Source organism: Pagrus pagrus (assembly GCF_965226575.1).
Source record: "Pagrus pagrus genome assembly, chromosome: 23".
Classification (NCBI taxonomy): domain Eukaryota; kingdom Metazoa; phylum Chordata; class Actinopteri; order Spariformes; family Sparidae; genus Pagrus; species Pagrus pagrus.
This window is the reverse complement of record NC_140205.1, coordinates 11,102,305-11,173,881: the sequence shown is the minus strand read 5'-3', so window position 1 is coordinate 11,173,881 and position 71,577 is coordinate 11,102,305. Positions and strand designations below refer to the sequence as shown.

Sequence of the window (71,577 nt, the reverse complement as noted above, 5' to 3'; positions counted from 1 at the left end):
ACAATTTTCGGCTCAATAGAGAAAATGCACGGTTGATTTCTCTGTGGTGTCTCGGCCGCTTTATTAGCACAGAACTGAAGGGGCATTTCTTTCCCTTCTGTTTATTGTAGCTCTGTTGGCGAAAAATAAAGCAACAGTCTCCAGAGCTCCACGAGGACTATGGATGTCTGGAGGTTACAAAAGTAATCAACATTCAGTCTAGAAGGGAGAAGAATGAGAAAACTTAAAGGTGATGCAGAGGACATCTTTCTGTTTTCAGTTAACAATACTGCTCTTTTCTCTGACGTCATTGCTAATCTCAACATGTACATTTCTTCAAGGCTTATTCTTTTGTAAATGTGACACTGTTTTTCCTCTATTAGATGCCAGAACTCCAGCCTTGACACACAAAAACAACCAGATTCATAGACAGTCGCTAGAAAATCACTGCGAACCGCTTTCAGCAACATGCGTTCGAACAAGTACAGTAGCAGCACTTCAATGCTAAAACATTACAGCTTTGTTTCAACACAGAGGAGGGCGAGTGTTGCCAGAGAGAGCTTAAAATGGCTGCTGAAAGTCAGAATACTGGAGCTGAACCAAGCTCAGCAGACGGTGGACAGGCTTGCGGTTGGATGGCTGGGTTCGAAGGCAGCAGCTTGTTAGGGTGGAAATGGATTAGCGAGAGGCACAATGGGAGTCTTAGGCGTGTCTGCGGTGTTGTGTTAAAGCCCTGCCTACGTTGCCCGGGCTGCTAGACTCATTTATGCCCAGCGGTGCATGCAGCGGCCAACGCTCACACACAGGGCTTTTTCTAATTGCCATGGTTCCTTCTGTGCTCGCAGCGACAGCCTCGATTCGGCATCCATCAAATAATATGAATTAACCTGCAGCACCGCACAATTGTTCTGTTTGTCACATGCAGCTGGTAGAGGAATTATTTCTCTAACGCGCTGTTGTTTTACATTCAGGGAGAGACTGTAGAGAGGAAGAGTTCCTGAACAATGTGCACATTCCCCTCACCTGCTGATAGAAACACAACATCAGTTTATTTTTTACTGCCTTCAAAATGCTTATAACCACATTTTAAAGATGCTTACTATGTTTTTAGCCATGCTATGGCGACATAGCTAAAGTGCTGTGTTGGTATGTCCACCCCCATGTTCAATTTTACTTTATTGTTTTCATTTAACCTTCATTTAACCAAGAAGTCCCTTGAGATTAAAATCTCTTTTTCAAGGGAGACCCAGCCAAAATATTAGCATGCTGACGCTAAACCAGACTAAGATATGTTAGCATTTAGGTCACAGCACTACTATAGTGCATTGAGCTAGTGGTAATTAGCAAATGTTAACATGCTAACATGCCAAACTAAAAGAACATCAACATGGCAACTCTGTTATTGTGAGAATGTTAGCATGCTAGTGGTAGCATGTTAGGTGTGCCCCAGGTGGTACCTCTGCAGTTGTTTGGTGGAACATTGGTGGGCAAAGAAAGTTCTTTGAGTAGCAAGGGATCATGGGAGTTGTTGTCATTAAACAACCACCAGTGCAGATGAAAATCCACCTTACATGACTCAGGTGGCATAGTTTGGTTTTTTTCACATTACATTAAGTCACGTTTGTCGACTACACAAGTAGCACACAACTTAACCAAATGTATAACAAAGATCAAAGAAATGTTACATTTTATATCTTTAAAGCACCTGTGGGTGGAATTTGAAATTAGTCTTTGGCGCCCCCAGTGGTAGGTTTTGAAAAGACAGTGTGGTCGGCAATGGTGTTCCTTCTGAACCCAAACCAATTTTTAGAGAGTCTTGTCTCTCTAAAAACAAAATGTTACCCCATCAAGGTTTTTTGGAAAATGCAACAATTACATAAAAATATCCCACACATTGTCTTTGCAGCTCAATGTGACTACTTGTAGAAGCGCGCCACCCTGGATGGCTTAAATAAAAGACAGCATCCTGCGTTGGGAACTACATCCCTACAAGTTTACACAGTGGAAAAAAAGATGTAGCACCGTCTACCTTTTGCTAGAAATTCTCTGATGCAACACTTCACCTTTGATAGATGTATAAATATAATTATGTGACACTGTGGCTGTCACTGTTGACACTAGGACAGCGATTTGTGTTTGAAATCTGACTTTATTGCTACGCAGCGTAGGGAATAGTGAATGAGTGAGCGGGGTGGTGATTTAGATAGAGGTATTTTATGCCTTTATTAAACAGCAGTCAGTGGAGAGATGGCAGGAAACGAGGGGAGCGAGGGAAGGGAAATAAACAACATAGCCCTTGAAAAAAAGTGCCACCCACACAAACTCATCAAAGTTAGTTCTCTTTCATTATTTATACCTTATACTGCTCGTCAGGCAAAACCTTGGACAAGTCTTGGAAAAGCAACCATAGTCCTTTTTCACAGAGGACACTTGGACATATCACAAAACCATTAGTGTAAATAGAGCTAATGCTGACAGGGATCAGTTCAGCTGCTTCAGTTTCAGGGTACTGGTGTGCATTTTGGCATCATAAATCTTACTGGTAACACTTTGCTTTTATCACCCAAGCTTTTTCTACTATGAAGGTCAGAATGTCTTCTGTGAAAAAGGCCTTTTTACACTCACTTTCACACCTACAGGCCATTTAGAGTCTCCAGTTAACCTGCATGCCTTTGGACTGTGGGAGGAAACCAGGGGAAGCAAAAAAAAAAACCTAGCAGGCAAAACTCCACACAGAAAGTTCATCAAAGGAAGGAAGCAACAGTCCCGGAGGCGCACTCTGACTGACAGGTGCTCTCTGGGAAGTGCAGTGAAAAGACAACACAACAAAGATATTGCAACAAAGAAAAAACGCTGGATGTTGCTTAGCTAATGGTCACAAAAATACAACCCAGTGATATTTTCTAATGACAGAACATTTATTCAAAACTTGCGTTATGAAGGATACATCAAAAACATTAATAAGTCCAGTGTTGCACTGGGTAACCTGAGTCAATCTTGTATACACTGTTCAGATTCTGTAAATACTGCACTGGATGTGTGTTCATCCGCAGCTGAAAATAGTCCCACATTAGACTTTTTTAAAGATAAAATTATACATGTTTATTCCATTTTAAAGATTTTTTCGTCTCCAATAGGAATTAATATGCCCGGGGCCTGAGCCTGAAGTCCTGTGAATCAGACTTACTGTACATGTTGTTGGTTTTGGTGTTTTCATGGACTTACTTCTTTTTTTTAAAACAAAACTGTAGTTTTAATCAACAATCAGACAATAGAAGTTGGATGGATGCATTTTTGGTTGCTTTTTTTAAGCGTCAAGAAAAATAAAATGTCAGGAAAAGTCTAAATAGTTTCAGTTGAAGAAATCTCAAACTGACACATTTACAAATGTGTTTCTCGTGTGTTATTTTTGTACTAAAAGCAGCCAAATGCCAAATGTGTGTGTGGTCATGGCTCTAGTTTTGTGCAAGTGCAGCCTGGGTAAATGAGGATTGACAGGCCCCTAATGCCCTCTGCAGCGAATAAATGGATAATCGAGAATCCTGTTGTGACGCCCCCCGTCCTGTGTCTGAGATGAGACACATAGCCATCTGAGCACTCCAGTGACACAGCCAGAGATTGATTTCTTGTGTGTGTTTGCGTGTGTCTGTGTGTGAGAGGGAGAATGACAGAAAGATGAATTTATTCTCTGACTTTCATAGTATCAGTCACACTATTTACATATTCATTTCTCATATTATAATGCAGTGACAGTGATGTTATTCCGCTGCTGCCACCGCGGTGTCAGTTTTGCATTCGCGCTTTTTGCATTTACTGCGGACCTCTGAAGAGCAGGCGGGGACGCACGTCATCAATCTAACTTGAAAACCCTTCACAGTTTGTCATCTCTGCTCTCTTTGCGCACTCAGAAATAAACTGATATGTTGAGAGGGATGAACTTGAATAGAGCGGCAACTAATGCTCGTTTTCTTAACTTATTAATCTGTCGTTTATTTGTCCTTTGAGAAATAGTCATTTCAACTGACCATCTGGGGAGGAAGATATGATACGAATGAAGGCACCAGAACAGCTACTGAATATTATATTTATAATACTGTGGTGCAATTGTTTGGTATAAAAAGTCAAAACATTTTGAAAAATTGAGTTTCCAGGTTTCCAGAGCCTGAGTTGATTATCTTAAAGGTGCACTATGCACATTTAAATTAGAAGAGAACAATCTTTATTTATTGATTTTCATCGTCAAAGGACGACACAGTTTCATTTATTTCGCTTTCATTGATTACTGGTTTGGATTCAGGGGGAACACTGTTGTCATCCCAGGATCCACCTTTACAGCTTCACACAGCGTTCTGGGGACCTAATTACCATCTTTGGACATCTTGTTTATTAAGTTATGGAAATAAGTCAAATAAATATTTAAAAATGTATATATTTCTGAGTTCTTATTATTACCATATTGATCTTGTAAATGTTAAATGTTTTCCCCAAACTACATCTGCACCTTTGCTATTGTTGTTTTGTTGTTTTGTCCAAAACCCTGAAATTCAATTTCTAATTATGAAATACAGAAACATTGTAAAGAAGTGACTATGTTTCTGTTAACTGATCAATAGATCCAGTCCTAAACTTGAGAATACAAAGCAGACAGTTGCGCTAAATCACAATTATTTGATCCTTGTATGAGCATCTGTAAATATTTCCAATTTTATTAGTTCATATTTTTGGGCAACAGAGGCAGGGAATACGAAAATTAATTAATAAGTGGATAAAAAAGAATAATAAAACACCTACACCAATAGAAATACAATATATAGAAGTATAATTAATTAAAGGAGTGGAAGGAGCAGCTTGTAATCCATACATTCAGAAACAGTCAAAATTAATAATGATCAAATGATCTCTTAACTTATGAACAATATATACGTACAGCAGGCCTCACAGTCGTGTCAATAACCAGATATGGTGGTTTCCTCAGTCTTTAGGCCTCTTAGTCCCCACGTTGACCTGCAAACTTTATAAAATAAGAACGATTTCAGAGCTGAGCCTCCGAATGAATAACAGTTGCAGCTATTGATTCAAAAAAGCTTCTGTATCCATATTCCAGAGACTAAACATAGATTTTTTGGGTTTGAAGCGATAGAATATGTTTTGAATTCAAACATCTAAACGCAAAAGTGACTCACCTTCCTCAGTTTCACACATCTGTCTGGCTATAAACTGCAGAAAATGGTCGGATCGAACAGAATTCTTCCACGGCACCGATGAGGGTCAAAGCAACAGCACTGATACGACAGATTGAGCAATTTGCGATTAAAAAAATCAAGAAAAGGATGTTTACTTTCACCGGCCCGTGATGGAGAACGATGGAGAAGTGTAATGAAATAAAAGCCAGGCGGAGGAGATAGACTAGTGGGCGAGTCACGTCCGTCTGCAATGCACTTATCAGGTGGGGATTTTCTGGAAGTGTCAGTCGGTATAGGAAGCCTTCAAGGCTCTCGCAGAAACGGGGATGCTGCGGTAGTGACAGGGCTATCTGCCTCTGACAGCCCAAAGACCTAAAACCGGATGGCTGGGAGAGATAAGGCTCTGTCGGCACTGGACGCACACAAACACACAGGACACACACACACACACACACACAAGCTCTGGATGCTGGTGTACTTGCCCACACACACACACACAAACACACAGCCAAACACTGGCATTCACTCTGCATTTACAAATTCCCTATTGCCTGACCACTCGCTCATTCATTCACTCATGTGCACTGACACACACACACAAACACACACACACGCACATGCAAGGCTCCCTGTCTGCCAGCCAGCGAGGCTTCCCATTAGCTGTGGTGCAGTGTGCTGGGTGAGGAGCGCTGGGGCGAGAGACATCAATTTGCTTCCTCTAATGCGCTCGCTGCCCCCACAAGACATATTGATTATTTCTTCCCCGCAAAGCGACAAATAGCAATTTCGGGGGCATAATGGAGATAGATGGTTGGTTTATAAGAAGCCCCCAAAGAAAAGTTGTAAGGGGGTGGAGGGCTGAGGCTGGAGGGGGGGATGGGGATGCTCTTCTTCCTCCTCCTCTCACAATCCCCCTTCTCTGTCTCTATCTCTTTTAGATTTAGCTTCCTACCAGCTCCACCTCTTCTGTGCCACCCCTGAAAATGCAGAACAAGAATAGAAATGAACACATGAAGAAGACGCAGGGTGTGGTTTAAAAAAGAAAAATGGACTGTAGTGAGGAAAGGTGAAGGTATGGCGAGGCTTTGGGGTGCACAGATGTTGAGGCGCGCCACCAATCCACATTCATTACGCGCCTCCTCCTAGGAGCGTCGCCTCCTCCCGTCTTAATGGTTGTACTGCGGAGAGCAGCTGCTGCCGCAGTGTTTGCTCTGCCTCAGCCTCCGTCTGTTACATCCACTTCATATCCCCCTTGTTAGCATCAGTGCGACTGATCCAGAGGTTGCTCTTATGGTGGGATTATGAATATTTGATTCCCAGTACGCTGCAGGTCGACTCCTCATAAAGTTTATTATTAAGTTTTGGGAAAAGTTTGACAGCTGAGGTTGCATTTGTCCTGTAATCAATAACACTATAAGGCATTTGTCAGTATGTCATTGGTCAGATAAATTCGTACTTAAATACGCTCTGACAGCTGCTTATAATTCCTGAGAAACACATTCTGAAAAAGTGGACATCAGTGTCATCATGTAGTGTGTTTGCTTTGAAAAATGGGCTTCTGAGCTGACAAGAGACTGCAAATAAATGATGAAATATACATTGTGTAGCGCTGAGTTTGTGCATTTAATCCAGATTTGATTTGTGCATCCATATCCGCCCGCTATTCTTTACAGACTTCCACTGTGAACTCCAGCGCTTCCTCTCCTCCAGACAGCCCTGGTATTCACATTGTTATATAACGTTCTGGCTGATTGGAGGTAGCTGATAGCTGGCGGCTGCAGAAGTCAGAGCTGCTGCAGACTCCAGGTGGTAAATGAGGTAATGCATGTGTGCGGCTCATCACATGATGGACTGATGGGAAATGTTGCTCAAGAAGTTCAGCTGCAGACAACTTTTTCTTTCCAAAGATGATTTCTACCCGTGATTGCAGAATCCATGAGCCAGCCCTGCTTGTAGGAAATTAATGGACTTTTCAGATCAGTAGAAACTGTTGCAGATGTTACCTGGTACAGAAACCCTCGTGCACAGCTTGGTTTCTGATTGTGTCACCGAGAATTGGCCGCAGCACATAGAGACCCAGTGTGCGCTAGCATGAGCTGCGTGCTATGTGTGAACAGATGGTTTAAGTTCAGGCGTACAGCCCCTGAGGGAGTAAGTAAGTAAATATTTGACTGTTGGTACTTAAGATGGAAATCTCATTTCATTTCGACTCAGTCTTGGCAAATCTATAAGTGGGTGTAATATAACCTTAATCAGCCAATCAATCATTACCATATGCTTCACAGGGAGCTCCATCCGCCTTTACTTAGCTTTCTTTTAGCTGCTGTTTAGCCACAATTTGTCTATTTTCATGCCCCCATATCGCTCTAATCGTATCGGTTTTGCTCTATAAAGCTTTTGTACGCATCCTGCTCAACATTAAATAGCAGACAGACACAGTTAGCAACTAGTTGGTGAACATACTGGAGCATTTAGCAGCTAAACAGCCAGACATTTCTCTCAGGAGGTGGTGGAGACCAACACTAGAGCTAAAAGAGATTAAATATTGGACATTTAGTTAGCCTTCTGTCACACTCTTATCATCAACTGGGACACCTGAACAGAACAGATCCATCTTTAATTTTTCTAATAACACCTGTGCTAGTATTTTAGCTTCTGAGCACTTTTTGCACTGTATAGCAGTGTGTTTGCAGATTGCAACCAACTAAACACCCCTCATCTCACACCCACTTTGGTGGCAGCTAAAAAAAGCGAATAAAAGTGGAAAAAAGCAAAAGGCAATTTCTAGAAGCGGTGTTTGGTTTGTCCATTCTGGGCTACTGTAAGAAATATGGTGGTGCAACATTGTAGATTCGGTGGAAGACGACCGACTCCCTCCGTAGATAAAAAAAGCTCGTTCTAAGGTGACAAAACATAAATAAATAAATAAAAACATAAAAAACATATAAAAACATAATTATGAATATTGTATTCCATTACTGCTGATTGATCCTCCTAAATCCCCCAAAATCCTACACACTGGACCTTTTAATGTTTGGTACGTGAATAAACATTTCTTTGTGCATCATGCTGTTTTAAACATCGAGTGGAAAAAGCTACAAGTATCTTCTCTCATTAGTTCATAATCTCGTATCCAAGCACATAATTATCACCCAGTAAATGTCATTAATAACTCAAGACACTGACATTTACTTTCAGGTTTACAGATATTTGCTAACATTTCAGTTTTTTCAATTAGAGGATCTATCTATTCTCCCTTGTGTGCATCTTGAATGTGGGAAATACTGCAGCGGAGGTCTTTGATCTCAGATTTTTCTCAGCGCGCTGTCTTCCACCTATTGCTCGAGCTTCACTTTATCACAGCCTCCCTTGAATATTTCATGCATCATTTTCTATCCCACTTTCAAACTATTTCAAACCACTGTCATTGTTTAGGCACCGGAAAATCTCGCAAATCACAAATCAAGTCCTTGTTTAAAGCTTAATTATCAATTATTCAGTATTTTTGAGTGCTCGGGTTTGACTGGCAGAGAAAAGCGAAGTTGCTTGCCTGCTGTAAATGATGTCGACATGAAGTGTGCACTTTCATATTTTGTAATAGTTGATGGTGAATATATAATACTGCTGTCACATTAAAAAGAGACTTTTGTGGTTTTGAAGCCTCAAATTTGAGTTTTCGTGGCTGTTTCAGGTAACAGAATGTCACAAAGTTGCTAAATATGCAACAAAAAACAAGTTTGAATAAAAGAGGCAGTCATTTTGTTGCAGTTTGCAGATGATCCCTAGATCCTGAGTTCAAAGTTTTCTCTCCACCTCATGAATGTGAGTAAAGCAAGCATGACAGGCCATTTTGTTGTTTCTTAGCCATAATGGATTACAGCTTTAATTGTATGCAACAAGCCGGCAGTGGGCCATTAACCACAATAAATTATTTCCAAAGCTAGTTGGAAGAATTGGGAAAACTTTGACCGTTCCGGCGGCTTTTATACCCCTCCGCTGGCAGCCATTATCAATTTAGTTTGGTAAATGAAAGTAATGCGGCCATTACAAAGTGTAACAGCGGCACGTTCTCCGCTCGCATGTACACTGACACCTTTAACGAAATGGAATTTTTAAACACCTCGGCCAATCCTCAGCAGACTAATAACGCCTCCTTCCCCGGAGACGCGGCGGACCTAAATTATAGGAAGCAGCCCAGACGGACAGAAGTGACGCAGAACGGCATGCAAAATGAGCTTATTATCCCTGTTGCTGTCAATGCAGCACGGCCAAGCTGTCAGTGATCACAACAGACATGTTATATGCGACAGCGGTATTACAGGCGCCGCGCCTGATAAGAGGAATGATCCACAGCAGTGATGAAAGCAGACAGGTGAGATGGAGAGAGGAGAGGGGGGTGGGTGGATGGATGGAGGGGTTGGAGGACAGTGGGGTGAAGTGAGGATGTGAGAATGGACAAACAAAAGGGAAAGCTGTGAGAAAAAGAGGACAATGAGTGGATGTAAAAACAGCAAGACGATGGGAGGGGAAGGGGTGGATGGATGGAGGGATAGTGGGATGGAGGAGGGAGAGATGGAGTGATGGAGGGGTTGAGGGCGCTGGCTATTATCCTGCATCGATTTACTCCAGTCAGGGATGGCTGGACGCGTAATGAAGTGTGGGATCTAGGGGTGTCCGTGTGCGCTTGTCTGCGCCTTATAGCTTTTTGGATGTATTATGGGATGACGTGTCACCTGTGTGTGTCTGTGTGTGGGGGTGGGTGTGTGTGTGTGTGTTACATGCAGATAATAAGGTTTTATCTGTTGTGGTGAAACACAAAATCAGGTCGTTGTCTCCAGGACGCTTTGCTTTAATGCATAATTGATTGACTATAAGAAACATTCACACCCTTCCTGCGGATGCATTACAGCATTTACTCACCCTGTAACCTGGGGATTATGCTGAAGAAGATGTTCACAACACTTAATAATAATTGCAACCTGGTTTTGTATCTGAACTTCAAAGCATAAAAGTAAAAAAATCTATTTTAAGTCCTGTTTGAAATTCCGATCAAACACTTCAGTATTAGGGTGAGTATTAGCCCAAAAATCCCTCAAGGTCAACATTAAAAGGAATCCCTGAATATTTAATGATTATCTATCTGTTCACAACTGGATTACATCAGTTTTTAGTCAGGGAACGAGTGGGATAAGCTCAAGTAGCTTAACAGGAAATGAATCACCACATATTTTGATCATCAATTAATCATTAGTTCATCATTTTTTTAAAGCTAAAATGCCAAAATTTCACTTGCTACACCGTCTGTTCTGGTCCTAAATGTTAATATTTGTAAGATTTCTTCATTTTCTGTCATAACAAACTGATTATCTTCAGGTTTTGGACCTAAACAAGACACCAGCTTTGGTTTTAAGGGTTATGGTTAGTGTCAATAAATGTAAAATGCCAAGAAATGCGCCAGCCAAACCTTCAATTCTGGTTCCAAAAGTGAATATTCGTTGGTTTTCGTCATTTTCTTAGATAAAATAAATAACTTTGGTTCTAAACAAGACATCTCCTTGGATTTTGGAAATCTGTGGTGGACATTTTGTGCTATTTTCTTAAAATCTTCGATCAAACAATTGTTTGAATAACAGTGAAAATAATTAGCTGCGGCCCTTAATGTGCAGTTGGTAAGCACCTAGTAAAATATTCTTGTTTCTGTCGAATGTTTTGGCATAATGAGCCCGAAAATAAGACCCTAGCAGACATTTCAGACGAGACATGAAGTAGATCTCAAAGAAGACAGAAACCATCCAAATACTGCTCGACAAAGGGTGAAAAAGTTTCCCTTCAGATCGCTCTGCACTCTTGTGATTCGCTCAGACCTCCTTTTTACAGTTCAGTACATTTTCTCTCTCTGCACAATGTCAGCCATCCTCTTGTGGTGCACGAATCAAAACAAGCAGCGTCCACCGCAGACGACAGCCTTAAAAGAAAAACACCACTTTTCCTCCTGGGGTTTTGTATGTAACATGTAAAGGTTTAGAAAAAAAGGCGAACAAAGAACATTATAGTTGTCTCTGCGTCCTGCTCCTTTGACTCCCTTGTTAAATTCTTACATCTCTCACGTTCCCTCTCCTCCCGCATCCCTTTTTTCCCTCCTCCCCGAAGCCCCGCACTTCCTCTCCCGGTCTAATCCGCTCCTCGACATGCTCCCTCTTTGTTCTGCGACCCTGACAAGTCGTCTCGTTCTCCTGCTCCGAAGGACAGCCCCGGTGTGTTCGGGATAATGGAATGAATGCAGGAATGATAAACCCCCGAGGATGCTGGGAGAAAACACAGGAGTGTGTCAAGCAGGGTGATAACACTCTATTCTCCCGTGCATCTGTCGGAGGAGCAGGGATTATGGTTTTACAGGCAGGCTTTGCCGATTTGCAGCCCCTTTCTGCGGGCTGGGCTGTTTACACTGGAAGGTATCATGGGTGTCAAGGGGGGAGCGGGGGGGTATTCTCACATCTGTCTCGCACAAAGGTCATCATTAGTTTGGAGCATTGCTTCTGGTTGTGCAATCGTGTCTTAGTGGACAGGTAATTTAAAGCTATCAAAAGGTTACTGCAGTCCTTGGATACTTAAACTCCTGAAGAAATGCCACCGGATTCAAAAGTGAGAGTTGTAACTTGTTTGTCCACGAACTCAAAGATGTTGTACAACTATTACAGCCTTAATTAGACACACTTTAATCTGCAAATCCAATACCTCGACTCCAGTGTGCGTCTGTGATGTCTGCGCCGTGACATTTAAAGGATAAGACCGGCACTATATTTTTCTTATTGACAACTAATCTTGTGAAAAAAACGCCAACAATGAAGTTATCCAGCTATTATTGATATAGCTTACTGCTCTCAAACAAATCAATGAGCCACACTGTCACGGCTCCACAAAGTAAAAACTCATTGTGGAGCCAAATATGTATTCATCCGCAGCTGGAAATAGTCCACAACAAATTCACTCATTTAATAAAGACTACAGTGCCCAGCTGTTTTCAGAAATTATTTAGCCTTTTTTCCAAATAAATCAAGCCTTCTAGCTTGAAATTATACATTCACGACTCGTTTTTAAAGATCTCTCGTAGCAACCAATGATTGGGCCTTAGTGCCGCCGGGTTTTCTTCTAAAATATCTGTACATGACAACTAGGGCATGAAAAAGGTTAGAACAGATCGTCATGATGGCTAAGAAACTATGATTACAGTATGATTAGGGTGTGTTAATTGCAGTGTCCAATTGCTCCACACCCATTCCCTTACTTTCTGCCTCGCTGCATATGGGGCACGCCATTTCCTGCGATGGCACAGGACGACGACATTGGATGTAAATTGTGAGGCGCGAAGTTTTTATTTAGCCTTTATTTAACCAGGTAAGACCATTTGAGACCAGTGATCTCTCTTACAAGGGCATCATTAAAATGCTCAGACAACCCGGAGTCAATGGATTTCATCATTACTTTCATATCATTCAGTGGTTCAATGAATTGAAGATCTGTCTGGAGTTTGTTCCACGCAGAAACCTGAAAGCTTTCTCGCCCAATTCAGTTTTGACTTTGGGAACAACAAATCACAAAATATCCAGAGAAATAAAGAATTATAATTTGTTTATTTCCCAAACAAAAGGCACATAGAGGCAGAGGCTTAAATGACAAAGATGAAGTACAACAAAACAACAAAAAGGCAAGGGACAAAAAAAAAGCTGGCGACAAAAAGGCAACAAAGAGAATCCAAAAACGGAGGACAAACCATAAAGCCACGGGGAACAAATCAGGAACACAGGGAACACACGAGGACCAGGGAACAGATGCAGGAACATAAGAGACACTGACAAACCAGCAAAGAGTGAATGAAAGCACAGACTTGCGTACACAAGGGCTAATGAACAATGGAAACACAGATGCACACAGAAAAAGGGAGGGAAAAAGACAAAGACAGGAAGTTGAAAGTAAAACGTGTGTGTCTAAAAGCATGCCTTTTTTAAATGAGATTTTGAATGGTATCTAATCAAGCCAATCTAGACCAGTCGAGTGTTGACTTCAATATGGAGTTACAGCAGGGATTTCATGTCTTTTGATGATTTCTTTTTTTTTTACCACTATTGCCTCAGATTGACTTCCACTCCAGTTGGCACTTTCAGCTTTTGAGCTGTGGCTCCTCACTTTTTAATAGTTAAACATAATCATGCCAGAGATCTGCCCGGTGCAACCACTTTCACTGGCCTCTGGACAACTCCTCTGCCTCTGTCGTGATTACCCTGACAGTAATTGTCAGTGAAGAGTAGAGCCGTTTAAATACTCGCTCTCCGTGCTGCAGATTCTGATTGGAACGAAGTATATTTTATGTCATATCTCAGCCCCTGCAGAGAGATTATTGGCGCTGGAGCAGACGCACTCGTCTGGTCGACCTGGTCATTATCAGACATGAAATAGGATTCAGAGGATGTCCAGGCTTTGAGTTTTTTGGTGCAATGACACTGTGAGGCGAGGAATCAATAAAAACTGATTGGTAAGCCTGTTTTGTAGCTGCAAAACAATTATCAGACTTTGTGGCTCTTACTAAAGTTCAAGAGATGAAACTTGGCCATTTGCTACAAAACACTCTGTCTTGTGCTATTACACTGCAGTCCACCTACTCTTGACCCCAATCTCCCAGATATCCACACAGGAAAGGAAGGTGGACACTTCCCTCCCTCCCTCGATCTAACCCGCCAAGATCAACCTCAGCCCATCTGACAATCGAACAATCTTTAAACTGACCTTGACCACGCAAAAAAAAGAAAAAAGAAAAAAATCGAAGATGTCGGGGGGAGGGAGGCTCGTAAGAAAACCTCCCACCCTAAAAATAGAAAAGGTGGCAATTAAGTGCCAATCTAATCATCCCTCTGGTAAACGAGCCCTGAAGATTCCGCCCTCGTATCCCCGAGGCTTTTTTTTTTTTCCACACCACTTCCTCATCATCGCTGGCTATCGGCTTAATTACGCCCCCGCCATCCCCAGATAAGAGAGTGATAGCCTTATCACCACGGCTCATTTCCAAATCCATGAAATTAATAAAGTCTACCTCCCGTCTCAGTTCTGGGGCCAAACTTATATGAGCTGTCACGTACGAGAACTCAGTGAAGTAATACTTTGCCTGGTCTTACAGTTGGCAAAGAAAACGCTACAGGAAATCATCCTCGAGGAGATTAAAGACAACGAGGGGAAGGCGATTTTGTGTTTCACGCAAATTTTCAGCTGCTGTTTTTTACCCTGATGAGGGTTACGTCTGCGTGTTAGTTTTATGATTCCTACAGCTTCATTTATCATTCACACAGTCGCAGGATTGGCGCAGTTAACTACTTCATTTTCTTAATCTCCACCATGGGAGTACGGCTAAATTGCACAGTTTTGTTCCCTGCTGCAGTGGACTTTGCAAGACTTTGCGTGTCTGTGTGAAATATCAATTAGTAGGAGCATGTTGGAATAAAAAGCGCTACCTGCAGGCAGTCCATAAAACTCCCAGCTTGTTATAAGTGATAGTTTCTTTATCTGCAGATCATCAATAAACCTCTAATCAAATAAAGTGGAGCGGCTTTCCAGTCGGATCCACCTCCAGTCTATGAGTTCTCCAACTCTTCGTGTTGGCTGCTGTAATCAGTGGGGAGACAGCTGGTTTCACCACGCTGTTCCACCTGCCCGCTCCCCTGAGTAAAGGGCTGTGCTTCACCGACCAAATCCACTCCAAGTCTCTCTCCGAGGCACACTCCAGCATGACTGGCAGGGGTCTCACACATAGATTTCAGGGAAAAGGGAAGGTTGGGCGGACCCGTCACCGCACCGACGCTGGCAGTGGAATGAGACGGGCTCCCACTAGGTTTGGGCCTGTCATTTATTTCTAAACGACGGCAGATGGTGGGCTTGGCGCTTGCACCATCCTCTCAATCTCCCAAGGTGCACTTCTGTGATGGATGTGGCGAATGGGAGCGCCGCGGAGAGGGCTGAGGCACATCTGCGCGGGCCGATAACGGGGGGCAAAGTATGTCTGGGCTTTCTAGCCGTCGACTCGCTTTCACGTATTACTCATTCCCTCACAGACCTCTTGAGGACTCGCATCTTTCTGAGTTTATTTGCCTCTCACTTTCATAGCTTTGCTTTTTTGCTGCTCTTATCAGCAGGACACCTTTCTGTTTACCATGCAGGTGCACCTTTAAGTTTGACATTGCTACCTGCCTGGAAAAATCTATAGAAACTTTCCCTCCAGCCTGCGATATATTCCCCATTTGAAAAAAAATGATTGCTGGCACAATAGTTAATCATCACAGAAGTATATTAACTGTAGCTATCATGAGGTCTTTAAGCCACTCTTCACTCACAGAGAAACTTTCTCAGTTATCCAGAACTGGCCTATAACTTTTAACAAAGTGACATTATAGCCAAGGAATATAACTTCACTTAATTGGCTTTCATTTATTTTGTTATCCTTAATAGTGCTTGTCATATTGAATGCCTGTTGGGTCTTTCACAGCACTGTTTAAGTCAGTAAAAATACTGTCATTACACTGCTCTGATTAAGCTTTTGTCAAAGTTTCGATTTTGCGTGGACAACCGTGGCTTTTTACAGAGGCGGGGAGAACTGTAACTGATTGCTATTGTGTTGTAGCTATTTTTACGTGTACTTGTGCTCTTTGTGTTAGTCAGAAATGTGCCTTTTATTTGAGCAGTGGGCAATGTGCTTTAACACATCACAACTATTCACATCTAAAACTCATGGCACACAAGACAAGAGAAAATAAGGAGCAAGCCAGCAGCAGCTTAAGTCCGGAAAAAGTGCGTACTTTTTAAAACCCGTAACGAGGTTGCCAGTTTCGCTCGCTTGAAGATTCATGCTTGCATGGAGACTGCCATTTATCCGTTGATGTTAGCACTTGTTAGCTAACTGAGGCTAGGCTTTATATATAGGTGTAGCACTTAAGATACAAAACAGATTATTATTATTATTATAGGTAGGAGAAAATACCACAAGTAACCTGTAGATGGACTAGTATCAAAAGGAGGTTCGACTCTAGGAGCTGAGGAGAATTGACATGTATAGTCATGTATGGCTGATATGCATGTATATGTATAGCCTGATTTTATGCACGCCTACAGTGTCATGAAAGTAGGCCCGGGGTCCTCATACCTATACAACTAAATAGGTTCAGCGACGAAAACTACTTGGTTAGGTTTAGGAAAACATCATGGTTCAGGTTAAAATCACTATGTAACTTATATAACTACACTACCAACTAACCTACATTACCTAAGTGACTTACGTTATGTACGTTACGTTACTTCACTACATTAGTAAGTCAGTAGAGCTCAGCACTGACTTGTGGTTTCACGCTGGTTACAAACAGCTTGTACAGCTTTATTTTCTTGATTAGTTGCGGTCTGTAAAATGTCAGAAAACACAAAAAACCACCAAAAAGAAAAAAAGAAAATCACAATACAACAAAGTTCAATGTGTCATCTTCAAATTGCTTATTATGTCCAAACAATGGTCCAAACCCCAAAAATATTCAGTTTACTTTCATTTTACTTTAAAAAAAAATATATATATATTGTTATGTTCATGTATCCTTTGTGGTTCAAGAATGACAAATATATCTACATTTAAATGACAAAAGGTGTGGCTGCATGCCCGAACCCCTAACCAGAAACCAACATAAAATATGCTTCTTAATATGATATAAAAAGCCAGAAAACCATGTAAGAAATATGCTATAATGGACAGAAGGGACCGCTCTCGTAGTGAGAGAGGCGCTGCATGGTATCTGCATCCACAGGCCCATTTGTGCAGCATTTACACCGGTTGTTACACCGCCCATTCACTGCTGGGGTGAAAAATGTTGGTCCACTTTCAGCCTCTTTTTCAAGATCCTCGGCGTCCAGCTTTCACCGGCGCAGTTTACAAACACACACCCACGCCCTACACGCCGCCTGACACAGTAGATCCAAAGACACATTAAAGTGAGCAATCACCGCCTAACAACACCCTTGCAAAGGTCACGTCAGCTTCATCACCCTAATCATGGAGCCCCATCACTTCCCATGATTTAGGGGTTGCAGTAAAAGCATCATAACCCGCCCAACCACATCCCTGCCCATAAACGTCTCCATGGCAACAGGGACGTCGGGCTGCCCTCCGACGATGCATCTTTGGGATTCTCTGCGCGTCGCTGTGGGGTGACAAGTCAGGCGTAAAGAGTCGATTTAGCTGCGGCATTGGGGAGGCTCGCACATTAGCGGAAAGGAAATAGGAGCCAGCAAATACTTAGTGGGTGATTGGCTCCGCAATAACAGAACACCCCCTTTGGCAGCTCGTCAAGCGGTGCTATACGGATGCCATTACAAACAGGGGGCCATTAGCAAGGCACCGAGGCTTTGTGAGGCATGTCGCTGCTGCACGTCCTTAACCCCCGAGGGCATGTTTGAAGATGTGTATGATCAGATAGATGGACAGATAGACAGATAGACAGATAGATAGATAGACAGATAGATAGATAGATAGATAGATAGATAGATAGATGTCGAGGATCGCTGGCATTTAGGAAACATGAGGTTTTTCCTGCAACATCCAGCACTTTAAGAAAATATCATGTAACAGGGTAAAACATCGAGTTCACATCCCTCCAAAGGCCTAGTTACATCAATCCCCTTTGCAAAAAAGAAGCAATTTGGGTCAAAACATGGCACACTGTGTATACACATCGCCCCTGAGGATCAGACCCAGATCTGACTCAGAAACAAAACCTTTCTGTCAGCCTGAGCATTTCCGCCTGCTCCTCTCTTTCAATTTCACACAGAGGCCATGTTGTTCATATTATACTTTTATAACACTTAATAGCAGCTATTTAGTGCATTTTTGGCCGTGCAGACTAGGATTTTAAACAGATACACACACACAACTTAAAAAGCTTCATTTTGCTGTAGGCAGCACGGGAGACCAGAGCTGCATTATAATGACTTCCTCACTGTAGGAAAATGTGCTTTGTGATTTTTATGCCTCATGCAGCGTTGAGGAACAGTACACACTGAATGTGAGTAGCTAGATCTGCACCGAAGCGCTATTAATATGCAGTAAAAAAGGCTAACTTAACCAGTGGTGGGATGAATATTTTATCAGCGCGGGGTGCATTGATGTTTCCTCCATATCTCTTTTTATTGTGGCTGTCAAAGGCAATCTAGATGTGAGGATTTTTCTTGAAGTGGACAGAGAAAGCCTGTTGATGCCACCGAATAATAATTTCATTTTCTCTTAGTTCTGCTTATCACCTCTGCTCCACTTGTATTTAATTATGAAAGACAAAATTGTTCTTGATAACTGAAATAATAAGCGTCTGTTCACAGATAGCTTAGCTGTGAATGAAATGATTAATCGGGCAGTGAGCACGCCGCTAAAGTAGAAGCGCCCACCTGGAAGACTGCCGAGACTTTTTTTTAGCTGAAGACAGTGTGCAGCAGAAACAGGATCTGATTGTGAATTCAAATCAGGCGGGGAGGGCACTGAAACACATTTCTTTCCTGCTGCTCAGCTCTGGTTTGCGCTTGACTGCATCATCAAATTGAAGGAGAGAAAAATCCTTCTCAGCTTCGGTTTTCATCTGCACACATTTGAAACACTATATTTAACATGCTGAGTGCGTACCTTTGTGGAAGCGAATGAACACGTGAAAGGCCCCCCAGAGCTTCTCGCCACAGCAGGTCCGCACTGCCGCTCCTCCACACCGATATTATATGAAAAAGCACGGTCGCACATTATTTTATTTTAGTACACTAAGACTGATAGTTAGATAAAAACTAGAAAAAATATGGTCTTTATAAGGCTGTACATAAACATTGTTATACCCTAAGTGAAAAATACGACGTAACAAGCTGGATTTTATATCAAATTAGGCTTTTCAGCACAAACCATCCAATCCCAACACTTAAAAACTAGTTACTCTGCTGCGAACGGTGGATAGGAGCTAGCTGTCGAGAAAACATATTTTACTTTTGGATTTTGTCCACAAATTCATCAACAAAGCTTTTTTAATTGAGCTCTTGCAAGTGGTTACGACCCGAGAACATATGTACGCAATATGCTCGGCGTTCAAGTACTTCAGTTGTGAGACCACCGCTGCTAGGCGGCAACGTCTTGAAGCCACCGAGGCTAACAGTTTAGCTAGCTAGCGACTGGATAACGTAATGCAGGAGATTGCAGACGTAAAATGTCGAAGGAAAACTTTACACAACTAAAATTACAGTATAGCAACTCACCAAAAAGTGAACTAATGTGGCCGCCAACATTTCTGAGAACATCAGTAAACGCCACAACTTGGAGCTTTCAGGGAATTTTCACTGCAAAGTCCAATCCTAATTGAAGGCAGCATCTAGCTAGCCTCTTCTGCGTAACAACAGTAGCGGAGCCTCGTGGGTATTGTAGTATTAGGAGTCATCCGACGTGTGAGCTGATGCAAAAAAACACAATTTCTCAGAAACAAAGCTGAAATAATGAAAACAGATGGCCACAGCAGAAAACCTCATGACTGTTTAATAAGCTTGGTAACTACCATTTATGAGTTTTGTGTTGAACTGAAGGAGTCTCTTAAAGACGATGTTGAAGTGGGGAAAAAAGCAGCAGTAACTCTATTGGCTGTTTTCGCTGCGTACACCTGCTCCCCCCTCTGTCCTGTGTAGCTAAAGCAAGTGCCGGCACTACAACACCTTCTGTGGCTGCTCATGCTAAAAATGCATGCATTCATGGTCGAGTACCACAATTTAGATGAAAACGGTTCGCCAAATAGAGTGTGTTATGTAGAATTAGCCGCCTGCCCTGCCCGGCCCGGCTGTGTGCACTTCAATGGTCTCCTCTACCACCCATGAGGAGGTGCGCGGACACCCCGGGAGTTTTTTTTTTTTTATTTCTTTTTTTTTCACTTTCACAGTCCCGCAGGCATCCTCGCTGACTGGCATCTCATTAGGAGAGCGGGGCGCCGCGCTTGTGTGTTCGCCGCCAGACAGGCCACACCACAGGCTGCATGCTAATTGCGGAGGCGTAGCCAGCGTGAGACGACCTTGTATGGTAAAAGAGGAAGGAGGCAGAGAAGTGGTTTTGTTTAGCGTCTGGTGGGCAGGGGGGGCTCTCGTCCGCAAAAGCCCGCTTTTTTTGTCCTGACCTTGGGCGGGAAAGTCAGCCAAGTCTGACCAGTCATTAAAAAATGTAAAGCAACGCAGCGTTTAATATACTGTAGGTAGTAAGCACTTTACTTATCCCGCAGTGTTCTACAACAGCATGTAATGAGTAAAGCGTCTAAGTGAGTGACATTAATTTGCTGCTTTTCATAACTTTACTACAATTTCAAAAGCTTGTTCTTTTGCTTGACAACTCATTAGGTTCAAGGCTTCAAGTGAAAGTCACTTTCAAAAACGCACTCTGACAGTAATTTAGCACATCTTGGCAGTGATATATATACTTTCACCTCCTGTGACATTAATTTACAACATGTCTGAGCTGTGTTGTAGTTTTTCCAGACTCAGGTCATCCTTACAAAGGGCGTGTAATTTTTATTGAACATGAAGCCGCGTTATAAACCCGGAATATCAATGGAGACGATACAGAAAGCTCTATCTCTCCTCACGACTTGTGTATTTCAAAACGCTGAACCCTGTCTGACTCTATCTGTAATTTCATCATAACCTCTCCAGTCCAATAACACGACCTTTTGGCAGCCCACTCCATCCCTAGCGCTCACTTCTGACAGGTTTTCTCAAGCCGCTAAAGTGAAAAGTCCTCAGATTAAATTCCAATCAATGACAAAACACGTAAACACTTCGACTGAGAGGACGGACTGAGTGGAGTCTGGAGTGTGTGTCCCAAAAAGGTCAAATATAGCCAGTTTTCTTAGAGATAGGTGGTCTGTCAAGGGGAATAATGGTTTTATATCTTTCTTAGACTTGAATCTTGGCAAAACTTCAGTTAGAAGTGAGTGTTGTGTGTGAGAGAGAGACATAGAGACACACAATGAGAGAGAGACTACAGCAGCCTGTCTGTTTTAGTGCCATTAGTTCCTCCCTGCCACTCATTGATAAAGAGGCGCTGCCATCAGCCAAACCAGCCATCTCCTTCAGTCCTCATTAAAATGTCGTCATATTAAAAAATAATTTCAGGCCTTTGCTGATGAGCGTTTTATTGCCTTCATGAAAATGTTCGCACTTTGGAGTCGACGGGAGAGAGAAAACCTTCAATGAGTAATGAAAGCAGGGAGGGAGGGGGAGAGAGAGAGAGGACGGGGGAGATAAGGGTGATTTGTTGCATGCTTGGGAGGACGGTTTCGATATTTAGACAATTAATAATTTCTTTCTTTAGCTGCCCTACATAAACATCCTCTCTTTACTGTACAGTACGAACACCGGCGAAGAAGAAGTGAGAGTTGATCTCGCTCAGTGACCTGAACATGAGCTCAAGAGTACCTTATATAATCCTTATCATATAAAGTCTGTGTCTAGTATTACAGTTCCTGAGTGCAGCCATGAACACACTGTTATCTGCTTTAATTTCATCAGAGGCTAAATTTAGGTTACAACTAGTTTTAATTTACATTTAGCAGACGCTTTTGTCCAAAGCGACTTACAATAATTCATACACTGATGGCGGTGCCAACCAGCACATCAGGAGCAGTGTGGGGTTCAGTATCTTGCCCAAGGACACTTCGACATGCAGACCAGGGGAATCAAACCAGCGACTTTCAGATAACCAGACGCTGGCTCTACCCCTGAGCCACAGCCGCCCTTTTAATGACTTTATTCTAGTTTAGTTTATCACTATATGCTTTTTTAAATGGACTTATTCAGTGGCTGAGAAGTACTCAGCTCTTTTACTTAAAGCAACATTATGTAGAAACGGGCATTTTGTGCGATTTTGTGCACAGTTTCTGATGCAACACCACTGTGGTGAATACACACACCTGCATTCACTTTACTAACTTGTAACTAGAGGTATCACATACATGTAGTGGAGTAAAATGTCTAATATTTCCTTCTGAGAAGTAGCAAGATAACAGTACAAAGTGGCAGAAAATGAGAGTACAAGTACCTCGAAATTGTACTCAAGTACAGCGCTTGAGTAAGTGTACTTCCATTCCAACACCTTCAATCTCAATCTAGAGAATCTTTGATTAACAAACCATCTGATCTCGTTAACGACACCTTTCCCAGGTCGGTCAGATGTTGCACCTGAGCAGGCAGTGTGGACTCAATCATCAACTCGCCTGCAAAAACGCTTCCACCAGCACTTTTTTATTGTGGAGACGTGTGAAACGGAAAAAGCAATCTGCTCATAACCCCGTAGTGGAAAGAGCGGCAGCGGCAGAAACTTTAGAAAGTACTAAACAATAACCTATTGAAGGACCCTTTTCTATTAATGGCACTCAAACCCTTGAGCTGCCGTACAGTATGTCGTGCAGCTCAGTGAAGCCTGTGGAAGCAGGTCGTCTAATGAAAGTCTTAGTGGCTGAAACATCAAACGCATAGTAATGCTTTAAGGTTTCAATGGACGCCTGTTCATCCTCCTGAGGTAGCACTTCTGCTCTTATTGTGTGCGCTCATTTCCAGCCTCATCGTCGGCTCCTCAACGCTTCCATTCTGCTGATTTGTCGCTCAGATAATGAAAAAAATATCCAGCGTACACATCCTGTAATGTCTGAGGAGAAAACTGATGGCTTGAAGTGGAGATGCTCCTGCTGCACATCACTCCCTGATGTAAATTTAATGCCACCATATGCCGATGTTTCCAGGCACCAGTCTTGATTAAATGATTCAGCTGTATCTGATGAAGAAGTAAAAAGTTTTTGCATCATTTGTTATTTTGCGGCGCGCTATCTCCCCCCCTCCTGATAATCACATTTCTATTCAAAGTGGAGCAAAAATAACAGCATTAGCAGAGCGCGGCTTCAGTATTCTTTCCCTGAGCTGTGTGTTTTCTTTATGAGATATTTTTAATTGTAAATAGAAACACGGGCGCACCAGAATCAATCTATTAATGTGGGAAACCATGAATTATGAGAGGAAATTAAACGACTTCCACACAAACAACAAACCGCGCCGAGCACACAAACACACGCTGCTTCGTAGGAGTACATTAAGGTCCCAGCAGAATAAACGCATAACTACTTGATTGGCCTCGAGGGATGTAATATCTACGCTTTAATTTCAGATAGCAAGTGAGCATATCCTGTTACAAGCCATTACAAGAGTTTAATGCCAGGCGCTGTGTTTGTTATGCTCTCATTTTATATCCTCGCTTCTTAGGATTTAGCTGTGTTGGAGATGAGATGAAAAGATTTCTTCTATGTGGGTTACAGTCTGAGTTTTTCCCCTTGTCTTGCAAAATTTACTCATATAATTAAAAAATATTGCATTAAAAAAAAAAATCACTTCTTATTTCTCCTCAGTTAAGTCAGACTCAGAACTAAAAAAAAGTTCCAGAGACGTAAAGTAGATGTAACTAATTGCTTTCCTCCGCTGGGTCTGGAGTGTAACACGCTTTATTCCAGGATGTGATGTCTTCAGGATGCACACGCCACCGTGGCTGCCGGACAGAAACATTTTTATTTCTCGCCCTGGCGCCGGGCTCATGTTCGCGCTCTCGCCAGTCAGAGAGTTGCTCATGGCTCGGGGTTTTTTGGTTGTAATACAGACAGAAGATGCCAAACCAGTGTTAGGTCATTACTCATCCCACAGCCTGCTGAGAATAAATAGAAACCGAGCTGAAATGTGCCAATGAAGAGAAGCCAGAGGTGGAAGAAGTACCCAGACCCTCTACTTTAACAAGAAGTACCAAAATATATGGACTAAGTTTGTCTTGTTTTACACTCTGTGCCTGAGTTATGTATGAAATTCTCATCCACATATGAACATATTGTATTTACATGTAAAAAATAAATGTCATTCATATGTGAAAAAAGCAAATCACTCGTGAAAATGTGACACCAACCTCTAGGTGAGACCTCTCAAAGGGCTCTACCATAGAAATCTGCATTTTCTTTTTAGATTCATCTCCAATCTTTGCTCTCTTTTTTGTTTTTACCTCAAACTGTTTAAATAAATGGAAACATCTGTGAAGTTAAGAGCTGGACTCACCCGAGAAGGATATAATCTGATGTTGCAGTAAATGTCCCAAAATAACATAAGCTTAGGTTTTAAGTGATGAAGCCCTCAAACCTGAAGTAATTATGATGGAGGCAAAGGAGGAAGTCAAGCTATGTTATTACAAAAACACAAAAACACCGTAGATGACCATGATTGAGCGTTTATTACAGTAACCTAGTCATTTTCGCCCGAACCACGATGTTTCCCGAAAACCTGACCAAACCTTAACCAGATAGTGTCACTGAAAATGTTTTACGTTTTTTAAATGTAAAATGATAATTGCATTGAAGTAGAAGTATGAAATAGCATAAAATGGAGATATTCAAGTAAAGTATAAGTACCTCAAAATTATACTTAATTACAGTACATGAGTAAAAGAAGAACAGAAAGGGCGAGCACGGCCTGTCACCTGCTCAGAAACATATTTTTGGGTGTAATATCGGCTGATAAATACTGCTTTCCGGGGGGATGATGTTCATTTGTGACATCCTCATTTCATATTCTCGCCAGTTGGGCATGCCTCAGTTTTGAGGTGTAATATAGGCCTGCCAAATCAGCGGTAGCCCCATTACTCATCCCCCTCTGTGCTGTCTCCTGGCTTGTGCTCCGGCGCTAATGCAGATTACAGGGATATATGAGGGCTATTTTGTTCGCTGCAGGGTGGAAACGATCACAGGCAACCCCATCCCTCTCTGATGCACGACTCTACATCTGTTCCCCCCACGAAAGCCTATCTGGAGATCCATCAGAGCCAAACCTCTTATCAGATCGGAGGCTGCTACATCCATTGCACATCAATTATAGATGCTATGTGTAAAAAATTGGGTCACTATATCAACACGCGCTTCGCAATCCTCCGAGACATTGTTTGGTTAAGTGATTAGTGGCTTAACTTTAGATACAGTTTGTGCGTGTTATAAGTGTTAAATGGTCCATTTATGATACATGAGCGTATAGAAACAAGGGCCTCCAGTGAGGGGGAATAATGGGGAACTAATAATGGTTTTCGCCATAATGATAATGTGGCTCAACTTTTCTCTGCGCACAAAGAAATCACTTCAAAGCAGAAGGGGATTAATCACAAGTAGCCACACTTTTTGTTCACCATCTTTGAGGAGCGTCGGCGGCTGGGTGGAAATCCACACAGGTGTGAAGCCTCACGATCGATAAACCCATTTTTTCACCCCCCCCCGCTGCAAGACAATCAGAGGTGATAAACGCGCCTGTGCCGCATTATTCGCGGTCGAAAATCACTCGCAACTTGAATTCGTTTCCAACTTGCTCCCTGACAGAGAACACAGACGTATTATTCAGATTTCCAATCTATTCCGTGACCAGGACACGTCCAAAAAACCTGCACGTTTAATCTCTATGCAAGTCTCTCCTCATCTGTTGGGTAAATAGACCATTCATCATATTATTGGGCTTTTACAGCTTGACTGTTTGAGTGATCTGTCTCTCAAACAGCCCCTCTCCCTGGCAGCCAAATCAATCATTTTTCAATGAAGATGTCACAGCTCATTGTGTGGAGCGCTATCCCCAAACAGTTCCCAGAGCCTCTTAGATGATAAATTAAAAGCTAAACTTTTATTTTGTTGATGAGGACGGTTGGATCGTCTCCGAAAAATATGTAGGTTCGATATTTGTACAGGCGGCATATGGAGAATCCACCGACTGTCAACAGTTTTTACCTCAGCGGAGACGTTCGCAGGTGCAGGAATGAGCTCGCTATTAACTTTTCATTAGGCATTGTAAACCGCACCAGTCATCAAGAAGTACTGCTCGATAAGGGGACATAATTGGTTTGTGGTTCACGGCTAAGTTGTGGGTGTATCTGTAAAACCACAGCGTGAGCTCTCCCATGAAGGAGGGAAAAAGTTTTTCAGACTGACAGCTCAAACTATACCCAGAAAATCTCTTCCAGGATGTTCGTGTTATTGGGAGTGCTCGGCAAACACGAGATAAAGACCCTTAATTCAATAGCGAAGCCCTCAGATTGACTCATTAAATAACCAAACAGCAGCAGTGGAGTAATAAGGTTTTCGGTCTTCGGGTTGAATTATTATTTCGTCCGTGAACACACCTCACGTCTCCTCTCTCCTCTCTTTTCTCTGTTTGTCACAGGATCCTCCTCCAGGAGTCGATTGCAGAGACACCGGGAGCCTGAACGCCGCCTCGCCTGACACAAGGATGTGTTTCAGATAACACAGTGTGCAGACATATGAGTCACACATGATCCCACACACAGGCTAACAAAAACCCTGCTGGCTCATCACACTTACTTCTGTTTGAGCAAACTAACGAAAATCCATCCGTCTCCAGGCAGACTGAAGAACTTCTGAGTCTAATTATTCTGAGTTTTAGTTGAAAACACTCAGAAGTTAACTAAAATTATCACAATGTGAAGAAATATTATGATAAGGTGACATCTACAGAAGTAAGCATGCTAACGTGCTAGCCCCAAGCTCCCGTGCTAGTGGTGTAAGTGCCAACACTCCCAACGGTGCTCCATGCTCAGCACTCGGACTGCTAGCTGCACGGCTAACTGAGCTAAGTAGCTAATGACAGCTATCGTTAGCAGCAATTAGCGGTTACCTCAGTTACTCTCTGAACTGTAATGGAAGCAAAGTAAGTACGTACCTGGCAATGGAAGGAGTATTCAGATCTTTTTTCCATAAGTCAAAGTGGCAATACTGCAAAATGTACTTGAAGACTGAAAGGCAAGTTTTTAAAAAAAGCACCATTCATACTTGAGGCGAATTAAAGTGCTTTACAGAAGTAGTACAAGATTAAGAGAACATTTAATTTGCATTAAAAACAGTCAAAAGAAAACCAAAACAAGCAAATGAATAGCTACAGATTAAAAAGACATAACTTATTTGAAAGCCACAGTAAATACAGTCATGTTTTTTGCAGACCTCAGGTATTCAGGAAGTTTGTTCCACAGGTGGAGAGCAAAGAAACTGAAGGCTGCTTCAAGTATAAGTACTCATTATGCAGGATTACTCCTCTCTGCTTTATGTATTACTGGATTACGAGCACTGATGCATTAACATTAAGCAGCATGTTAATGCTGGAGGTTAATTTGAACTACTCTATATTCTGAACAGCTCAATCTGTTATAATTCTTCATAATTCATCATATTGCAGTGGCTGAAGAAAGTGTTCACGTCTTTTACTTAAAGGTCCACACTGTAAGAAAGTTGATTTATGAGCCTCATTCCCAACTCGTCGAATACTGACGCTTACGGATGGCGACCGACCCGACCTACAGTCCCAAAGTGCATGACGAGTTGGGAATGAGACTCAAAAATCAACTTTCTCCTAAAGTGGACCTTTAAGTAAAAGTAGCAATACTGGAAATACTCAAGAAAAAGCGTGTATTGTCAGCAAAATGTACTTATTACTGATGCATTCATGTTCATGCAGCATTGTAACGTTGCACCTGGTTAAAGTGATCGACTACGACTCAACCAGTATATAAGAAAGCATCATATTTTATAAGATTATTGTATTTTTTATGAAAAAGTACAGCACGTTTGGCTTTAATCTGTTTATGTAGTTAACTGCGGTTTCATTTTCCCACTAAAATCTAGCAAATGCACATGAATAATGCATGAAATACCTTTTCCTGTGTATATCGCCGGTTGAATACGCAACAAAATGGCTGATTTTATTAATGGTAACAGCAACCTTCACACTCCTGAAACTGAGTGCACAGAAATCAGACTCCTTCCAGCCTAATTAGTGAGATTAAATGTAATCTGTTACCTCACTTCTCACACCTCGTCTCATGAGGCCCAACAGGGGATTTGTGAGGATGTGCAGGTCCGTTCATCAGTGCTTCGGCCCCACCACCTCCACCTCCACCTCCCTACCCACAGTGCACCAACGTTGCGTTATTAAACTTGTATAAGATCATTAGCATACAAAGCAGGAAACCCACCGCGGCGGAGTCATACATATTTATCTGGACGTGCCTGACTTGTGCGTGCCTACGCTCGTACTGTAACCCCTGTACACACAGGCTTTCTGCCGCTGTGAACAGACAATGTGAAGGGGATGTCACTCGAAGCACGACTACTTTTAAGGGGGAAAGATATTTATTTGCGCAAACATCTGAAGGAAGACGAGCGTTTGCATGTGCCTGTAAGACTTAAAAGAGAAAAAAAAACGCGTGTGTGTGTGAAGACAGAGCAGATGGAGTTTGGTTAGGTTCATCAGAGCAGTTTGCTCCGAGCATATCAAATATAGTTTACACACAGAGGAATTTCGCAGAGGAGCAACGCCTGCAATACATATTCATCTGCTGCACACAGAAGCACATAATCAAACAGAGGGAAACACAAACACAGAGCGTGGTCTTGTAAATATCACCTGTGGGTTACCTCTGCCTTTTGAATGACTGTGAAATCAGCTCCTTTTCTCTCTCCTTCCCCTGTTCCCTCCCTCTTCAAATCCACTTTTTTCTCCTCAACCATGCCATCCCCAGCTCCCCGCCCTCCCTTTTTTTTTCTTTTCGGAGATCACTTTCTACACTTTTCCTCCTTCTTAGAGCACAACCCCTCCTTTCTTTTGGGCGGCGTGGATTTAATATTCCTTCCTCCTTCCTTCTCTTTCCTCCCTCCTGTGAGATTGCTGTTGTGTCTTATGGCTTTTTATTCCTACGTGATGGTAGATGGGTTCATGTAGGAGTAGAAGCCACTAAACACGCGGTGAGTGCTCGACGCGCTGGCCAACACACACAGCGAGCTTCCTGTGGATATGACAGCTGCCATGTTCACATCAGTGTCCTGCCCATTATCAAGAGTGTGCACGCAGTAAAAATAGCAACGGCGTAATAACTGCAGGGAGTTGGTAATCTGTTCAGACCAGGTCTGTAATGTGAGAAAAACTTTTAAAATGTCTTAATTAAACAGTTATTATAGTTAATTGAACAATTGGTTTGAGGACAAAAGACCCTAAATGTTCTTTAAGTTCAGGCTGACGAATCAATCTGAGCAAAGTTGTGTGAACAGACCTACTTTCCACGAAGATTTCCCACCTGCATGCCGGCTGCACGTGCACCGAATTTCAAACTCCTTCCTGCATCCCTCCGCCGCCGGGTCGCCGTACAAAACTGGAGATGTTGTTCAGAGTTGGAGCTCAGTGTTCGGAGGTAGGTCACCGATGTTGTTTGATAATGTCGAGAATCTCTACAAAGACACACGCTAACATGTTACAGGACGCTAACACATGAATATGAGTGGTTCATATGTGAAATATTGCACATCACAAACAGTCTCACGCGCTGCTGCTGTCTGGTGAAAGCCATGTTACTCCAACATGACAACTTCTCACGAGATAAGAGAAACTTTTCAGCTTCATGTGATGTATTTTTCACGAAATCCAATGGATCTTTTATTTGGTTTAATTGTCGTAAAGCTGAAAAACAACACTGACGTAATATAATCTAATCATGTTTATATGTCGTATATATATATATACTTGTCGTCGCAGTTATGGAGGCAACACTGGCATTAATTGAAAGTCATGTTTCTGTCCACAATAGGAATACAAGAGATCAATTCACCTTTTATCTCCGTTTTTGGTCTCCACCAACTCTTTCTTTAGCTGCTAAATGCTCCTCTATATTCAGTCGTTTCGGTCTCGATACATTCTGGTCTTTCTTTAAATTCACATATGTATTTTGGTCATTCACTTAACTCATGCTCTTTGTCGGGGCGCTCCTCTCTGAAGCCTGGGTCTTCAAAGTTACTACGGTGGGCCGCCAGATACGCGTTTGATAAAAGTTTAAAATACACAACACGGATGATAGTCTACACGTGATTCCTTGTGCAATCAGCTAACCTAGCCACACTTCAACGTCGAACTAGTCAGATAACTAAATGCTATTGAAACATTTAGTATGTTAAAGGACATTCTTCAACGTATTGTTATGTTACTCATCAAGCGGGAGACTCTGACAAACCACCGGAGAAATTGCAGAGGTTGATGGGAACACGCCTAATTAGCCATGCTACAGCTCCTGCCGACTTGTTTACACAGCTGATTGTTTTTACAATGTATACTCTGTCTATCACCTAAGGGGTCCTTTGGCCTGAAAAACGCACTGAACGCTCCTACTGTGAAGCTTTTAGCACCAGTCTGGAAACTTTAGCTCAGCTTAGTGCAAAGCCCTTAAATTCCCGTCCACTCACAAATTGGGTCCAGGACATTTTGGCCGGCTCAAAACGGCTAATAATGGTAACTTTCTGCCTGAAGTGAACTCAGTGTCAACCAATTAAGCGAGAAATTCAAATTATCCCGTTCCTGTTGGGTCCAGTCGGGTGCCGTGGGGTTTGGGTTTAAATGTCAACCTTCTGTTTGTATTTTCTGTAAAATGAGCTGCCCGCCCGCCCGCTCGCTCTCTCGCCCGGAACAGAATCTGAATAAAGCCTAAATGGGTTGTTGTCTGAAAACCAAAAGCTGAATTACAAACCCCTGGATGTTACAATAATTTGACACATGCTTGCAATTGTGTGACATTACTTCTGCGCCCGATAGGAAGTGGATAATGAATCAAGATGAAATTGCGATAGATATGGTCTGCTGAGGTTTAATGATTTATTCAAGGCTGTAAGTTGTTATGATCTAATATTCAGTGGGTGGGATGGGAAGTTTCTTTAGCTTGCATTATCGGTTTAATTTATTTTTCAGGTTCCCACTCCTACGTAGCGTTTTTTTTTCTCCTCTCCATCTTTATAGAGACATGAAAAGGTCTGAGAGAATAGCAGAGCAGCAGAGGAGGCTGAGGGAGGATTCGATCTTCGGCCAGCGGGGGTCCATGGGAATCCAAAGGTGGGAATCAGCCATCCTGGCATCTATGGGAAAGTGCTTGCATTATTTAAAACAGCCCTGGCATATGAAGGGGCGGGTTGTGTTAGAATAGATCGCTGCCATCCTGTGTTTCGCCGGAGGGTTCGTACGCGTTTCCTCACGTTCCTCGGTTGAGCTGCACACCTCGCGTTCTCAAAATGTCAAGATATTCGGTGAAATAACGCAGCCTCGTTTCCTCTTCATTTTTTTTTTAAAATTACGCACAAGTTGTTGTGAAACTTCCCCGTACAAGGTCACATCATCCCCCAAGGTCAGGTAAAAACATGAAAATCATCACAGTTGGAGTAATGGGATTTTGGTCTGACAGCAGCGATAACGCAGCCTGTTTGTGTACAGTAATGTATGAGTGTTGTGCTACTGTATCCGCCCTCCCTCAGGCTACACTTTTTCCCTGTAATAAATAATGCTCTTTTGTGTTCTGTGCTTCATTTGTTCCCTGTTGTAACGTCAGTGCTGCTCAATAAATTATGGATCACGCCTGTTCAACCTGCCGCATATCTCTTGTTTCATTTGTCTGTCAAGCTCCTTTTTTTTTTTTTTATGCATTTGTTTTTCAAATGCCACACACAAGCTCAACCCAACTCTACACACACACACACACACACACCTGAGGTCTCCGGTTTCCAGTTTTACAAGGGGTCTTTCCCTGTAAGCCGGGCTGTTTGCTCAAATCTCTCACTGGGTTTTTTTATAAAATTAAGTCGACACGACAGTGAGAGAGCAGCGGGAAGACGTGTAAAATCATTAGGAACGGTAACAGTAAAAAGCTTCAGTAGATGGTAATTAGCCACAAGGTATTTAAAGATCTACTACAGACCTAATAAATGCAATTAAAACTGCCAATCACTCACACAAGTGCTCGCGTTAAATCAGCTATAAGCCACGAAATTGCCATACGTAGCGCCACAGTTGCGTAGGATTCATTAAAGAATAAAGATGTCATCCTCGCCCGCTCCGTGTTATCCCACAAAATAGCCTAACAGCAGGCGAGCTGAAGGATTGTTTAGGGGTGAGTCTGATGCAGAGGATGAATTGCAGAGGCACAGCGTGATTCTTTCACTTTCTTTTCTCAGAGATTTTTGGGCAGCGAGGCTCGCCTACACACGCCAGCTGGCTGTTGTCTGGGGGAATCGCCTCAGCCATCTTTTTTCTGATGAAATCAGAGGAAATCCACAAGCAGCCCAAGGCAGACCACATATCCTTCTCCCTCTCTCTCTCTCTCTCTCTCTCTCTCTATCTATCTTTTTTTTAACTCTTCTTCTCTATTCAATAATTCTCAGTGATAGGCCTCTCCTTTGAGCACTGGCACCACTCCTCATTCCAATTAGTGAAAGGCAAAGAGGCCCCCTTGTTTGTCGGCACGCAGGCAGTAATTGGATAATCCCTGAAATTTCAGCGAGCGCACAAAAGGGAATCTGTAATTAAACCAGAGAGCCTGTCAAATATTGACACAGATGAGTCCTGCAAAGTATAGATACAGAGGATGAGTCAACAAAACAGGTTTTTAGGATTCCAGAAAGTTTGATGCACAAGGGGAAATCATGATGTTTGTGTCTCGAAGTTGAGCTGCTGCGATGAAAAAAATCAAATCCGCCCTAATATTAATATGAATTTGCATAATTCCTTGGTTTAATAAGCTTTAAATCCACCTTTAACTCGTCTCCTCGTTGTTCATTTCATCTCCCCGTGTGACGAGAGTGGGTTTACCAGGTGACCTCGGCGATGGAGGCTCACCAGGTCGATGTGTTTCATGAAAAAAAAAGCAGGTGTTTCGATGTGTGTCACTATCTGCAACATCTGCAGGTGACGGGCTTTATTACAGAGGTGGACAAATGTGACAGCTGCTCCTAGAAGACAGACACTAGCCTCGCAGAAACTGATCTAACGAGAGTCGACAGCCATGCTAGTAATATTGCAGTGGTATACAAAGCTAAATGCTAACATCAGCACAGCAACAGTGATGCAAAAATTGACTAATAAGCAAGAAAACACAAAATATAGCAGAGGCTTTGCAGGTAAATGATCACAAACAAAAGTGTTGGACAGACAAAATGTTTTATCTGATGATGGCGCGACACAAAAATAAATGCGTGGACGTATTTCGGACATTTCACCCAATCAATTCAATCAAATCAATTGTTTCAACAGTTTACAAGACACAAGACAATAAAACCAAATATGTTAGCCCTCTCTGTTAGTGGTGATAGAGCGCTGAGGGTATTTTCGTGAGCATCAACCTGGTTCCCTCGCCACATTGGATTCTGGATGTTTACAGAGAATAAGCTCCGTGGTGAAGCTTATGATTCTTACACGTTTTGTTCGGCAGGTTCTTCACAGACTTTTGAAGCGTAAATGAAATCGCCAGAAGTAAAAAGCTGACGTTAGGCTATAACAACAACTATATAAAAAAAATGTCAACGTCACCACCATTTACCTTCCTTCTGCACTATACTACACACAGTTATAATAGCTTGTAACTAAAGTCGGCCTGTAAAGACAGATAGTGAGACGATGAGTCTCCGTGTTCGGTGTGATGACGGTTAATGTCCCCGACAACTTGTTTAGTCTCATTTAGCCACTCGTTAGCAGTCGCTCTCTTTAAGACACGTTGAAGCGTTCAAACTTCAGGAGCGGGGCACTGATGATCAAAACATGAAAATCTCTTAAGCTTCTGTTAATCAGAGCCTTATTTCAGGCATCTAACCAAAACCCATTCAAAAACCCACTGATTTTGAGATGAGGGAAGTGCAAGTGCACCAATGCTAATCCTAATTAATTATTATGTTATAATGAATATAATGTTGGCAGCTAATGTTTTTGCTAACCACTGATATGAACACATTTGTAGCTGTGATACATACCATGCTGACATTTCTGCAGTACTTATATCACGGTCACATCACATGTTTATGAGCTAGCTTTGATATCAGGAGGGTGAGGGGATGGTGGTGGAGTCAGGCAAGACACTAAAACCAGTGGATATGTTTGAGGGGACCTCGGGACAAATCCAGCCATGTTTGTGGCAACAAAACAGACATTTAAAGCCAAAACATGATCTTTTTCTAACCCTACCAAGTGGGTTCTGTGCCTAAACCTAACCAGAGCATAGGCACAGCACTGTCACAATATAAAATTAAAAACTGACCCTAAAGAAACGTAACGTTTCAACATATCTGTGGTCTGCAGAAATGTACATTGCATATGTTTTTTGTACTGATTGAGTTGCTGGGTCTGTGGACTTCCTGCAGCACTGTGTAAAGGGTAAAGTTAAGGGAGTCAGTAGGGTTTTTCCTCTCAGCATCACAAATGTATGTTCATGTTTGCCATCCTCGGAGCTTTGCTGCTAGCATGGCTTAAAAACCTGTTAACCTGAGTCCTTGTTTTTGCAACCTCTGAGTGATGAAATCCAGCTTCAACAGGAGCCTGCCTGGCGTTTTTTTGGAAACGATCTCCGCTCACAGTGTGACCTGTGGACGTCCCATTGTGACAACAGAGTGCTGAGTTACACAAATTTTTTCCTCAGCATCTCACTAAAACCCATCACAACGAGACGTCTCCTCTCTCCGAGTCCACTTAATGAGAGTGTAGCGTCAGCGTTCTGGCTGCAATTACAGTGCTCAGGACTCTTTAATGATATGTTAATGGCTTGGCTGTATTACCTCTCAGCTGCCCAAACAACATTAAATACCCTGCGGCTGATTAATCCGGCATCCACAAAAACACCCAATTAGAGGGAAAATGTTTGAATCGAGTTCTGCCAACAACTTAAGAGCAAAACAGACATGCAATAAAAGAGACGCCCACAGATATTTTCCACAAAATGAAGTAAATATAGAGATGATAGCCGGAGCTCGTGGATCAATTTGTTCATGTTCAACACTGGAAAACAGAAGACTGTTTGTGATATCTCAGATGGTGTTCTGCTGCAGCAGGACTTCAGTGAAGTTAGGGTTACTTTGCTCAAGGGCACAGTGCCAACACGCACAGCTGTCGAGGAGTCATGAGGGTCAAGGCGGTGACCTCTCGGTTACATAACGCTCTGTCTAAGCAGCAGGCCGCCCTGCCTACTCACTGCTGCATCAAAGTGAGACGCGCAGAGGCTGTTCAGACCTCTCACTCGCACTCATTAAATCATTTTTGTTGTACTTAAAGCCACGGAGAGGATCTCAACATGATCAAATTATCAAAACTTAAAAGGAAACATCACCAAAGCAGCAATGTCCTCCACGTTTTCTAAAAAGAAATGACCTGAAATTCAAGGCATCCACTTAAAGAACAACACATCCTTCACTCCTCGCCGCCGCCGTCGTGTCAGACACGATTAATCGCCGACACGTTTCCGACAAATCCCAGCGCAACATCGCTCCCGTCGCCGCGTGGTTGCTGTCGACGCAGAAGTCGCAGGGAAATAGCGATTATTAATGTGCGGCATCTGAAGTCGAGCTCGCGAGGCGGGGGGAATTCATTTTGTACGCCGAGCGGTGACAAAGCACCGCGGAGTCCGCAGAGAGGAGATCCCAACCCGTCCTGAAAACACACAGGGTACGAACGAGCAAGCGGTGCAGGGAGATGAAGAGGAGAAACAATCGTCAGGTGGTGATAAGCACATTTTGTCCTGTGCTGAGCTCAATCAGAGCTCCGAGCCGCTCGCACTTGGGTACACCGCTCGGGTATTTTATGTTCCAGTAAGTACAGATGGGCGATAAATGAAAGGAAAAACCAACATAAAGTGTCTCCGCCAGAGCTTCAAAGCCTCTCAAACTTTGGTGGAGGAATAAAACATCATTCTGCCACAAGATATTCGATGCTGGAGAAACAGCGTGGGTCCAATATCTCCATCTCGCTGCGGCTGAGATCTGGTAACTGCAAAGGCCGTGAGTCACACAGGGCCTGATCACACAGCTGCTTAGTCGCCTCTTTCAGAAACCTCTGTAGTATCTTCAGTAACCACCTCAACTTCTGCCACCGTATCTGAAACCGACTGGCTGCACCGGTGGTGATTAAGGTGTCATATTAAAGATGGAGAATCATTTGTATCTTGTTTTTGTAAATAATTTTGATCGTGCGGTAGAGATATCGATGTTCTTTGTTTCAAAAAAAGCCACAGTAAATCTACTTTGACTCAAAAACACTAAAACATGAAAACTTTCAGGGGTTTCTTTCGGACACTGCCTCTAAAACGCAGCACGCTGTGGAGCGTTCAAGACCAAAAACTAAACGGTGTTTCCGTACTGGAATACGACTCGGCCCCGGGGAAGTTAGTGTGTGGTACTGTTATAAAACACACGTTTATTCAGGAAAACACTCGTTAAAACTATAGTGGTACAACTACATTTTGACTAGAAATCCCTTTTACAAGATCGTGAGTCAGGACTCGGGTCATATTCCACTTTAACGATGCAAATTTCCCAACAAATTTGCGAGAAATCGAATTAGCAGAAGCCACAGACACACAGTGAACCTGGGGCTTTTGAGCCTCGTTGCCAGCCTCGTTCATCCAACCTCAGAGTCACATCATTTTCATAATCATTTAACCGTTCAGTGACCCGTAAAGTCCTCAGAATAGGATTGCGGTCACCCTGACGGAGATTTTGTCGCTCACCTCACCTGTATACATACAGTATGTATGAATCTGGAGGCTGCAGTCAACAGTGACTTTGTAGAATCAAGTTTCATATGAAAAAACATACAACAAACTCAGAAGACAGTACTTATCACGCTTCTTAATTACGGGATGTTTCAGTTAATTAGCCTGTGTTTAGTCTCTGTTGTGGAGCTGTCAATCACACCTAATGATCATCATCAGCAGCGTTCGCCCAGTTTTCCTGGGAATGTTGATTTTCAACTGTGAAAATACTTCTAATATCATCAACAAGAAAGATGTGGCAGCCCAGAACATTTCCAATTGTGGTCCTCCTGCATTTGTGTCAATGAAAGACTTGAGTAAAGGTAGCAGTTGTAGTGTATTATTGGTAGTTGTAGCAGAAGTACCAGAGGTAATAGTCCTAGCACTGATAAAAGTGACAATTTAAATGCAATCATGTCTTGGACTAATAATATTACAACCCGTATGGCTCTTGCGACTTGTAATAGCGCTAACAATCATCATTTTCTCCGCCATGAAAGCCTCTTTCACAGTGTCAGGCAGGTCTGTGCTTTTAGCTCCATCTCGTCTGTCTGTTATCACCTCTCATCAGCAGGGGAGGAGAACGAGGTTGGAAGGGGGGGGCGGGGGGGCTGCTCATCCGAGGCAAAGAGGAGAGCCAAAAGGAGGCAGCATCCTTATCAAAGGCCTGGGTGCTGAGCCTCGGATAAAAATAGAAACGGAGGGAGATTGGCATCGATTTCTGCAGGCGTTGACGGCCCGATTGACAGCAGCACCGCGGCGTCGGGCTGTTGAGCCATCGAGGGAATCCGCCAGACTGCCTATGATGAGATGAGATGGGAAGATAACTTCTGACAAGCCCTCCACCCGCCACCCATCTCTAATCACCCCCGTCTGCACACACACACACACACACACACACACACACACAAACATGCACACACACAGAGAAAAAGTAATTACCACATGCAAGCACGCGCGCACACCCAGAGACACACACACACACACTTGCTTGCCCCCTGAGCAAGTAATGGGACTTTGGCTGGCTGAGCATCCACCTGTCCGGTGTCTCCTGCCAAGCCAAAGCTCATGTGCTCGCACACATACAAAATACCTCTGGATGTCCCTCCACAGCCACCAGCCGCCGTCCTGAAGGGTTAGCTCACTGAATTATCCCCCGTCAGTAAATAGAGCCTAATATCCATGAGACGTCCCACACGGGGGTGTCAGTGACCTTTATTTTACTGCTGTAAATGAACTCCACTAAGTGATTACTGTTATTACACTGTCTGCTTTACTGCACTTGGATGTTATTCATCTCCCCGAGGTGTGAGCAGTAGTTCAGTCAAGCACGCCGGACAGGCTAATATCAGTATGTCTGAGGCGTCTGTATGAAAACAAGCTGTCTTAGGTTATCTTAATGCCAGCATCTTTGAGGGAATAGTCGGGGAGTTTGGGAAATACTGTCTTGATGGAAAGATGGTTCACTTAGATTAGCGTAAAAAGACTGGAGAGAGTTAGCTTAGCATCACCTCTAACGCTCAGCGATAAACATGTTGTGTTTCCGTTGTTTCGTATGTACAAGAAGTGCGAAAACATCTATTTTGCCATTCACAATCAGACAGGGATCTGTTTCCCCACCACATCCTGTCTAAGCTAAGCTAAGCTAAGCTAAGCTAAGCTAAGCGTCATGCTTCTGGACCAGACAAATACAACAGTGGTATAAACCTTGAGTCGAAGGCAACACGCACACCCTCTGTTTTATCTCTTTCTGTGGTGCAGGGAATCAAATCCCCTCAAAGATTGAATCCTAATCACAACAGCACCTTCTTGCACACACGTTTCGGCTCTGCATTGACAGATTTATTTAAAAAGGTCGATGTTTCCGTCACAAAGATGTATCTTGTGAAAGTGTGTGCAAGATTGTACTCTGTTTTGCTGGAATGGTATCAATCTCATCTAACTCTAGGCAAGAGAGCGGATGAGCTTTATTCCCAAAATGTCAAACTTTTTCCTCTAACGTGAGATGCATACTCCGATGTGAAGGATTTTACAGTCAACTCAGGGAACCAGCAACTTCCCATCTAAGTCAGCTAACTACAACAACTGTCTAAAGGTCCAGTGGGTACGATTAAAGAGGGATTTAGGGGGATCTATAGGCAGGAATTATATATATCTTTGTGTTTTCGTTACGTTAGAGTGAGCCTTTTATATCTGCAGAGGAAGCAGGTCCTCTTTGGCGGAGTCCGCCATGTTGAACTGCTGTGTTTCTACATCGGATACACCAAACACTGACTCTAGAGAGGGGCCTTTCACATTTTTCACAATTTTAGTGGCCACTGTAGGGGAGGGCAAGATGCTTGATGCCACCAAATCCTGTTATTCTAAGTAAATAGTCCACAGTTCTGACGACAAACGTCTTTCCACAGAAAATGTACGGAAACTGTGGGCCTGCAAGATGAAGTGTTTTATATCCCCACAGACTTAAAAAGCTATTTGAGAAATACTGATACCCTCAACGTAACCTCAGCATAGCTCCCTGTAAAAACCCCAAATCCCCAGAAGAAACACTGAGGACATGGCCTCAGTGTCTTCAGTGTTAGCCACAGACGGCCCTGTTCACACCTTCCAAAAAAATACAACCTCTAAGGAACACAAGTTTTTCTTTTGCTCTGCTTTATTTTGGACATATATATTTAATAATTTTCACAAAATGACTATAATGTAGTATATCTGGTAATATACAAGCAGTTATTTATACTTTAAAGGTGCAACATATAAGAATTTTTAGCTTAAAATGTTCAAAAAAATAATAATAGTTTTCATGTTATATCAAAGACGTCTGTACATTGTGTTGCAGATATCTACTGAAGTTAGCGTGCTAACCAGCTAGCCTCAGCCCGTCCTGTCTCATAATACTGCTCAAGAGGGGATAGCAAGTCACTGTTGAATCCACTAGCTGCACAGCTAACTGAGCTAACAGCAGCTACAGTTATCAGCAGTTAGCGGTTACTCTGGTGATACGCTGCCCCCTATTTGTTAGGAGTATGAATTCGACAGGTGGCAAATTCTTACATATTGCACCTTTAACCAGACATTTTACAGGTAATAGATCTTTTTATAGACTCCACTAGAGGCCAGGATATCAACATCAACAACTACAAATGTGTCGTGTTAAAAACTCAAGGATGGAGATCGAGTAGAGATGAAAATGTCATATTCATGAGTGGGACATTTGTCACGCATCGTCCTCTCTCACCCTCCTTTCTCTGTCGATCGTGAAATTATCCAATAAAGCCAAAATAATCATCATTAAAAGCCCAAAGTTTGACTTTTACTCATAATTAGGTGATTTGCAGCAATCTGCCACAAGGACTCTGTCAATCTGTCAGCGTGATCCTCCTCCTGTTAGAACCGCCTCAGAGACAATTACTCTGGGCTCCTCCTAATTAGAAACTCATTGAAATTTATGAGTGCCTGTTATGAATTATTGAGCTCTGTTTCCTGGGAGGGATGCCATTAGGGAAGTTCAAGCAAGTGATTTTCTTGCAGGTCCCTTCACTGGTGTGTTTGTCCAAATTCGGCGGGAAATATGACAAGGTATGTGTCTCCCTCTGGTGGTGGACAGGAGACACTGGACATTTGAAGTGGTGACTGCAGAAGATGCAGTTAAAGGTGACATCTGGCAGGCTGCGTGACAAAACACGAACACCAAAACTAAAAGAGAGAAGCTGTTTTCATAGTATATTGTGATTTTTAAATGCGCTTCTACAATAGAAGAGATGCTCTCCACTCTCACCTGCCATCCCAGCTTCTTCAGAGCAGAGACAGTAAGTGAGAGGTGACAGCACACTCCTGCAGCCGAGAAACGGATGGTGCAGCTTTATTGGAAGTGTCGTCAGTCTCTCCATCATCGTCCTCACAGCTGTCTCCTACAGTGCAGTTGTTTCCTCGCTTCAGTCTACTGTTCTTTATTGCTTTGCAGTGATTTTTCTCTCCTGTTACCTTTTCGTACAATTAATTTTATCTTGACATGCCAGTGAGGTTTGCTTACGTGTAAGTGTGGACAGGATGGTGTCAGACATGAGGAATCGTCCTGATGTAACAAAGAACACATCGGGAAGCAGAGCAAAGTGAGTTTCTTCAACAGTTGAGGGTTTAATAATGGCTATAGTGCAGCACTGGGTTTGGTCTTTTTGGTATAGATCAAGTCATTGTGTCTCTGACGGAGTACAAATGCAGATATTTGTAGGCAAGAGGAAAGAAAACAGAATGACTGTCATGTTATAGTCATTTATTTATGTCACTAAAGGTCAATCTCTTCTGTCTTGTAGTTGTCATAGAGCCTGAAAATGAATTTCACTAGACAAATGGGCAGCCAACGCAACTGCACCAATGTAAGCAGTAATACAGCACCTGAATTTCTTCCTTACCCATTTCTGTGCAAAACTATCCACCACCATATTAAAATCCAGGGCTCTGGCCATATCGCTAGCTGCAGCTATCTAAAAAAGGTTTTCCTTTTTGGGACTCTTAACATTTTCCGCCCTTCACTGAGGTGATTCCTGCAGTTTGTGGCACAAAAAGAAAGTGCTGGTGATAATCCAAAACCCAACATGTTTATTATATGAGGTTATATGGACAGACCTCAAATTTATATATCGATTAGGCCTTTTAAAATAAAAAGTGCTGAGTCAATATTCAATTTAAGTGTTGCAAACACAGCTTTGAACTGTTCAGACCTATTCTGTCCTATATATCAGAGTACAGGCTCCACGCTGAAACCATCACTCTGAAGATGTTTTCGCTTCTCTCGTCTTTCTGTGAGTTCGCATATGTGCCTTCAGGTTGCCTGCCAACTTAAATCTTTTGACGCAGACGACACACTTAAATTTTTTTTCTCCGGCGTGAATAACTTTGTGTCTCCCAAACTCCGAGGGGTAGCGGAAAGACTTCCCACACTGGTCGCAGGTAAATGGACGCTCAAGTGTGTGAAGTCCTTGATGGACTTTAAGTCTATGCAGCGTGACGTATCTTTTCCCACACTCCTTACACTGATACGGTCTTTCACCCGTGTGCATCCGCGTGTGGATGAGAAAAGCACTCGAGCTGGGGAAGGCTTTTCCACATTCACTGCACAGGAACGGTTTGTCCCCTTTGTGCAATCTCATGTGGTGCGTCAGCGTGGACGCCTGGTCGAACTTCTTACCGCAGATCTTACAGCCGTATCGGCGTTCCCCAGTGTGAACTCGCATGTGAGTTTTCAGCACTTTCGGACACGGGAGCCCTTTGCCGCAATAGGAGCAAACGTACGGCTTCACTGTGGCGTGAGCTTGGTGGTGCTGCTCCAGACGACGCTTCGTCTGGAAAGTCTTGTCGCATTTGTCGCAGCGGTATACCTGCTCGTGTTCAGAGTTTTGATGGTGTCTTAACATCATTGGTTTTCTAAAACTCTTGCCACACTCGGGACAGGTCAGGTTTTCAGCTGTGCTGGAACCCAAGTTCGGCTTTAACGCTCCAGCGCTGCGGCTCGCCTGGACTGTGGTGCTGTCCGTGGCAGGCTCGTCCAAGATTTCGTCCGAGAGCGTCACTTGTGTCTCGTAAACATCTGGTGGAGAACAACAGGTGCTTTGAGGGACTGAGTCACTGGAATGATTGTTTGTAGTTATCACTTAACGTTACATTACATGTGACAAATCGTTAAAGAAACCTGGAACTTGTATTTACGACAGGAATGTTGCTTTAAATAGCTTCTCAGCTAAATCTATGCAATATTCATAATATTTGAGATATCTCGTAAATGAGGGATGCTCACCAGTGTCACCCGCCGCGCCACCTTCTTCATAAAATGAGGAGGAAGTGAGAGGTGACAGCCTACTCTCCTGCAGCTGCGGGTTTGATGGAGCAGCTTCAATGGAACTGTTGTCAGTCTCTTCATCGCTGCTGTTATCACCGCCTCCATCTCTTGCGTGATCAGCGTGGTCTTCTGATGCCACCGACGTCTGTCTAGATGCAAGTGTGGACAGGATAGTGTCCGACATGAAGGAGAATTCATCTGAAATATGAAATATTCATGTTAGAGGTGGAAATATCATGTAAGGAGTGGTGCTGATTGCTGTGATTAAATTTTTTTAGATCAGAAGTAGGTATTGGTGAAAAGATTAAAGGTGCCCTGTGGAGTTTCTTTCCCTTTCCTACCTCAAAAAACATTTGCAAAGCTGATTTTAAAAGCACACTATGTAATTTTTTCCGCTTAGTCACATTCTCCGATGTCCTTCCTCACGTTCTGATGCATTATCTGGTGTTCCCCTGGAAGTTATAGCAACATAGTGTCATATAGTGACCTCTTCCCTGCTTTTGCTGACTTGCTGTTGCTTATCTCGACATGAATAGGTATCGCTTCACCCACGTACTTGAGTGCACGACACGAGCAAAACTGGGCCACGGGCTACTAGAGGTCAGAAACTCCACAGGGAATGTTTAAATTATGCAGAATTCAGACAAATTCAGTAAGAAGGAGTTTCTCTTCGCATTAACACCACAGCCCTATACAAAGTGCCAACTGTAAACAGGCCTTTACTTTGAGTCAACTTTTGTCGATACTTTTGATGGTGCAGAATCTTCCTCAGGTCGTCACGATCAGGGACAAACTCCTCAAACTGGAAGTCGAAGGAGGTCAGGTCAACCATGGTGGATATCTGGAAAGGTGGAAAAGAGCAATGTACAATAACTTAAACATCACTCTTTGAAAATAGTGTAATGCAGTACTGCGTGGACCCGTACAAGATAAATCCATTGTCCTTTTTCGCAAACTGCTGTAACAGTTTTACTTTAAATCAACAAATAACACTATTAGTGCAATTAAAATATTTTTTAAATAGTGCATGAGCTCTGAATAATAAAACCGTACCAAGGTGACTATACGTAACTCAATGCAACTTACTTTTAAGAAACTTGGTACTGGGAAGAGCTCTTCCAGTCGGAGGAAGAACTCCCATACCAGGATCTGCAGCACTGTATCGTAACGGGTCCCATACAGCTCTGGGAACACCTCCTTGGACAGGAAAAATAGAATAAATACATCCTCAGAAAAGAAAATACATTACACACTTAAAGCAGATAAGAAATAGTTTCAATAAAGATCATAAAAATGGAACAGAACTCACCTTGAGAAATTTATCCTTCTCACATTTGTCACTAAGTAACGTCTGAACCAGCTCCACAAATGCGGACCTTGATGTCTCCACATCTCCATCTTGATCCTGCCATGAAGCCCAGGAGAGGGTTAATTTTCATAACTAAATCAAACCCTGTGGTATATTAACTTTGCATCTCTATCTGACAATAAAACATATTCTATTCAAACATTCCCTACCTCTTCCCCGTTGCACTTTATTGAACTTTTCTGGAAAAGGCTGATTTGTTCCTGGATCGCATCCGAGTCAACAGGATCCACCTTCCCAAGAAACTCCAAAATCATCTGAAAAACACAAAATTCGAATTATGTTCAGCAGTTTCTCCACAGATATACATAACCAAGACATTTTCTTACATTTACTCCCCATTGTCCACATTTACTCACCCGAGCTCTCAATCCCAAGATGAGCTGAGCCCTCTGCTTATAGTTCATAAGCTCTGGGACCATCTCTGTCACTAATGTGATGAATTCAACCAATTTGCCGTACTGGTCCACATTTCGCTCCTGGACTACCTGCCACATACAGGCTGACATCAGCCTCAGTGGAGGGACCATGAGGTGGACGGATGACATAGGGAGATAAGGATCTGACAGGAGATGCAAGCAAGGAGAAGTAAAAACTTCAGTTACAACAGTACATTTATAATCTAATGTCTGCTATACACACTCTGTGGCAGCATTTACTGACATTCAACAACTAGCAACACGACATCACAATACCAAGCACTATATGACCTGTAAGTAGCCTTTAAATGACCAACAGGACAGGCTGGTTGGAAACAGCCTGCTAAGGTGTTAGCTAACATTTTGAGAGCCTGTAGCAGAAATAGTGAAAATACCAGCTATTTACTAAGTAATGTTATAAAGCTATTCACATTAATGTCATATAAGAGAAAGCACACAGAGTCCAATACAGACCTCGATATCTAGCCATGCTAGGAGCGCAGATAGTTAGCTTTGATAAGCTAGCTTAAGTATTGCAGCCGTAAGTCGCTAACGATATTTGCAGCGTTTAAAGTTCCCTCCTAACAATTCGTTTTATTGTGGGAGAGTACTAATGCATTGATAGATAAAATGTTATACTTTCCCCAGTGCAGACATTGTTTGAGGAAAGTGTAGCCTAGCTAGCTAGTCTTAAAAAAACAGGGACAGCAACAAGGGTGACACTTCCGGTAAACAGCCTTCAAAATAAAAGTGCCATCTTAACAGAATTTTAATTAAGCAAGAATCACATGTCAAAATTCTCCTCCTGGCCTGTGCCAACTGTCTTTACCATATGGTAATTTGTGCTGTCTTTTCAAATGTGACCACCACATTAATGTTGTTTGTATTTTTAAACGTTAATCAACTTGCTCTCTTTTTATTCTGAAGGCGTGAGACGTTTAACGGAAGTCCTGGTTGCTGTGGAAATGCAGATGGTTGTGTGTGGTCAGTTCCAAAATTAAATTTCAGCTCAAAAAAAGCTCAAATCAAAGTGTAAACATGTTTTATTTCTGTATTTCTGCAAGACAGGAACATTTAAAAGGTGTGTTGAACTCACAGTAGCCCTACTTTAATATATGGGACATAAAGAACATGAATAATAGCCTATTTGTGTTGCATGACAGCACAAATACCATGAATTGTCTCATCTGTGTCATATTAAAACCTATTCATTTCCTTAACGCAAGTAAAATATGTTTTTATTCTTTGGTACACACATTCATTGGGGTCATAGAGGCTACAGTGTAAACCCTATGGACATATGTTCATCTTAAGTAACATTTGACTTAATATTTCAATACGATCACTGATTTTTATCCTCTTAACTAGAGCCGGACCAATATATTGAGCAGGCCAAGGGACAGAGGGGTTGTGTAGTTTAATGTTACTCGACCAAGCCTCTGAAAACAATAGAACCAAAAGAGACAGTTTGTCTGTCATGGGTGGGTGAAACAATGGGGTTCATCCCCACAGAGTAAAAAAAATAACACCTACTGCGTGCATGTCAGCTAGTAAATGACAAGAAATGGATGTACATTCAATAGTTTGTCCACCAGCGAGTAGAAACAAGTTTATTTCCGCTGTAAAATGTCCTGCCCAGTCCACTTCATGGTCACAATTACCAACACAAAGAAATTACGGGACCGTGTCCTTAAATTTAAGGAACCTTATCAAAAATGTTCAAGTTCAGACATTTCAAACTGCACAATTTATCATGATAGATTTGTTTTAACTCACACATAGAACAGTACAGTACACATGCCAACAACCTGTCTTTAAAAACAGCATGTTAGACATTTTTATGGACTCGGAGATGTATTTTCATGTTGGATTTCTGAGAAAACGTCTTGTGACATGTCAAACACTTGTAGGGTTTCTCTCCCGTGTGTGTCCTCGTGTGTTTCTTCAGTCCTGAACTACAGTGGAATGATTTGTCACACTCAGAGCACGAGTACGGCCTCTCTCCTGTGTGGAATCTCCGATGTATGGTCAACTGTACAGCCGTGGCGAAACCCTTATCACAGGAATCACACTGATAAGGCCGCTCCCCCGTGTGAGTCCGTGAATGCACCAGCAAGGCCCCGGAGCTACAGAAGGACATTCCACATGTGCTGCACAGGTAAGGTTTCTCTTTCATATGCATCCTGAGGTGCACGGTGCGCGGATATAACTGTGTGAATGTCTTGTCGCAGAAAGTACAGGCGTACGGGCGCTCACCCGTGTGAATGCGCACATGGGACTTCAAGACTGCATTTGTCAGGAACCTCTTGTCGCAGTACGAGCAGGCGAACGGCCTCTCTCCGCTGTGGCGTCGCAGATGAACTGTAAGCAAAGCCTGAGAACTAAATCTCTTGTCACAAAGGCTGCAAGCAAAAGACAGGACTTTGGGCTTAGAGTGAATAAGGTAATGTTGATTCAGGTCTTTTCGTCTTTTGTAAGACTTGTCGCACTGATTGCACTTGAATGGCCGTACAGAAGAGTGAACGAGGTGATGTTTTTTCAGGGAGGAGGGAGATGCAAAAGTCTTGCCGCACTCCAGGCAGGTGTTTTCGGTGGGTCTTTGGGGGTTGTCCCTTAATTGAAGAGAGATGTTGCTCTTTTCTGAAGCCTCCTTGTTTCTACCAAGATCCAGATGTTCCTTCATTCCTTCCAATGAGCTTTGCGAACATCTGGGTGGCTGGAAGGCGGATCCACCAGCTGTTTCTGCCAACAGGAGATAGAAGAGAATAAGTAAGGAATTCACTCAACAGAATCAGCGTGCCGAGTGAAGACATTGTTCCAGTTTGACTTCACAGCCAAGCGCACGCCTGAGTGAATGAGAAGCCAAGTAACCAAGCAATTTAAAGTTATTCGTACACGATAAATTATTAATTTAAAATCACTTCACCTTTGCCACCTGCAGCAGCGGCTTCTTCTGAGTGTGGAGAAGAAGTGAGAGGTGACAACCCGTATTCATGCGGCCGAGAGTTTGGATTAGTTTCGACAGAACTGTCATCTGTGTCTTCATCATCCTCACAAACGTATTCTACGCTGCAGCCGTCTTCTTGCTTCAGAGTCTTCTGTTCTGATGTTATCTGACTGATTTTTTGATGATCTTCAGATGCCATCGAAGTCTGTTTAGATGCAAGCGTAGAGAGGATAGTGTCCGAGGTGTAGGTAAATTCACCTGAGAAACACACAAGATTCATTTTAGAGGTCAAATTCCATGTAAAAGACTTCATTTATATCTGAAATAAGATGCCAAATGCTGACAGATTTTTACTTTTTGTCATCTTTTGCTGCTCCTGTTGGTGCTGGAAAATCCTCTTCAGATCTTCAGGGTTGAACACAAACTGCTCAAACTCATGGTCAAGGGACGAAATGTCAAACATGGAGGAAACCTGGAAAAGAAGAGTGGGTGGATTTTAAACATAAGATAGCTAATTACCTAGAAATAATTAGTAAGCCAGCATTTGGGGATCAAGTGGATGCTGCCTACCTGTGAAAAACTTGGTACTGGGAGGAACTCTTCCAGTCGGCCGAAGAATTCCCACACGAGGATCTGCAGCGCTGTATCAAAACGGGCTCCATACTGCACTGAGAAGACCTCCTTTGACAGGGAAAATATAAATCACAAATACACGTATCATTTTACAGGCAAACGCACAAGGTAGATTCGAAAACAACAACATATGTTGGTGTAAAACTCACCTTGAAATATTTCTTTTTCTCAGATTCGTCTGTCAGTAATGTTTGAACCAGCTCCAAGAAAGCTGACTTTGAAAACTCCACCGCTCCATCTTGATCCTGTCATGAAGCCCAGGAGAAGTTTGTTTACCAAATCCTAAGTTTTCATTTCAAATGTCTCTCTTATTTAAAAATAGCTCAATAATTTCATTTAAATGTCATTGTTTCCTCCATGCATTAAGGACATAGAAATGATCTCTTTCTCTTAGAGATAGCTAGACACATAGATGACATCACGCCATCAACACTGCCCACCTCTTCATGAATGTTGTTTGTTGTCCACTCTTGGAAACTGTTGAGATGATCCTCGATAGCTTTTAAGTCAACTGTATCCATCCTCTTTAAGTCTCCAAGGATGAGCTGAAAAACACAAAGTGAAACCTTTATACCTAAATTTCAAAATAAGAGTTTTGACCAGCGAGACAAAAAACATCCAAGTGGTCTTTGTGATCACATTCACTCACCCGAGCTCTCAGTCCCAGGATCAGCTGAGTCTTCTGTTTGTAGTTCAGAAGCTCTGGGACAATCTCTGTCACCATTGTGATAAATGCAGCCAGTTTGTCATAGTGGTCTACATTTTGCTCCTGGACCACCTGCCACATACAGGCCGACATCAGCCTCAGCGGAGGAACCAGCAGGGGCAGAGATGATAGAGGGAGGTGAGGCTCTACAATAACAGTATATGCAAGCAGTAAAACAAAATTATACTTATTTGATATACTGTACTAGTGCACAACAATCATCACCATTAAGTCAATTAAATGTCAGAAAATCAGGACATACACCCATTATAATTTTCTGTAGCCTTCACATTGCTTGTTTTGTCCGCCCTGCAGCTACAAAGATATTTGATTTACAGTAATATAAAACTGAGAGAAGCAGCAAATCCTCATATCTGAGAGGACTGAACCAAAGAATAATTAGTGTTTTTACTGCATTAATGACTTAAATGATGATCAAAATACAGTAGTTTCACGCTGGTTTCCAATCATGTATCGTCCTGGCCGACAGGGGGCGCTTTAGTGCGACAACTCCGCGCAGCTACACTCTGAACTTAGCAGCAGCAAAGAAGAAGAATGAATTTAGCAGTAAATTTCGACTAAATTGAGCTCTACTGACCGAGCAGAGTTACTAAAAACGGTTTAACATTACTAAATGTTAAATATGATCTCTCTCACAAACGGAGTTGCAAGAATAACGTTACTCGGTGTAAATACAGACCTGCAGGACTTGTTGCCATTTCGAGAGCGCGTTAGTTAGCTTAGCTTAGCTAACCGTTACAGCCAGTTTTTTAGCGAGTAGTAGAGTTGAGAGCTTGTTAGTCAACCTGTACGCTTTAGTCACAAAGCTGCCTATACATCCTTCCCAAATGCTCTGCGGATATTGCAGTCCAGAGCCATTAGTTTGCGTTTTAATGGGGAAAAAAATAGTCGTTGGCTAGCACTTCCGGTTCCCAGTTTTCAAAATAAGAGGTCAACTCAGTGAGCTCACCACAAGGTAACTGCTTGTTTTTTTTGTCTTGAAAAGCATGGAGAGAGGGATTGCTTACATTTTGTCACACACAACAACTTTTGTATTTGTACATGCATGTATGTATGTGTGTATGTTGCTTTCAGTAAAATATCTGAGTTCTACTTTCACCCAGTATAGGTATCTGTACACACAAACCACTGCTTGAACTGGTCACACCTTTGCAACATAGATAACTGTGCCATCTAGTGTTGTAAAATCTGAATTGCTGGGTTGTTTCAGTCTTCATCAGCCAACCAGGAATAAGTGTTTACCCGTGATCTGGACTGAGGATAAAAATAAAACATAGTTTACTGCGTTGCGTCATTGGATTATAAATTCAACTGAACATTATCTGTAGATATCACAAGCACTCAGCTCTATTAATAATAATTATTAGACACACAATAAAGAAAACCCCACACGTTTAATGGACTGTCTCTCCCTTCTCGTTTGAAGCTGAAGCGAAGAGCAACCAAAACTTGTTTTTTCTCCAGAAGCCATTAAACATAGGATGGAAGACAGTCAATGATGACAACTAAACAATGATTATTATGTTAATACATCATATATCACACCATATGCAGTCCTTTTACTTTCACTGAAAGATAAACAAAACTATTAGTCAGAAAAGAACATGTTGCTGCAGTTGTTGTACAGCATTTTAAAACAAAAGTTTACCACTACAGTTTGTCAAAAAAAGCGAGTTTTATTGGAGACCTATTCAGTTTGCCTGGGACTTGTTCAAATGACCACCTCTGAGTCCTGGGGACTCACTACAATCAGAACCTAACAACATCATTAACAATTAATGATGACTATGGCCCCAGTCACAAACATCCTCGGGCGGTTTCAACATTTCAGAGGCTCAAGGATGTGAAGCGACATCCGAGATCCCACAAATGTGAGAAAATGTACACAAAATGTGAGAAACCCTACAAAAGTGCATCAGTTAAAAAAAATAAAAAACACAGACCCTCCACAATTATATAGTTTGTCTCAGAACAACAACAACCTATTTCTGTCTCTCTCTCTCTTTTAATCTGGCTGTCTCTCGTTCTCATTTACAGAAAATCCTCCCTGTAAATCTTGGCTTAATATATGTTTGTATGCTTGACGTGCTGGAACAAGTCCCATCCATGACACCCAACAGACACCACAGGACACCCCCAGATGTCCTGTGTCCATGCTTTAATGGCTCACAGCGATCCTCAGTGTGGCCACCCTGGTTGAGACTTGTTTCGGCACGTCCAACGGATACTTGATCAGATCAGGATCTGTGAAATTTCAAGGTTTTGTAGGCAGAACATTGCACTCTAAAAGGAGATGAACAATGTTCTTCACTACCTGTTAGTCCTTTCATAAGGTCCTGTGTCCAGGATTTATCCTCATCTACTGGTGAGGTTGCACACTGCAACCAATTGAACACCTGTCTGTTATGGGCCACTGTAAAAACAGGAAAGCAGTAAAAAAAAATGCACTATTTTTTGTGGACTCGGAGATGTATTTTCATGTTGGATTTCTCAGCAAACGTCTTGTGACATGTTAAACATTTAAAAGGCTTCTCTCCTGTGTGTGTCCGAATGTGTTTCTTCAGTCCTGAGCCACAGTGGAACGATTTGGCGCACTCGGAGCAAGAGTACGGCCTCTCTCCTGTGTGGAATCTCCGATGTCTTCTCATTCTTTCACACGTGGTGTAACGATTTCCACAGACGTCACACTGATAAGGCCGCTCCCCTGTGTGAGTCCTTGAATGCACCAGCAAGGCCCCTGAGCTTGGATAGGACATACCACATGTGCTGCACAGGTATGGTTTCTCTTTCTTATGCACCCTGAGGTGCACAGTGTATGTATACGACTGTATGAATGTCTTGTTGCAAAAAGTACAGGCATACGGGCGCTCACCGGTGTGAATGCGCTCGTGGGACCTCAAGACAGAACTCGTCATGAACCTCTTGTCACAGTACTTGCAGGCATACGGCCTCTCTCCGCTGTGACTTCGCATATGATTTTTGACTATAGTCGGAGAACTAAATTTCTTATCACAAATGTTGCAAGCGTAGGGCATGAGTTTAACGTTAGAGTGAACACGGTAATGTCGCTTCAGGTCATTTCGCCTTTTAAATGGCCTTTGGCACTGTGTGCACTTGAATAGCCGTACAGAAGAGTGAGCATTATGATGTTTTTTCAGGAGGGAGGAATGAGATGCAGAAGTCTTTTCACTTTCCAGCTCCGTCTTTATGATGACATCGGCTCTGCCTCCTGACAACGACTGGCTCATGCTCTCTCCTGATGCCTCCTTGTTCCTACTCAGATCCAGATGTTCCTTCGCTCCTTCCACTGAGCTTCGCGTGCACCTTTGAGGCCGGAGGGCGGCTTCACCAGCTGTTTCTGCAAACAGGAAACAACAGAATAAGTGAATGCACTCAAGTGAAGATTTTGTCCCAGTACGACTTCACAGACAAGCGCATGCCTGAATCCTGCCTGAGTGAATCAGATGCAGAGTAACCGAGCTCACCACTAGATTGAGAATATCGGAACATTTTTTCCAGATGACTCAGATATCGTGTGAAATACAAGGGATACTCACCATCATCACCTGCAGCATCAGCATCATCGTAACATGAAGAGGACGTGAGAGGTGACAGCACGTACTCGTTCAGCCGAGAGTCTGGATTTGCTTCAGTAGAACTGTCGTCGGTCTCTTCATCATCCTCGCAAGTGTATTCACCGCTACAGCCGTCTTCTTGCTTCATAGTCTTCTGTCCCAACCTTATCTGAATGATTTTTTGATCAGCATGATCTACAGATGCCCCCGAAGTCTGTTTAGATGCAAGCGTGGAAAGGATGGTGTCCGACATTAAGGTGAATTCACCTGAGAAACAGAGAAGATTCATATTAGAGGCGATATTCTATGTTAAAGGCAATAAAGTGGGGCTGGTTGTCAAGCAGGAATACAATTTATTACAAGTTGGATAGAAGGGATTGGGAAAACCAAATCTGATCAGTGAAAAAAGTGTTTCAGTGCACTGTTACTGTGAGAAATACATTTGAAAAGAATCTCACTTTTAGCCAGCTTATGCCGCTCCTGTTGGTGCTGGAAGATCCTCTTCAGGTCTTCAGGTTCGTAGACGAACTGCTCAAACTCATGGTCAAGGGAAGAAATGTCAAACATGGAGGAAACCTGGAAAAGCAGGAAGAATTTAAACACAAGTCGTATCATAAATTTGCAAAAGACTCTGAACTCTGGCTTTCTTCTTTCATGATCATTCTTTACTACGCTGGTCTACCTTTAATGCAGTGATGCTGAAGAAAAAGTCATTTTAGCCCCCGTTCTGTGATAGCAGCCATTACTACACAGTGGGAAAAACGGCAATAGCTAATTACCTAGAAATAATTCATCAGCCAGCATTTGGGGATCAAGTGGATGCTGCATACCTGTGAAAAACTTGGTACTGGGAGGAACTCTTCCAGTCGGCTGAAGAATTCCCACACGAGGATCTGCAGCGCTGTATCAAAACGGGCTCCATACTGCACTGAGAAGACCTCCTTTGACAGGGAAAATATAAAATATATAAATTATTTTACAGGCAGACACACAAGGTCAATGCATATATTAATGGCAACCCTTGTGTTGGGGTAAAACTCACCCTGAAATATTTATTTTTCTCAGATTCATTTGTCAGCAATGTTTGAACCAGCTCCATGAAAGCTGACTTTGAAAACTCCACCTCCTCATCTTGATCCTGTCATGAAGCCCAGGAGACGTTTGTTTACATGCACCAATCTTCAGTTTTTATTTGAAATGTCTCTCATACTTGAAATAAACAATATAAGAATTTCTGCAACTACATCCTGACATTAACAATACCCACCTCCTCACGCACGTCACTTGTTGTCCACTCTTGGAAACTGTCAAGATGATCCTGGATGCTTTTATAGTCCACCTTATCTTTCCTCTTTAAGTCTTCAAGAATGAGCTGAAAAACACAAAGTGAACTCTTTATGTTCTTGACTACCTTCTCTCTACGGATAAAATACCGCAAAAAAGATGTCCACAAATAGCTAGAAGTGGCCACATTCACTCACCCGAGCTCTCAGTCCCAGGATCAGCTGAATCTTCTGTTTGTAGTTCATAAGCTCTGGGACATTGTCCGTCACCATCACGACAAATTCTGCCAGTTTGTCATAGTGGTCCACGTTTCGCTCCTTGGCCACCTGCCACATACAGGCCGACATCAGCCTCAGCGGAGGAACCACGAGGTGGAGGGACGATCGAGGGATACGAACATCTAACGGGAGACGGCAGTGAAACAAATAAAAATCAAGTTATGAATTGCACAACAAAGAGTCCGAAAACGTAGCATCAGGAGTGCACAACAATATATTCATCACGCAGTAGCTTCTTTGACAGTCACGTTGCAAAGGACCATGGGTTATAATAACTATATGTTGTACGGCTGCAATTAGTATTAAGACAAGTAGCTTGTGTAGTAGTGTGTGCTGTATAATTTCATTTAATTATATTATACAGGATTAACTGATAGCGTTTGGTCTCTGGTTGACTCTCAAAAGCAGAAGGTGGTAGTAATTATGAATCTTCCAGACCAACAGGGGGCGCTGTGTGCTTGAGGGGGGCTAGTGTGTAATGACCCTGCTGCAGCCAAGAAGAACTACGAACCAACTATCATTACTAAATGTATGATATAATCTCTCTACGCACCTTGTGAGGACTTTGATTCCTCCTGGTTGGAGATATCCTGTGATACCCTGGGGACTTTAACGCGTCCCACTCCGTCATCCTTGAATTGATAAAGAAAAAAAATGTTGTTATAAATAGTTTCTGCTATGTAACAAATTATCTGCTGTAGCTCCAACACACACACACCAAACAAAAACAAACGGAAATTATGTGGTGATGCATCTTTGTTACCACTTCCGGTCTTTCTTGCTTACTTCGTTTTGCATGTCACGACTTTGTAAAGAGTTGTTACCAAGTTACTTTACAGTTTGGTCGCTGGTCATTTTATGACAATAAGTAAAGGGAACACTTTGCTGCAAGGACACATGAAACAATGTAGGTATAACAGAGGGAACGGAAGTTAAAGAGAGTAACTTAGGCTGTCTATCTGTGTACTTTAATTACTGTCACGCACCTCAATGTCGAAACTGTCATTCTCTCGGTGTCTGGTGAACTGGGCCAGCCACCCCAGCTCCAGCAGGATCGGTGGGGCCACACCGCCCAGGACGCTGCACTTCATGTGGCTCCTTTTTTTCGCTTTCACGAAACGATCCCGGATGTTTTTCCACAGTCTCCGACAAAACGCCTCCTCCTCTCCTAGGTTGTCGGCGATCTCCCTCCACGAGTTGGCGATCATTTCGTTGTCCCTGTGCTCTCTCATCGATGAGTCGTACAGATGTTTGTGCAGGCGGACCTGCGCGGCGACTCTTCTCTGCGCCGAGTCCATGTTGAAGCTACGCTGCGCGCGCTGAAAATCGGGAGTGCGTCGCGGACACTCGCGGAGCCCTCGCGCTGGACGCGTGATTGGACGCAGAAGACGTAAAAGACTTAATTTCTGGTATGCTCACTCTCGCACCAGGCCACAGCATACAGGAAACACTCACACAGGAGCGTATATATGACGGATATATGTCTATAAACAGAATTAACTCAGTAGTACCGAATGCGGCCCGCGGGAAGGCGGATCTGTTCGCTCTGACCACGCCCCCATCCGGCACGCCATCCATGCTGCGTTCAGGACAAGTGGGAACTTTGATGGCTTACCAGTGTCCGAGTAGTACCGGCTTTCACCGTCCAAACTCCTGACATGACACACATGACCCTGAGGTCACTGCACAGAAATGACATCCTCCTCATTTTGATAACTACATATAAGTTTGTGAATAAACAACACATAGATTTGTATGCCATTAAATATACACAAACATGGGGAAATATAAGTAATGTACATAAGCCACTTTCTGTGGTATATGCACTTTATATTTTTACTCATTTACATTTATCTGACAGCTCTAGTTTCGTGTTAGGTTAGGGTTTCACCATGACCAACCTACAAGACGTGATCTATTAAAGGATACGTTGACTGAAACATGAAAATTCATGTCACTCTCTAACCGCCCTCATGCCGATGCAAAGTTGGGTGACATTTTGTAGTCCACAAAACATTTCTGGAGCTTCACAGCCAAACAGCGTTGCAGCATGCTCCTTTAAAACACAGAGAAGTAGATGGGGACTTGTTTTAAAGTGAGGAAAAACAACTGAAAGAAATAAACAAATGGCTCTGTTCATCTTTCTGACGTAATACAAGTCTCTGCAATCCCTGAGATCCCAAAATAAGACATAGATTATTATTTACACTTTTTAAAAATCTGAAATCTTCACTGTATAGATGCTTAAATAAGAATTTGCACAAGGCTAAAAATACTATCCTTTCAAATCATTTAGGGTTTACAGAGACTTTGATTACGGTGGACGAGATTTATTTAACCATTATATGTTTGCTTTTTACATTTTAAAAACAAGTCCCCATCTAATTCAGTTGTTTCGGTGAATGCTGCTGCGCTGTGGAGCTCCAGAAATGTTTTGCGGACTACGAAATGGACCGGACTTTCCATCAGCATGAGGCTGAAGAGCTGATGAGTGAATTTTCAATTTCATAATTTCCTTTTAAATCTACAGCAATATAAAACATCAACCTCCGTAATCCAATTATATTACTTTTTTTTTTTTTACTTTATTGATAATTAATGACCCTAACCCTCTTGATTTGTAGTTTGGTGCTTATGTATTTGCACTAGAGTTAAATTAATGTAATGCAGTAAAAGATTTTCACCACAGTGTACAAATCCACAGTCAACCTGCTAAATGAAAGGACAACGGCGCCATCTAGTGTCGTGAAAGCTGCACTGCCCGGTTGATCCGGTCTTCGTCAGCCAACCAGGAAAGAGGGCTTGACGTGATCTGGACTGAGGCGGATGGGACCAGAAACCTTTGTTCTGTCTCTGCTCCCGATGCGAGAATAAAAAAAAAACTAAAAAAAAAACCAAGAGCCCGTTAATGCCTCCTTCAGCACTGCGCTCGCACTGTGAGGGGCCGGCGACCGCCGATGGATGCTTTATTAATCAGAAAATAGCGGTATTTATTTTATTCTGCTTTCTCGATCGGTTCCCTGGTCGCTACAGCCCGAGGGGGAGACATCTGGACGGTGCTTTTTTCTCTGTCAGCTGCTAAATGGAAATAAAATTCGGGACTGAAAGCGGCAGCAGTCGAGGTGCGTGTAAAGAAAAAATCAGTTTTCCTTTCAGCATCGATGAGAAGCATTATTGTATGTTTTCCCTGCAGCTCGCTGTGTAGCCACACTGTCACATATTCAATACGGCTGCTCGGTTGTAAATGCGAGTTTGTTTTGAGTTTGATGGATGCTGCTGGCTGTCAGTGCACCTGAGAGCAGCACCGTCGGTGTCGTCTCAGCCCGGCACTTTGTCTCCACAAATCAAGTTGAGCGTGTCCGTGTCAGGCGGATGTTGTTGCTGATAAATCATGCCGTGTGTAGGTAAAGTGTTTAGGTTAAATGCCTCTGAAGTGAGTCAATTTGGGAGCATTTGTTCCAACTACACAGCCTGTGTCTCCTCAGTCAGACCTTTCAAACTGAGCCCACACACACATCAGAAAATCCAGAGATTAATAGTCAGAATAATGATAATCTGATGTACAATACATTAGAAAAAAGCAGATCCACATGTCAACTTCCAAATCTGAAAGCTCATTATCATATGTTAGTCAGGTTAAAACCCTCTGTCACAATTTTATTGTGCAGTATAATGATATATTGTGATATTGTACACAGTTGAGGTTTGTGGAAGACTTATTTCTTTTTAAAAACTGCAGTTTTATATCATTTTGGACCAATGATGTCGCCATATGTGTGTGCAAAAAGTTGGAAAAGCAGATGATAAACACACAAAAAGCTTCATAGTAACACATGCTAAGTAAGTCCACTGAGGACTTTGGTGCTCTCCACACTGACTCGACATTGTTCTGGTCCCAGAAAGGGCTCTGCAGTAGACTTTCTTACACTGGTTGCACTAGTGCGCCTAACCTTTTCATTTAGGTGCCCCAGGGTTAGGGTTGGGGTTAAAACCGTAGCTGCTGGAAGCTAGTAAGCTCAGTTGACCGTGCTGCTGGCGAACAATCCTATTGGCTAACTTTGCTCAGACAGAGAGCTCGGAGCGCTGGTGTTGTTTACTTTTGGACTATCATAGCTGTGGCTCGCTGGTTAGCATGCTAACGTCAATAGATCTCTGCAACCCAATACATTCATGTCTTTGACATAACGTCAACACTTACTTCTTCACATTCTGTTGATGCTTGTAGTTCATTTTTAATGTTTTTAACACAAATCTTACATATTGCGTCTTTAAAAATCACAGCACATGCAACAAAAGATTGAAATAATCTCAACTGTTTATGAAATTAATGTTAGAAAACAGATCAAATCAACCTCAACTCTTAATGGGCTATTGTAAAAAGCATTCATTAGTATAAAAGGTTACAATTTAATCTACAGAAAATATGTCAGTAGGCTGATATTTGTTCAAATGCAACTGTATACACACTCAATTGGTATATGTTAAAAAATATTATTACATTTTTTAATCAGGCCTGCTGAATATCCGGCACACCGGTGCGACCAATGAAAATGTTGAGTCACACTTAAGAGAATTTTGCGTGCATGTGTGACTAAAATAGTCACGGGAGCCCTGGAAGAGCCCTGCTATGTTTCTGGATAATGTCTGACAAAACAGTCGCGCCACAAGATCTTTATAGGGCTTTTGAGCTTATCTCACAGTCTTCCTCACACAGATGGTGTTTCATGTATGAGCAGTGTGAGAAATGGTTATTGCAGACCGTAAATTAACTCGGGGATCACGTCTGGTTTTTGTTTGCCAGCCTTTTCCCTGACAAAAGCTTGTCATCACACTAATGCAAAAAACGACGCTGAAATCCAATATTTGCAGTCCTGCGTATTGATTTGCATTAATTGCCTCTCAAGGGTCAAATTCAACCAGACATATTCAAATGATTGCTATAAATTGTGTTGCCTAATCAACAGAAAATATGTAAATGTATATCATCATTCCCAGACTCTAAAGGGAAAAGACTTACTCTATACAACGACACTTCAACCACAGAGATGTGTGCAGGTGTTTCATGTCACCTGTCTTCAGCTGTTAACTCCTGCTCTTGTTTTATATCAGCTTGTTTGTGATTTGAAATAAAGTTGCCTGCTGATCCTCAGTAATTCTCTCTACACATCAGGATGGATTAAAAAAAAAAAAAACTTTTTAATTGTCACGTACAGGAAATAATAAATCATTTTTTTGTCTTCAGGTAATGATCTTCCAGTCCGCTATCTGCGCCTCCTGGCCCCGCCCTTGCAGCTCTTATCAGCTGCAGTGTGGCAAGTAGTGCAGCAGGGACTTGTGGACCACTATGGGATGCTGGAGGAGTTTGTTACCATGGTGACGGAGCTGGTCCCAGAGCTGATGAGCTACAGTCAGAGGGCTCAGCTCATCCTGGGACTCAGGGCCCGGGTGAGTAATAATCGCTGCTTGAGGTCACGATTCAGCTTATTTTAGGTGTCTGTTAAGTTAAAGAGGCAACATTTGAAATCAATAAACAATCTTGTGTAGCTGTGAATTCAGTGTTACATTTTCAGTGCTGTTTTTATGTTTGTGATGTCAGTGTTTTCTCTCACTTACATCTTTATTTATTTCATTTCTTCCCCTGTAAATCAGGTGGGCAGAGTAGCAACCGGTCAGACATTGAAGAAAAAGTTAAAATGTCATTTCATATGCATCCCAGTGTTAGACATTAGCTTATCCTCCAGGGCTGTTTAAATGTGACGCGATATGATTGATTGTATGTGTGTTTACGTTCAGCTGGTTCTGGAGATGTGTCGAGGCGAGCACCCAGCGGACATGCAGACCATTCAGCCACATCTGGACAGAATTAAAGCTCCTGTCAGCACTGCCAAGGATCACCATGTAAGCAGCCTTGTCACCGTGTTTCTCTCCGGAGGGAAGTTTACTACTTCGTCTGATAATGATTGATTGAGTCACAAGACGGTCGGGTTGTTTACAGTTGTTTACAGTGTATACAGTAAAGAATACACAGTTGTTTTTTTCTTCAATAAAAGAGATAATACAGAGGTTATTATACTGTAGCCTACTATAAATTGTGGACTGCAAAACAGCTGCAGGTGTGATCAAGTGACCTGGTTTTCTTTCCCTTGATTTAGCATTTTGTGTTCACATTGTGTCTGTGTGTAACAGGTGACCATCAACCAGGTGGAGGAGTCTGAGGTGAACTTTGTGGAGCTGGTGCATTCTTTACTGGAGGATCCATCTGAAAGAAAATACTTCTTCCAGGTGAGATGGCTCTCTACCTTTCTTTGAGCTCAGCGGGGTCCATATAATATTTCATAATGCAACGAAAATAAGTTGTTTTGGATGAAAATGTTCTAAATATTATGAACACTACCATAGGCACTGTTTATACTTGGTATTAACATGCGTCTTGAGTGATCCAATAACGAGTGGACAGCTCTAAGCGCAGGTATGAATGAAGCCTACACACAATGAGGACACATTCAGAGTTGCATGTGACAAAGTTGTTTCAGCAGTTGTGCCCTGGGCCACGTTTAAGGACCGCCTACTCAAGTGCCTTCCTCTACACACTGTCTGATGGCCACGTGGTTCACTGTAATGCAAATAATGTGTTTGGCCTCTCTTACCTGCCAAGATAAGCAGCAGATGTTTGTGAATGCACCGTCTGTTTGAACTGATTTCACAACTCAACTAGTGACTGCAATATCCCCAGACTCCCTTAGGAAAATCCAGCAATTTTGTTGAAAGAGGAGAAACTTGAATCTCTTTGCAAAACAGCCATGGCATATTCTGAATCATTTGAGCCTTTTTGTAAACTCGGCAGTAATTGCACTACCTTAAGTTGTTTCTTTCCATGTAAAAAAACATTGTGTTAGTTTGTCGAAGCATCGCTATATCCTACCAGCCCGTCAGCCACTCCAAATCTAAAGTGTATCTAACCTGCTCACATTCATGGCAGCTGTTTGAATGCACTGTTTCAACTGATTTTACCAGTTGCACTAAATTGTGAATGAAGACGACATTTTATTGACGGTAAATAGACCAGACTCCCTTTAAAAATCATGCAATTTTGTAAGTTGTTGAGTTCAGAGAAACTTTATAAACTTGGTGAAACGCTGTCTAGGACAAATTCTTAATTATTTGGGCCTTCTTGTGTTTTCTGCAATAAATATTATATATTATTATACATTACGTTACTTCTTTCTTTGTGCTAAAAGCCACATTTGTCCGAGCGATGAATGTGTTTATTTACTTATAAAGTGGGGAAGTGATATCCAATCACAAGAGGTCAGTCAAGGCGCATGTGGAGACGCTCTAATGCCATTACATTTTATATCTGTTTGAATCCATCAGTACTCAGACTGACCTGACTGCATCATTTACTCTATTATATACTGTACCATCAGTACAAAACGGCAAAGGACACTTCAGTATCCAGAAAGATTTCCCTGATCTGATTATCTCTCCACGTGAAGCCAGTTTTCATGATGTGATTGTGGTCGGGTGTTCTCTGTCTGACACAGAGGGGCTGATATTTGATTACAGAACAAAGTGCAAAAACATTATTTTGAGTAATTGGTGTAGTTATGATTCTAACAGGAATGATTGCAACCGAACAGGCCTGTCGCTCTTAACCATTATATCTTTCACTAGAGATGGTGGTTTAATCAAATGCAGGTGTGACAGAATTACAGCCGCAGTAACAAACATCCTCAGGCGGTTGGACCATTTCCGAAGTTGGATGTTTTGAAGTGTTTGTGCCAAGCACACCATCTGAGACACATACTAGTACATCTCTTAATCTGTCTGTCTGTCTGTCTCTCTCTCTCATTTGCAGGAAATCTTCCCTGTATACTTTGGCTCAAAGTACGAGGCAGCGCTCGAGATGCTGGTGTGGGAGTTCATATCAAGACTGGAGGAGCTGCTGCCAGTTCCAGACTTCACACAGGTGCCATGTTTCTTTGAACTCTAGCCTTGGCAGAGCAGGGATTTCTGGCACAGCATCACCTGCTCCCAGGGTGCACAGAGAAAAGAAGAAGACTGAAGAAGTCGAAACTTTAGCAACACTTACATTATAGAGATCAACTCTGGCTTGTGGCGCTCAGCAGGTTCATGAAGGTGAAAACGCATTGGTCTGACAATAGGAGCGTTTCCATCAACGTCAAGTATCGCAGGAGAAAAGATTGATGGAAACTTCAAATAAACGTCATGAATTTCACAAAAAGCGTCTTCCCAGATATTCCCCTATAATCCCATTCGATGAATCCTACGTAGATAGCCTAGGCAACTGGCTTTATGTCATCAACATCTCTGATACACTCGTATTGCTGACCCTGTGAGCTTTCTCTGCTGCTGCTATCAAGGCATTCTCAAATGACCATGGCCACACTGCTGCACACATCCATGCTTATGTAACAGGTCATATTCTGGCCACTGGTCTTTCCTTATTTTGTTACCTGCTCACTGCAGTGTTGATGTGAACTGAAACTGCCTCCTGGGGAGGTTAACAGGCCCTGTGGGAGGTCTGATCTACTTGTTTTGCCTCTACCTTGTATCTCACCATCAGCGTAGACCAAATGCAACGCAGACAAGTGTATCGCCGGGAGATAGCTGTGGCGTTATTCCAGAGTGATTCACTTTTTTCTGGCTGATTTTGGACCATAGTCCAGCTCAGTGCAGGGGCTCATCTGTCTGTACTACTGACCCAGGGGCAGATATGGAGGAGGGTTAACTGGGCACAGGTGCAACACGGTGTCCCAGTGGGCTGCTTCCTCCTCCCTCTCTTTTCTGTGCCAAGCTGTGCAGAAAAACAAAATAATGAAATCAGATTATCACATAGTTTAAAAATAAAAAATGCTCATTAGGACAGAAAGATTTCATTTTCTTACGCAGCTGTAGTTTCACATTTGCGGGTCGGCGAGCCTGCATGACGTTCCTCATATTTGGTGGCACTAACACAGAGCAATGAGCATGACCCCTCATCAAATCAACTTGTTTGTCCTTTGTATTCACTCGCTAAAGCCAGTAACCGGATCTCTCTTCTCAGTTGGCAGCTTTGCTCGGAGACGCTCCGTCATTCCTGGACGACTGTTTACAATCATTTTTCCCTCCAGAGGACATGAAGGCTGTACTTGAACACCACAGAAACCTCGGACATTTTGAGGAGAAAGGTACAGTAGACCTATGGGCAAACATTTTGGCATTTATAGCATTTTTATTTAGTCTTTTACCCTTAATTTCAAATTAAAGATTGATTGATAGATTATTTATTGTAGGTTAATTCATCACACAAAACAGACAGATAATAAAGCTCTTTGTGTACAACGTTTCAAAGAGAGAGACACATTTTTGTCTTTACAGTTCACTTAATTTAAGTACTAATTAACTAGATAGGCCAGTGTCTAATGAAGCATCTTTTTTCCTCATTTGCAGATCCTCGATTATTACCAATGGATGACTGCATCCTCTCCTCCCTGTCTCTACCTCCTGGCACCAAACCCGTCATGAACACCACCTCCTGCTCACCTGCTCTCAATGAATCAAACCCTCCAGAGTACAAAGGACGCCTCGACGATCCCTTCAGCGCGAGCAGCCTGGAGAGGGCGAGTAGGAGGAGCTCAGAGACAGCGAGACAAAGACCGAAGGAGGCGAGAGACTCTTGGCAGCTGCAGGTTAGAGGTGGGAACATTTCTCAGGAGAGGAAAGCACCAAGCGCAATTAGTGCACGGCCATGTGATGTAACCATAGACCTCACTGCGTCTAATGAGACTGCGGACACAGATTCAACAGCTGACGACAACAGCCAAAGCGTGATTGGAGGGCGGGTTCTCAGGAAGAGGAAGCTGAGCGGAGGTGTGGACGTTCCCTCTAAACAGCCTGCGGAGGCCGCAGCTTTCTTGTAAGATCACAACAAATGTCTCACTCGTGGTTACATTTGCATTTGAGTCATATTAGCAGCGAGATTTTTGAGAGAGGTCACTGTCAATCTTTTGGTTCAGCACCTCAGTCTTGATGGATTTGCACAAAGTTTTCTACAGATATTCATTGTTCCGAGGCAATTGAACCTAATGTGTTGGGTTAACTCTAGAGCTACCACGAGGCTAACATTTCTGGATTTGACTGTACTTCTTACAGTAGCATTTAGCTCAGAACACCACTGGGCCAATGCATAGCTTGCTTAATATTTGTTGCAGCTTATGTGTGTTACTTACTTCTTTTCATTTAACCTTCGGAAAATACTTAACCTGTAGCTTTAAATCTGTTTAATGCTCATTATTTCTCTTTTATTGTGCATGAGTGCTTTTTGGCTTAATCATGCCCAGTTTTTGGGGGAAACAGTAACAATCAGTAAGAGACTGGGCTACGTTATCTGTCAGTTTTATTCATTGTGTGTTTTTCCACCATCGCAGGGATTCATCAGCGGACGGTGAGAATTCAGGTGAATCTCCTCTAATCTCGATATGGGGAGAATATACAGGTTTGTACAGTTCACTTATGGATCAGTTGATACTTGGATGTATCAGTCAAAGCTTTTAAAAACTCTGTAATAACTCTTCTGGTTCATTTCAGACTCTCAGGAACGTTCTTTCCCAGCTGTAACGGACACAAAAGTTCCCTGGTCGGACGAGGAGACGCTCAATCTGCTCGACATCTGGGGGAAGGACTCGATGCAGCGGGCTTTGAAGGGCTGCTTGAAGAACCGTCACATATTCACGCAGATCGCACAGAAGATGGCAGAGAGAGGCTACATGAGAACAGTGGAACAGTGCCAGACCAGGATCAAACGACTGAAGAAATGCTTTCGCCAGAATATAAGGTGTGTATAAAATGATGTCCTCTCTGCTTGTTTTTCTGTCCAATCACTGCAATCTGTCTGATTAGTAGTATTTCCCTCAGACTGATGATGTCGTAGCTGTAGAGAAAAAAGGAATTGAAACAAAATACCTGTTTCCTTCTCCCGGTGCGACACCAGAGGGAACTCCAGGATGGAGTGTAAATTCTACGAGCAGCTGCAGCGAGTACTCGGCTCCTCGGCTTCCTCGGCCCTTCCCGAGATCACCTACGATGTTGAAGAGATCATCGATGAGGACGAGTCCCAAGACGGAGACGAGGACTTGCAGTTTGTCGGCCAAACGAGCCGACTGGAAATCGGTACAATGTCGCATTTTTGTACTTCGATAAAATACTTCTGCATCGGAGGTGTTAGATGTTTTAGAAATTGGTGTCGTATATCAAAATAAACCAAACAATGTTTTCATATTTTTATTTAAGGAACTAAAAGTGTTCCATGGACAGACTTTGAGACGTTGGCCCTCATCAACACGTGGGGGGAAGACAAGCTGCACCATGAGCTGAGAGGCGTGCACAGAACCGGACACATTTTCTCCACCGTATCCAACAAGATGGCCGCCCATGGCTTCTCCCGAACACCAGAGCAGTGCCAAACGAGGCTGAAAAGGGTGAAATCGAGCTTCAGGCAATGCTACGAAAACAAGTACGTATGCTTACAGCGAGAAAAAGGTTAATGGAAGAGTTCAGGATGGTGTGTATTTACAGTATCCGTCTGCTGTCTTCTTGCTAGCATGAAGGGACTGGAGCAAGTTGAGTGCAAGTTTTACAATGAACTGGGAAGAATTCTAGTGAAGGACTTCCCGTCAGCGTCGCAGCTGGATGAACCACCAGGAGAGCCTGAAGACAACGACTTCACCTCCTTCTCCCATCAGGATATGGGTACCCTGACACCTAATCATTGTCTCAACATCACATGGAAATATATATAACAAACCTAGGTTTACAGACACACTCTCAAGATATAGGTGGAGCCCTTAATGAAAAACTGGTTTTAGACAGATTCGGTGTTTATAAGGAAATGTGAATTTAACACAAACAACACAGCTTCAGATCCCACAGAATGCACTCCTCTGGACCTGTATTGAGGCGCTATAACACCCAAAGTGATTAATAAATAGATGATGCTATAATCAGCGCAGTAAAGTTGACAAATGAAATGTTCTCTTTTCTATCTGTATCTCTTCAGAGCCTGCTGTGGGCGTTCTGGAAGAGAGGAAGAAAGTCCCCTGGTCGGACAAAGAGACCATCATCCTTCTGGAGATCTGGGGAGACCCGCAGGTAGGAGTTGCAGGCTTTTAAACTCTGTGTGGGAGTCAATGCAGTACTGAGTTCCCTCCCCAGACAGCTTAATGACCATTCACACCTGGGCTCACCTAGCCTTAGCAACCCACATGAAGGCCGGTTGGACCAACGACCCACAAGAGGCCCTAACGACTCTGAAGCTCAGAGCGCACACGTGTCCTTTAACAACTCTTAGTTAAGTTAGAACTGAGGAAGCCTCTTCAAGAAACTGAAACAAGTCCAGTTGCCTTCGATACAGCACTTAGACTTACCATGACCTGGATGAGAGAGCCTTCATCAACATGTTCGGATTAGTTAAAGAGAAAGATCTCATATGGAGGCATGACATCATCATTAGTCTGATTGTTTAAAGACATTGCAAATATATACACTGTATATTTCTCCTGCATTTAGGTCCAGCATGGTATGAGACGTTGCCCACACAACGGTCACATTTTCACTGAAATATCAGAAAAGCTCAGCGCCAACGGCTTCTCCCGCAGCCCAGATCAGTGCCACACCAGGATCAAACGGCTGAAAGCCAGCTATCGGCAGTGTCAGGAAAACATGAGGTAGAAGCCGCTCATGAATATTTAGTTTGTATACTGTGATGTTGGCAGGATGTGTGTGTGCGATAATACCGACGCCTTTACTGTCTTTAGCTCCTCCGGGACCGACAGAGTCGACTTTAAATTCTACGACCTGCTGGAACAAATCCTGGACAAGCAGCCGTCAACATCCTCCATTGTGGTGACGGACTCCATCGAGATATCGGAAGACTCTAATGGCGAATCGGTGCCTGAAACAGGTAAACGTCACCTTAACTCATTGATAGAAGGGCAACATTAATCTAGAATACACAATTTACTGATTGGTGTTGCATTCAAACCAAAACCAATATAGACAGTGACAGGTGCTGTGTGTTTCTGCTGTTAGATGGAGAAGTCGGCATGTTGACAGAAAAAACAGGACCAAGCTCATGGTCAGATGAGGAGACCTTTGCGCTTATCGAGATCTGGGGCGACGAAGACGTCCAGAGGTCGCTGAGGGGCTTCGTCCACAACGGACACGTTTACGCGGAGATTTCGGAAAGAATGCAAGACCTCGGCTACTCGAAAACCTCGGAGCAGTGCCGCTGGAAGGTCAAGTCGCTGAGGAACAACTTTCGACAGTGCTACGACAAGAAGAAGTGAGAACAAGCTTCCCAGCAGTCTGTCTGTTATTTGTTTGTGTGATCGTGATGTTTCATCTACGTCTTTTCACACCTTCTAGATGTGGAAGAAGAGTAGACTATAGATTCTACAAGCAGCTGGAACAAATACTTGGACACGAGGCAGTTTCTATTGACGAGTATGATGAAAAAGATGAACAAGCAGACCCAGATCCAGGTACGGTAATTTTTTTTATCCATTCACACGGCGGTAAAAGAAATACATTCAGCAGTCTTTACAGCGACTTCACCCATCTGAAGTAGGTGCAGAGGGTGTGAACACAGCATGGACGGAGCAGGAGACGGTCGCCCTCGTCGAGGTGTGGGCGGCAGACGACATGCAGCACAGCCTGAAAACCTGCATCCGCAACAGCCACATATTCGCCGAGATATCTGAGAAAATGGCCTCCATTGGATACCTGAGGACGTCGGAGCAGTGCCACAACCGGATCAAAAGGTTGAAGAAGACTTACAGGCGTTACTGCAACAACCGGAGGTAAATAACACGGTTGAGCAATGAATTTGTAAACTTTTCCACCCCGGCAGTTTCCCAGCATGCGTTTTGATTTACATTTTCCAGAAGTGGAGGGCGGCCCGCGGCGTACCGATACTTCGACCTCCTGGCTCCGGTGCTCGGTGATAACTCTGTGTACGCCGATGTTGACATCAGTGCTTCAGACGCCACCGTGCAACCTCTCATGGGCAATGATCCTGACATGTGTAGGTTTGAATATATTGATATCATCGCACACAGTGTTGTTGTAAATTCCAAAGATTTACAACAAAATAATTAATCTGTTGCTCCTCCACTCAGACGAGCAGCCCTCAGCCAGCCACCTCCTGGCCGAAATGAGCAGAAAGATGCCCTGGTCGGACCAGGAGACTCGCACCCTGCTGGAGGTCTGGGGTGAAGACAGCGTCCAGCTCAACCTGAGGGGCTGCCTGAAGAACCGCCACGTGTTTGAGTACATCTCTGAGAAGATGAACGACCAAGGGTTCATAAGGACCACGGAGCAGTGCTACTCCCGCATCAAGCGCCTTAAATACGGCTTCCTCCACGAAAAGTCAGTGATGACGAAACTATGACTCTTTTTCTCCTAAACGCATGTTGTTTGGCATTTGAATGGGGCTACAGGCTACACATTCGAATGTGGGTATCTGTCTGGAGGTAACTTGTCCGTTGTTATTTCTTCTCCTTTGAATTCAGGGAGGATTTCAAATTTTACAGCGAGATGGATGAAATCTTCAGGAAGGAGCTGAAAGCGGACAAATCCGTCCCGGACACGTCGGTTACCGATGAGTCAGATGACTACACACTAGTGCCTGCTCAAAACAAAGGTGAAACTTCACGCTTCACTTTACAAATCTAGGTTATTTTCTTTAATAAATGTGAAGTGACACTATTGGAGTTATGTAATCATATGACATTCATTATGTAATCTAAGATGTCCACTCTATTAGTTGCCTCAGGTACGCAGTGGGTGGCTGACAGCTCTAAGCAGACCTGGGGCGACGGGGAGACAGAGGCCCTCCTGGCCATATGGGGGAGCGAGGAGATCCAGGAGAACTTAAAGAGCTGCACCAAGAACAGACACATCTACATCCAGATCTCTGAGGTTATGGCCAGCCAGGGCTACCTGCGCACTCCTGAACAGTGTCAGACCAGGATCAAGAGGCTGAGGGCCAACTTCCGACACTTCCTCGAGGGCAGAAAGTAAATACCTCTGTTTATTTGAAGGGAACGATCGAGCAACAAGGCTCTTAAAACAAGCTCTGATATTCTGTTTCCTGTTTCCAGAGGAGACAAACAGGAATGCAAGTTCTTTGACCAGTTGGTGCAGATATTTGGCAGCAAGTACGTGATAAACTCTGACCCCCTGGCCGACGATGTAGCCGATGGCGTAGGTAAGAAGTCACACTGTCGCACTGTTGTCAGTCATGTTAGCTTCATCAACTGGATAATGCCTGATTTATTACAGATTCTCATATTCTTGCTTTTGGTTTCTTTCAAGACAACAAACAATATATATTTTGTTAATTACTGAGCCTTAGAGATGCTGTTCGGTGGATTTTTTAACTTTTGGATAGAGCCAGACTAGCTGTTTTCCCTCTGTGTCTAGTTTTTATGTTAAGCTAAACACATTAATCGCACATTTGAACAGATTTAACAGATGTCCTTTATCTGATTCAGAGACCTGAAACTGTCCATCATCTCAGAGTGAAGTCACGAGGACGCAGCAGCCGCAGACTGACGGAGGAACAAACAAGGACAAATTAATGAAACTGTTACATTAGTGGCTGTGGTGCGCAGTAATTTACAGCCGACAGGAGAGGACCTCTCCAGGCTCGCTCAACTCTTTGCCTCTGTATATACTTAAAATACTTCTACATTCTTCATATACACAGACCGACTGGAGGCTGTAGTGTGTGTGTACGTGTGTGTGTGTGTGTGTGTGTGTGTATGTGTGTGTGTGTTTCATCCCTCCACCAGAGTGTCTTTGTGATTATTTACAATAGAGCCATGAGACTAAAACCAGGACGCTCAGGGCCCGAGGGACAAACACGGATCTCTGATCTTGACCTGGTGGGAGTCGCACAAAATGCTGTTCTCCTCCAAAAAACATGTTGGTTTTTTTTAACGTGTATTTAATTATTTTTTACTTGAACTAAAACAGAGTGATTCAAAGCACATGCAAAAAGAAATACACACAAGGCCTCTAACTGTAACCACAGCACACATTTGCTTTTTCGTCTTAACTCTCGCTTGTTAAAAGTGTCCGGTTTTGCGCTTGTATGAGATGTTTGAAATCTGAGTTGTGAACGTTCCACTCAAAAAGTTTATTCTTATTTTTTACACTGAATGATTGGATCTTGTCCAGAATTTTTATTTATTTAATTTATTGTTTACATGTGTATTTAACAATTTGCTTTAATATGTTAAAAGCACATTTTTTTTTCCCACAAAATATTGAGGTCACATCCATTAAAAGAAACTTGAAATGTGCGATTCAGAATTAATTTTGTTTGTTGTGTTTATTTATTTACTTACTTGCCTGGAAAGTGTTCAAGACTGTGAAGTGTACACTGAAGCCACAATAAAGACCACAGAAGCAGACCAATGTGCCATACGATAATCCCGGCATGACAGTTGAGACGTGCAAACCTGCAAGAAAATCCTAAAAATTATCAAAAAAATAAAAAATATTGAATCTCTATGAGGTAATATAAGAAGTGAGGTAAAACCGAAGCAATACAGCAACTGGCACAATCAATTGAAAAGTGTCACATCTGCTTCCTTACAGTCATGGTGCTCTGACAGAACAGTAGTGAGCATCTCATACAGTGGTGGAAAGTAACTCAGGACATTCACTACAAGTGAACGTCTGAGGTACTTGGACCAACATTTTGTTACTTTGTATTAAATATATTTCTTCTCCACTGCAAATATAGTTTTTGCACCACTAGGCTACATTTATTTGACAGTTGGTGCCTTAGAGGTTATGACTTTACATTCAGAAAAAATACAAAAACAGCAACATATTATCGTGCAATAAAAGAAAAGTGCGTAAATTATTAAAAATGATCCCAATCTCGACCAAAACGGTCATAAAGCTGCTTACACATTGATTCTGGAGACTATCATTTACAACTTCTGCTAAACAGAAGCAACTGATGCCAAAATTGTAGGATAATACAGTTTAAAGTCATGAAAACAACAAACTGACTCTATCTAATATCTACCTTGACTTTGCTAACATTAGCCACTAGAAGCTACAGATGCCACCGGACCAAGTAAGGCTGTAGCAACAAATGACCGAATGACGGTAATGACTGAATTTTCATTCTTGGGTGAACTGTTCCTTTAAGCCCAATATTCACTTTCTTTTGGCTCTGTTTTTGGTCTCCACCAGCTCCTGAGCTGCGACATGCTCCACTGTGTTCAGTAGCTAATCACTATTTCTGTCTATCTGCTGTTTGGTACTGAGCAGGTAGCGTACGGTGGATATTTCAAGCTACTTTCATTGACAACAGCTGCCCTCTGTGGCTGAAAGTATGACTATAGCTGTTTTAAGTAGGAATCTGAGAAATTTGAAAATGTGACAAGTGTGGAGAAAGTATGCACAAACTAAGGTGCGTTGTCAAGATAAATCTCCTCACTTACCGGCAGTAACGGACACACTATCTCTGTCTTTCACCCTGACAGACCGGATGGTTTACTGCTGTTTACAATAGCTACAGTCAGCCAGAGGATCCTGCCCTGCCTGTATTACATTAGTTGAAGTGTGATGAGGGGAAATCAAACAGTGACTGC

General features: G+C 42.7%; 3 protein-coding genes across 12 annotated transcripts; 1 reads left to right on the top strand and 2 right to left on the bottom strand.

Moving 5' to 3' along the window:
- Positions 1-40,950: 40,950 nt before the first annotated feature.
- Positions 40,951-49,536, bottom strand: LOC311252634 (uncharacterized protein). 6 transcript variants are annotated; one of them, XM_084345951.1, is made up of 8 exons: positions 49,445-49,536; positions 48,688-48,890; positions 44,192-44,296; positions 43,983-44,078; positions 43,760-43,870; positions 43,397-43,514; positions 42,632-42,871; positions 40,951-42,424 (listed from the first exon to the last, which is right to left on the bottom strand). In XM_084345951.1, the coding sequence occupies exons 1-8, from the start codon at positions 49,461-49,463 to the stop codon at positions 41,604-41,606; spliced, it is 1,713 nt and encodes a 570-aa protein (XP_084202077.1). In that variant the 5' UTR covers positions 49,464-49,536; the 3' UTR covers positions 40,951-41,603. The 6 variants fall into 6 exon arrangements, with proteins under 6 accessions (XP_084202077.1, XP_084202079.1, XP_084202078.1 ...); XM_084345953.1 differs by having other exon boundaries at positions 43,760-43,867; XM_084345952.1 differs by lacking the exons at positions 48,688-48,890; positions 49,445-49,536 and adding exons at positions 44,399-44,601; positions 44,933-45,162.
- LOC311252633 (uncharacterized protein) lies at positions 46,538-70,269 on the top strand. 5 transcript variants are annotated; one of them, XM_084345945.1, is made up of 25 exons: positions 46,538-46,616; positions 51,330-51,539; positions 59,145-59,347; positions 59,696-59,800; positions 60,089-60,184; positions 61,761-61,871; positions 62,970-63,093; positions 63,356-63,821; positions 64,333-64,400; positions 64,493-64,739; positions 64,896-65,074; positions 65,195-65,417; positions 65,505-65,653; positions 65,961-66,052; positions 66,470-66,627; positions 66,718-66,863; positions 66,992-67,244; positions 67,328-67,443; positions 67,530-67,761; positions 67,846-67,985; positions 68,080-68,329; positions 68,473-68,603; positions 68,727-68,979; positions 69,064-69,170; positions 69,457-70,269. In XM_084345945.1, exons 1-25 carry the CDS (start codon positions 46,604-46,606, stop codon positions 69,462-69,464), a joined length of 4,080 nt encoding a protein of 1,359 aa, XP_084202071.1. In that variant the 5' UTR covers positions 46,538-46,603; the 3' UTR covers positions 69,465-70,269. The 5 variants fall into 5 exon arrangements, with proteins under 5 accessions (XP_084202071.1, XP_084202070.1, XP_084202074.1 ...); XM_084345944.1 differs by having other exon boundaries at positions 67,527-67,761; XM_084345948.1 differs by lacking the exons at positions 46,538-46,616; positions 51,330-51,539 and adding an exon at positions 49,655-49,720 and having other exon boundaries at positions 67,527-67,761.
- On the bottom strand, positions 53,023-55,546 carry LOC311252635 (uncharacterized protein). The gene is made up of 7 exons (XM_084345955.1): positions 54,889-55,546; positions 54,456-54,534; positions 53,822-54,024; positions 53,608-53,712; positions 53,383-53,478; positions 53,171-53,281; positions 53,023-53,085 (listed from the first exon to the last, which is right to left on the bottom strand). Exons 1-7 carry the CDS (start codon positions 55,198-55,200, stop codon positions 53,083-53,085), a joined length of 909 nt encoding a protein of 302 aa, XP_084202081.1. The 5' UTR covers positions 55,201-55,546; the 3' UTR covers positions 53,023-53,082.
- Positions 70,270-71,577: the final 1,308 nt, after the last annotated feature.

What these genes read in the sequence shown, in the direction of transcription:
- LOC311252634 (XM_084345949.1), bottom strand. An exon ending in AGAAAAAGAAATATTTCAAG is followed by an intron (nt 48,087 to 48,187) that starts GTGAGTTTTACA and finishes TCCCTGTCAAAG; the next exon opens with GAGGTCTTCTCAGTGCAGTA. An exon ending in CAGTACCAAGTTTTTCACAG is followed by an intron (nt 47,878 to 47,975) that starts GTAGGCAGCATC and finishes CTTCTTTTCCAG; the next exon opens with GTTTCCTCCATGTTTGACAT.
- LOC311252635 (XM_084345955.1), bottom strand. Translation starts at nt 55,200, where the DNA reads ATGGACTCGGCGCAGAGAAGAGTCGCCGCGCAGGTCCGCCTGCACAAA. An exon ending in ATGACAGTTTCGACATTGAG is followed by an intron (nt 54,535 to 54,888) that starts GTGCGTGACAGT and finishes TATCAATTCAAG; the next exon opens with GATGACGGAGTGGGACGCGT. An exon ending in AGAAAAATAAATATTTCAGG is followed by an intron (nt 53,282 to 53,382) that starts GTGAGTTTTACC and finishes TCCCTGTCAAAG; the next exon opens with GAGGTCTTCTCAGTGCAGTA.
- LOC311252633 (XM_084345944.1), top strand. An exon ending in AGGCAATGCTACGAAAACAA is followed by an intron (nt 65,418 to 65,504) that starts GTACGTATGCTT and finishes TCTTCTTGCTAG; the next exon opens with CATGAAGGGACTGGAGCAAG. An exon ending in CAGTGCTACGACAAGAAGAA is followed by an intron (nt 67,245 to 67,327) that starts GTGAGAACAAGC and finishes CACACCTTCTAG; the next exon opens with ATGTGGAAGAAGAGTAGACT.